The sequence below is a fragment of the Gopherus evgoodei genome, chromosome 7 (assembly GCF_007399415.2).
Source record: "Gopherus evgoodei ecotype Sinaloan lineage chromosome 7, rGopEvg1_v1.p, whole genome shotgun sequence".
Lineage (NCBI taxonomy): Eukaryota > Metazoa > Chordata > Testudines > Testudinidae > Gopherus > Gopherus evgoodei.
Window position 1 is genome coordinate 93,435,451 of NC_044328.1, and position 63,436 is coordinate 93,498,886.

The 63,436-nt window shown below is 42.2% G+C and overlaps 2 protein-coding genes across 8 annotated transcripts; both read left to right on the forward strand.

The window, feature by feature from the left end:
- Positions 1-3,867: 3,867 nt before the first annotated feature.
- LOC115654437 (cellular nucleic acid-binding protein) lies at positions 3,868-14,743 on the forward strand. 4 transcript variants are annotated; one of them, XM_030568708.1, is made up of 5 exons: positions 3,868-4,015; positions 12,071-12,210; positions 12,608-12,700; positions 12,864-13,062; positions 13,553-14,743. In XM_030568708.1, the coding sequence occupies exons 2-5, from the start codon at positions 12,087-12,089 to the stop codon at positions 13,668-13,670; spliced, it is 534 nt and encodes a 177-aa protein (XP_030424568.1). In that variant the 5' UTR covers positions 3,868-4,015; positions 12,071-12,086; the 3' UTR covers positions 13,671-14,743. The 4 variants fall into 4 exon arrangements, with proteins under 4 accessions (XP_030424568.1, XP_030424567.1, XP_030424569.1 ...); XM_030568707.1 differs by having other exon boundaries at positions 3,869-4,015; positions 12,861-13,062; XM_030568709.1 differs by having other exon boundaries at positions 3,869-4,015; positions 12,071-12,189; positions 12,861-13,062.
- A 14,682-nt stretch (positions 14,744-29,425) lies between these two features.
- Positions 29,426-58,653, forward strand: LOC115654735 (pre-mRNA-splicing factor ISY1 homolog). Of its 4 annotated transcripts, none has more exons than XM_030569454.1 (12): positions 29,426-30,060; positions 36,613-36,778; positions 37,539-37,561; positions 39,371-39,422; positions 42,634-42,699; positions 43,221-43,263; positions 44,401-44,513; positions 47,103-47,220; positions 48,887-49,009; positions 53,305-53,414; positions 55,347-55,433; positions 57,717-58,653. In XM_030569454.1, exons 2-12 carry the CDS (start codon positions 36,776-36,778, stop codon positions 57,822-57,824), a joined length of 846 nt encoding a protein of 281 aa, XP_030425314.1. In that variant the 5' UTR covers positions 29,426-30,060; positions 36,613-36,775; the 3' UTR covers positions 57,825-58,653. The 4 variants fall into 4 exon arrangements, with proteins under 4 accessions (XP_030425314.1, XP_030425315.1, XP_030425313.1 ...); XM_030569455.1 differs by having other exon boundaries at positions 36,653-36,778; XM_030569453.1 differs by lacking the exon at positions 29,426-30,060 and having other exon boundaries at positions 36,138-36,778.
- The last annotated feature ends 4,783 nt before the right edge of the window (positions 58,654-63,436 follow it).

Genomic DNA, 63,436 nt, shown 5'->3' on the forward strand with positions numbered 1-63,436 from the left:
GGAGATAAAACTAAAAGTACAAATATTGGTGAATGTTACCAATCATGGCACCTCTTACATGATTTAATTTTGCAGTGTATCTGAGGCAGCCAAACCAAGCGCATAGAAATTTTTAAGTCTTAGCACAAAACTAAAGATAAAAGAGAAGTTTGTTATTGGAAGCGCAAAGACATAACAGTTTATACAAAGTCTGTTGTCACTGTTGACATTTTTTACATTGCTGGAACAATAGCTGGTGATCCTAAGGCAATAATGTCACATTTTGAATATCTAGGGGAGCAGGAGTATGGAATGAAAGATCCTTTCACTAGCAAAGTCTGATGCTCCGAGACTGAGTTCCAACCATCCTAATTTGGTAGGCGATATGATGCACAGAATTATAAAAATATAAACAAAGGATAAGATTTACAACCAGTTTGAAAGAGATCACAATTGTCAATATAAGAATTGGGTTTTTTTATGTTTATGTAAATCATATGTTCTAATAAACACACCATATCATATTGATATAACACAAAGTAAATTCATTTCTAGAGGAAAGGTATATCAGAAGCTGTCTCTCTTTTTAACAGTGAGGGTAGAATCAGAGAACTGGAAGGGACCTCAGGAGGTCATCTAGTCCAGTTCCCTGCATTCAAGGCATGACTAAGTATTATCTAGACCAGTGATTCCCAAACTGGGGTTCGTGAACCCTTGGGGATTCACGAAATGTTACAGGGGGTTCTTGGGAAAAAATTCCCTAACTGCACACAGAGCTGTCCCTAAAGATCCCGGGCAGCATGGGGCCAGCAGCCTGGAGCCCCTAGACTTCCAAGAGCTAAGCAGATCAAAACAAGTGTATCTATCACACTGAGGAGATTTAAACTTCAAGACTCCTTATAAAAAGTAGAAAGGGAGGTGAATATTTTTTGCTGTTTTTAAAATTAAATAGGCAGCTACTATTGTTTTTAAAATTATTATGAAGAACAAGTTTAAGCTTTTTTGTAACGTGTGCTGTTTGCCTGGACTGCTCAAGACCTGAATGTTTGTGTAGGAGGAACTCTTTTGAGTGAGATCTTGGAAAAGTGAGATCTTGGAAGAGTGTTGTTGTTTTCATAATGTAATAAAAATACTGTAATGATAAATAATTAATAATAAAGTGTGTAATAAGCATGTCATTAAAACAAATTTTATATTTCCAAGATCACTGCTTTTATGATTTGTACTCAGGTACAGGAGAAAATCCCTGGAAATCTTCATTTTTAAGAAGGGGTTCACGAGACTTGACGTGCTAATGAAAGGGGTTCACAGGCTGTTAAAGTTTGGGAACCACTGATCTAGACCATCCAGTTCCAGTGGCAATTAACCACAGAAACAATTTACCAAGGGTTGTAGTAGAGTTGCCATCACTGGACATTTTAAATCAAGATTTGATAGATTTCTAATAGATACGCTGTAGTTCAAAGAGAAATTATCTCAGGAAAGTCCCTTGTTCTGTGTTATACAAGATCAGACTAAATCACAGTGATCTCTTCTGGCCTTATAAACTATTAATCTCCAAAATCAACTTTGCACTGTCATTTTATTGACTCATGTTTATAAATTTTAAAGCCTTATGGCAGCTTTCTCATTCATGCAATAAATCTATTGCTAGGGAATCACATTGCAATATAGGTTTGAGATGCTGGAATTTTCACGGTGTTGGTGATGACCAAAGAAAAGGAATAGTTAGGGAAGTTATGGGTTCTTTTACACTCCCTGGGGACATCTAAATCCAAGAAGCACTTGTGTATAATATTTAACTAGTGATTCATTTGTGAAGTACCTAGAAGAAGGGGGATGAGAAGTCACTGAGGGTCTTTGAAGCTGAAGATTGAGGTAGACAGTATATTGTAATTTATGTATGAGATTATGCAAAAGACCAAAAAAATATAAATAAGGAGACAAATATATTGGGAATCTAATGACTCATAGCACTAAATAAATAAATTTGCCCCCTACAATATTACCTGACCAGTGATCGAAATTTGGTTGCTGATGGGGTGATAAGAACCACTGTTGCCAACTCTCATGATTTTATGGTGACTCTGATGATATTTGGTGTAATTTATTAAGTTTCCTATTACTAGCATTAAACTTAAGAATCTTCACTTATTCACAATGCCCACCATCACCTATTACTGCTAATAGCACTGAAGCCAGGTTGTCTGTAATCAAGATGGCCGCCATTTCCCAAGCCTATTTGCATGTGGAGATGAATCTGTCCCTAGTACAGTACAGAGGAAATATGGTCCACAGGATAGAGCTAACCTGGGACTCAGGATCAAGTCCCTGCTCCACCACATACGTACTGTATGATCTTGGATAATTAACTTGCGCCTAGTTCCTCAAAGGTAGTTAAGCACTTAAATCCCATTGCAATCAGTTGTATCTCTGTGCCTCAGTTCCCCATTTGTAAAATGGGGATAATAGCACTTCCCTCCCTCCCAGTAGTATTGTAAGGATAAATTCATTAAAGATTGTGAGGTGCTCAGATACTGCACTGATGTGAGCTATACAAACACTTCAGATAAAGATGACCACTAACTCCTGTTTCTAATGAGACTGGAGGCAGGATGCCTTCAAGGTTAAGAGGCTGGTCAGGAATCCACAAGGAGGCAGGGAAATGGGGAGCAGGAAGGAGTCGGAAGAAGGAAACTGAGAGGTGCTGCAGAAATGATGTACAGGGAATATGGGGGAAGATTGCCAGCTGATGCAAAAACACAGGCCCTCCAGGATGATCTTGAGTCCATAAAACTGGACAGCTGGCAGCGTGTGCTGAGCACCCATCCAGACTTCCTAGGGTAGCTAGAAGCCTGGACAGGTGGCGCCCCCGAGATGAGGTGTTGGAGGAGCCAGAGTCATGTGCAGGGGAATCACTGCAGGGAGGATGCTGAGGGGCTGCGGAGGAACAGGGGTTCAGTGGAGAGACTGAGGGGGGAGGGGAATGAGAGGTGGAGGGGTATCTGGGGAAAGTGCCCATTGAAGGGGATGAGAATGGGGGCAGCAGAAGGGAACCGGGAGAGGTGTAGAGAACGGAGGGGGTCGAGGGGTGGCAGAAGGAAAACATGGAGCGTAAGAGACTGTACATGAGACAAACAGTGGGGCAAGGCGGCGAGCGGAGCCTGTAAGGGCGGTGGGGGGAAAGGGAGGGAATGGGGGTAAAAGGTGGAATGGCAGCTCCCCGCAGCCCAGGGACTAGGCGCTGGGGTCCTGCTGGCCTGAGCCACGTTTCGGGTCGAATCGCGGCTGCCGCACTTGTCGGGCGAGAAATAACCAGCCCAGGGGCCACCAAGTGACTGGCTTTCCTCGCGCATCGTGCGAGTCTCAAGCCCCGTTCAGGATTTGGCGGGAGGCGGGCGCTGACTCCCCTGTTCTGCCGCATCACCTCACAAGGGCGGCCGAGCCTGCACCTCACCCCGCGTGACGTGAGACCAACAGGCCGGGCGGGGGCCGAGCACTGCGTCGGGGCTGCCGCCAGGATTGGGGAGGGGAGCCGCAGCTTCCTCCCTTGTGAGTCACAGCAGAGGAGGGGCAGGAAGGCGCTGCGGAAACCCAGGGGAACCTCGCGCACTGCAGCACCCTAGGAGTCGTCAATCTCCCCGGGCGCTTAGAGCGGCGGTGGCGACATTGTCATCCCCACCCCTCCACCAACCGCCCCTTCTCCCTCACAGGCCAGTAAGGCAAGAAAGAGTCGAGACAAACCTGACCCGGTAGGCGGGCACCTCCCCCTTTTCGACGGCGCCGATTGGTCCTCCAAGTCCCAGCGCTGATTGGCTGCACGGAGGCAGCGGCGGGTGCCCATTGGTTGTGCGATCGGGATAATGAGTCGTGCGCAGAGTAATAGGGAAGGGCGGGGGGAGAACGAGTAAGTGCGTGTGTGGGGCCGTGTGCAAACCGCGTGTGGCGCAGGCATCAAGCGGGGGAGATCGCAAGAGAAGCGGGTCCGTTGTCGCCCGGACGCGCTACCTATCGCAGGAGGGTCGGGAGCCTGCAGGTAACCGTCAAGGCAGCTCGCGGAGCAGGCGGGGGCACAGCCCGGCCCCGGCCCGCGCGGGGAAGCTGAGGGTGGTGGCGGTGGCGCACTCCGGCCTAGCGCGCGGGAAACGATCCGAGCCTCGGCCGCGCTTGCCTGCAGCCCTGGAGGGGGAGGTGGCGGCAGTTTGACTGGAAGCGGGTGAGGGGGCCCTTCGGGTGGGCTGGGCGCGCTGGCCGGGCTGAGTCACGCTGTGGGCGGCGGTGAGAGGAAGCTCTGGCGGCGGAGAGGGCTGGGGACGGAGCGGCCTCCTTCCCCTTCCCCTGGTCCGAGGCGCGGGTGAACAGTTCTGCGGGGGGCTGCCTGGGGCGCCTCATCCCGGTGCGTGGGGATGGAGGAGGCTGGTGGCTGGGCCGCAGCCTTTCCTGCGGGGCGGGCGGCATAAACACACTCGTCCGGCTGGGCTTAGGGCGGAGAGTCAGCCGGCTGCGTCGGGCCTGTTGTCCCAGGGGGCAGTAGCGGGTCTGGACTGCGTGATCCGGGTGGGAAGTCAGTTTGGGGCTGAACTCGTGCTGTATGTTTAGCTGCCGTCTGCCTGCCCTGCTCCCATTTCTTGTGACCTCGTGCGGGTCAGGAAGGCGGTAATGGCCAGGACGGCAGGCCGTGGTGTGATTGCACCATGTGGCCTCTCCATGTGCTCGGTTGGGGTGTTCAATCTATTTACATCTGACTGGAAATCTAGGAGGTGTCCCGCTCTATTAAGTTGCAGGGCTCACAGACAGAATAACTTCGCGATCATGGTGGCACTTCTGATTTTACAATCACTTTATTTGAATGCCTGTTTAAACTTAGTTTTTAAGTAGTCTCAGTCTAATATCTTTGCTTGAGATAATTCTAGTTTTTTTTTAGTTCGTTATATAAACAAGACTATCCCACATTATTTATTAGGGGGTGTTAATGTAAGTAGTAACTCTTTCAACCTAGACTCTTGAACTGTGGTTTTGTGTTTTGAGGGGTTTGTTTTTGGTGAGAAGGTGGGGGCTAGAGTGAAATTTATATCTTCTTACAGGGGTAGTCCTCACCTCCTGTTTGAATTCACTTTAGATACTCTTGAATCAGGAAGCCTAGATTTCCCATGTGGATGAGCTTTCATCCAAGCAAGTGACTTGCAGTCTGTCTTTCTCAAAGTACCCTCTCATTGACTCCTTTTGTCTCAATCCCCTGCTTTCCCATGTTTCATGAAGTAGGCTATGAGAAGGCCTTAGTAAATTACTGGTGATCTGTGGACCACAATTTGAGAACCCCGTTGTTAAGTCTAGGCTATTAATAACCAATAACTCACTGGCTCCAAGATCCTCTTCCAGTATCATACTTACGGGTCTCATGATATACAGATTAATTGGGGACCTATTAGGGTTCTAGTGACAGTCATTGTATCAGCCTGACTGGTACTCAAAAACTAGTCTAATTCTTATGGTGGAAGTAAATAGTTCTTTGTAGAAGGCACACTTTCCTCAAATAAGTGGTGTATAGGCCATGTTCTAGAACAGGAGTAGTCTTTTCTGTGGTCTCCAGATTTCTAGAGAAGAAAACAAAAAGAGATGTCAGGGTTTGTTCAAAAGCAAACTGTAGAGTGTAACAGACTGCAGAGTGAATCTGGATATTGACTACCCTGCTAGAATCATGTTAATGCTGGCATATTTTGCTAGTGATGATGATGTCCCTACCCTCCTTTCTGGAAGCTCATGGGAGGAAAGGTAACTGCAGAGCAGGTTGGCTGGTATCTGACAACTTTTGTCCCTTGATTAGGTTGTGGCATATAGATGCTAGGCCATGAAGGTTGATATAACAATATAGTGTGAAGTATTGTTACTGATTTGCTGCTTTTGTTACTGTTGACTTGTGTCTGGACCCTGCTTAAGTAGATTACTGTTTGGTGAGTCACTTCTGATACTGAAGATGGCTTTGGGAACAGTAATTTTGCCTTGGAATTCCACTGCATTTTAAATCTATACTGTGTGTACTGCTTATGTTTGGGAAGAGTAGACTTGGACTTTGACCAGTATTCTGGTCTACATCTTTCACTGTAGCTGGGTGTTGCTGTCTCCTGGCTGCTACAGTGAGTGCCTGGTTAGAAGCTGAAGTTCTTCTAGTATAAGATGCTGGTAATACTAATAAATTGAGAGTAAATATTTACTAAGTAGGCTGAAGATAATTGCCTCTGTTGTTGACAAAAGGAGGTTTGTACTTCCCAACAAAGATCTCTGTGGGCACTTCTGGATTCCAAGGTGGTGCTAACATCTCTCTGTGGACCTCCAACAGTTCTCTGTTATGACCTGAACACAGATCTTGACACTACCATAATGCAGAATGTGTGCCCAAATAAATCCCTTAATCTTTAAGGTGCTACCAGACTCCTTGTTAACTGTTTTTAGTACAGAATGAAAATCTACTTAGTGAAGTTAGCCCCAGGGATCATTAATGCTTGTATTCCAATACACAGGAGGAGGGAAAGAAGGGTGGGGCATTGTGTTGGCTCTCAAATATAGCTAGCTTGTCCTTGAATTAAGGCTGATTTGACATTAGTCAGCATTTTAGGGGTAATGTATCTAGGAAACATTTGAGTACTTGTTATAATAAAGCAAACTGGGGGGATGAAAGTCCCTATGAATTGAAGCTGGGGAGGGGAGCATGGAGTAAGACTTCTCCTTTTTCCTCCCCTCCCCCCATCTCCCCCTGTGCATGGAGTCTGGATTTTTTTCCCCTCCCCTAGACAGACCTGTGTCTTAACTCCTTGAAACTGCTGCATTGCTCACAAGTAATTCAGCAAGGTTTCTTGTCTTCACTTACACACCCCAAGATCAAAGATCATGAATGTTATGTGTGGGTTTTTATGTATCTGCTGTTGTAAATATCCAGTGAAGGCAGTGGTGCAGGTCAAATTTCACAATTGAGGATTAGATTTATAACTCATAGTACCTTCAATTCATTAAAATATTAGTTGCTTTTTCAGTTATGGTCTAGAAAATACCTTCTAGCTCCATTTGACTCAGACATAAAAACTTAGAATTTATTTGTCAAGCTGTTATATCTACTCCTCTTCGCCCGTTCCCCTCTGTGCTTAAGCTTTCCATTATGAGCTATCAGCATTCCTTTTTTGATCTAACTCTGCTTATGACAGAAGTATTCATTTATCTATTACAAAGAATAGTCAAAGCTTGTTAGAGAATGTTCTCAGTGTGAAAGGTGAGAGCAGGTGCATTCAGTTTTATGACCAGAACAGTGGTTTAAGAAACTTCTCTTCTGACAAGCAATAGAGATACGCTGGGCTAACAGTTGATAAGGATTTAAACATCCTGACTGTAAAACCTGTCTAATGTATTTTAAAAAACTGAGCTTTATAGCTCTTCAAACCCATAAATTACTCCTTTTTAAGTCTTGTTACTTATGCTTGCTTTCTAGTGGGTTATCAGTAGCTTCTTTCTCTAATGTAACAATTAGACTTCCAGATAGTCTAAAGGAAAAACTTTTTGGCCATAGTGCTACAAGGAAGACAACTTATTCTTCTGCACTTTAAAACTTTAAGTTTGGAAAGTCTCTTCACAGAAGAGTCTAGAACTATGACAAACCAATAGCTGACAACACTGAAAGTAAACTTATTGCTAATTTGACCAACTCTTTGTTGCCCCTGGTTAGTTCTTTTTTATAAACCGTCTAACCTTTGATATTAACGAGGAAGTTCTAGAGTTTGTTGTCTGATATACAAAGCTACAAGATGTAAGGTACTGCAATACTATTTTGTGAAAGCTTAAATATTCCCACATTCAAAGATAGGGAAATGAAGATATTCAGATCTTTACAGTTGATAGATCTGTTGTCCAAGTGTCAGTGTGACTTTTTTTTTTTTTTTTACATTAAAAAAAAACAGCCTTAACTCTGATGCATTAAAATAGTCCTCTCACTTTGCCTATGGACTTAGTGTTCTGCAGGGTCCTCACCTTCCTCCCACTCTCTAGTGCTGCAGAAACTTAAATACTGCATACTCACATTTCCCTAGCTGACATTGTCCTTTGAGTTTTGAGTTCCATTGGATATATGGCTCATAACATCTTATCTTATTTGTGCTGTGAAACCTTTGAGCTTTGTAGGTTCTTCAAGTCCTTGGCTGTCCTGGCTTCATCTTCTCACTTACTCCCTGACACACCAGTTGTACTTGTTCATACTCATGGGGCAAAAATCCAGCTCCTCTGAATAGGATGTTAAAAATTGACTTTAATTCTTCCAAAATTCTAGTGCATCCTGAAAGTAGTAATTTTAATTGAGTATAATGAAAGTAAAGTTAGTTGTATCTTTACTGTAAGCCTTAAGTTAACTTGCAGAAGTTATTGCTTTAAGTCAGTGTATTAGAATTTTTTTGGTCTCCTGCATTGTGAAGCATGAAGACTTAAATACCTTTTCAGTTTTTCCTTATTTTTTTTTCTTCTGTGCTTTGGCAAAGGAGCTTGTGTTGGGAAGGTCATGTCAGGTGTGTATAACAAACTGCCTTCTCTGAAGGAGAAAAGGATGTCTATTATAACATCCTAATGTCAGTTCTATTGAGGTAAATGTCAAAGGTTTAAAGAGTAGCTAAAAATCTTTTTTTCCTCACCTCTGGCTCAGCTTGAAGTTTCTCGAAGCTCTGACTTCTCTGGTAATTGAGTCTCTTTAATATTCCAGAGCAGACCTGAACCTTAAGGTAGATTTAAAAAAAAAAAAATACTCAGGCCATGATGCATCGTACAAAAAACACTGTTTTTCATTGCAGGTTATCTTTAACAGACTTTTTGGGTGGGTCCAAATAAAAGTAATTCTAATGACAATGAAAATCGACCAATTTACATGATTCTGAAAGTCTGATACCTCTTTACAAAGAACTGATTGTTACAGATGAACAAGTGCTAGTGTTGTCCAACCTGCAAACAGCTATGACAGGAAACATGGTTATATATTGTAGCTTAAAATGAATAAAAGCATTAACTCTACTGAATTACACTTGTTCAGATATGGTGCATACTCTTTCGAGGGACAGCAATAAGCCATATTGGGACTACTGACCCTAGATGGCTTGTTTGCATATATTTTTATAACTCAGTCCTCTTTGTTTCTAGCAGTGCAGTTCTCTGAATTCCAATGCAGTTTCTCCTAAAAGGTGGAAAAATTCTTTTTCTTATGATATTGTCTTATACACTTGTCGTCTTCAAGTCTCTGGTTACAGGTTATAGATTGTTTGAAGTGTGTAAGCATCACAATGGAGGCCCTGAAACTGACTCAAACTTACCTGTGGACGTTAGAATTTTGGTGCAAAGAAATACAGTAGTTTAAAGTGATTGTCAAGGTTGGTTGACAGATGCTGCAGTCAGAGGTACCTTTGAACATACAGAACAGCATGCTCTAAATGAGCAGTGCTCATACTTTGGCATTTGTGCCCCCCTTACCAGAAAGATACAGGGGGGAAAAAGAGGTACTCAAAACTATAGAACAACTACACAGTAGCAAAGTGTTCGGTTTTTTTTTTAAATCCAGCTGCCACAAAAGCAGGTGGATTAAAAATTCATATCAATAGTTGATCGGTATTAATGCCATTCTAATACTTAGCACAAGTGGCCCATAAGGATTTTGTCAGCTTTCCTTTTTAATTGTTACAGAAACTTACAATACTGTGAGTCTAATACCCTTCTTGATCCTTTCTTTCCCTTTTCTTCTTGTTTTGTTGCACCAATTTTTGCATGTTAACTTTTTGTTGTAAGCCCTTTTGCATTAGGGACTTGATTATATGTCTGCATGGTGATTAAAATTAGGGGGGCTCTGAGTGTTTCAGTACAAAATACTTCTGGTCAGCAGGTTAAATAATAGTTTTTAGTCTGTCTTGCATACAGTACTATACCAGTTTAGATTAATATTACCATGTAGTGTGATGCAGTTCAACAAAACATCGAGAAAGAAACCTCAGTAACAGTGTTAACAGGAACACAAATCCAGCTGTTTGCTACAGTCATACTAAGTCAGTGGTCCGCAACCTTTTTGTCTGGTAGGTGCCAGACGATGAGCGAAGGAGGACCATGGCGGTGGACGAGCATCTGCCGAAATGCCACTGACAAGCGGCAACATTTCGGTGGATGCTTGTCCGCTGGCCAGTACGTGGATGCACTGGCGGGCGCCAGGGCACCCACGGACACCACGTTGGGGACCCCGTACTTAGTAGTACATCAATGACTTTTGTTAATAGCAAAGTTTCCTTTGTATCTGTGTCTCACTTTGGTCAGATCAGCAGTATAATTTCAGTTAAGCAAAAATTAAGCTAATGCAAAGATGGTCTAAATATAAGTAGAAATGACAATTTTTAGTTTTAAATTTTCTAATCTCTAAACTTGCTGTAGCACTAGCTAATCTTCATAACAAAGTTATTTTCAATTTTTTGTTCTTGATTTCCTGTTAAGAGCAGTCTTAAATTCTTCAAATACTCAGCCATAATGTAATACCTGAATAGTCTAGTAGTGAGTGTTCAGAAATAGTACATAATTTAGAAGTTAAACATTTGCAACTGCATAGTTAATGTTGGCCATTACACAGGTCTGTTTTATATCATAAACGGGTGGATAACTGAGTTTCTGTAGGGTTTCTGTCATGCTAAACGAGCAGACTTCATAAAAGATGGAGTTATTTATGCTCTGTATTGTTAATTTATCATAGTTTGAGCCTTTGTGTGGGATTAACTGCTATAAATTGCTGTCTGCAGTTCAGTATACTGCAGGTGCTATTTTCAGTGACTGATGATTTTCCCAGTGTAAAGCATCAACATACACCTCTACCCTGATAACGCTGTCCTCAGGAGCCAAAAAATCTTACTGCATTATAGGTGAAACCACATTATATCTAACTTGCTTTGATCTGCTGGAGTGCGCAGCTGCACACCCGCCCCCCCAACGCTGCTTTACCACGTTATAACACAACATGAATTTGGATGCATCGCGGTAGAGGTGTAGCTGAAAATATGCTTTTGGTTTACACATGAATAACTTGCAGTAAAGTTATGAAACTTGGCTTATCAGCTCTAGATATTAATGTGCCATAGTTAAGGACACTCAAACAGGGTTCAAAACTTACTTTTGGCTTAAGCAAGCTTCTACAAATTTAAGACTGTTTCCAGGATTTTTTTTAATTCTGAGCTAATTAAAGATGATGTGATTGTAAACACATTGTGGCAGCACTGTGTAGTGCATGAGATTTGAAAGTGAAACTATTTTCTAAACTTAAAATACAAAACCCAGAACTTTCAAGATCTTAAGATCTGCGTTTCTGTGAACTTAATTGATAGTCTCGCTTTAAACACCTATTGTGTTCTGGAAGATTCTCTAATAGCTACTTTAGATAAACCTGGGTGGTTTGGTTTTAATTGGCTCACACTTGTACTTTATTTTATTTTTTCTACAAAGTTGATTCTCATTGGTAGCTATGAAAACATTGATTTGTAATTAAACATTACCTATTAGCAAACAAGCACCATATTTAGTGTATACCTATACACACTTCAGATTATTTTTACATCTTTTACAATGATAGAAAATAGCAAAGTGTGGTGTGTGTGGTTTTTTTACACTTGCATCAAGCTCTGTTTGGATGGAAATTTAATAAAAAGCTTGTTTTCATAAAAGTCCTGATGCAGTCTTTTGTCATCAGAACATGTTTTGCATTTAAAATATTTTCTGTAGTTAGTGAAAACTGTTTCTGGCCCCAAGTGCTTCAAGATGTTTTTTAGAACTAGTAGATCTCATCCACACACCTAGTTTAATACATAATCACAGGTAGGAAAAGTGAGCATTCCCAATTGGCTTAATTTTGAACTAGTCAGTGAACTAAGTAAACTGAAATTAAGGAAGTATTCTTTCTGCAACTGCAGAAGAGGCTTCTGCTATAGCAAAAACTGGTTAAGCACCTCCCCAGTGCTTAGCCAGTGACTTCCACTAGGTCAGTGATATGGCTTTTTAAAAAAAAAAAATTTCAAAAGTTAAATATCTGCTGTAAATTCTTTTTACATAGGAAGTAAACTGCAGTGATGAGCAGCAACGAGTGCTTCAAGTGTGGACGTACTGGTCATTGGGCTCGGGAATGCCCTACTGGAATTGGCCGTGGCCGTGGGATGCGAAGCCGTGGCAGAGGTGGATTTACCTCCGCAAGAGGTTTCTAATTTATACGTATCTGAACACAGTAAAATCTCTCTACTTGCAAATGTGATACGGCTGACATCTTTACAAGTATTGCTTTAGTGACTGAGCAAACGCAGATCAAGGATAGTACATTAAATCTATTCTGGTAACCTTATTTTGTCAAGTGTAGTTCCAATTTTAATTTGGTAATCTTTTGTACTTGCAGTACATCAGAGTACATTTGCTAAGTCTTGATGAGGGCTTACTGCAACCCTCTGCTACTAAATCTTTTGAGAAGAATAGTGAGGTTGCTGTGGGAAGGATTGTAGATTTTCTGCTAATGTCCTAACCCATATGTTGACAGTGTCAAGTTGTTTGTGTATTTTAATCCCCAAATAACAATGCTTTTCATGTTCTCTATATAAAATAGGCTTCCAGTTCATGTCTTCATCTCTCCCAGACATCTGTTACCGCTGTGGTGAGTCTGGCCATCTTGCCAAGGACTGTGATCTTCAGGAGGATGGTAAATATTACTAAATTTTCTATATTTTATTTACTTAGAATGTAGTGGAAGGGGGGAACTGAATACACTTGTCAGATTATTAAAAAATTTTTTCAAAGAATGTTAGGTTGTAACTTTATCAAGGTTTTATAGTCTTGTTTGGCTTGTTTTCTTATTGTGGAAGCCTGCTATAACTGCGGCAGAGGTGGCCATATTGCTAAGGACTGCAAGGAACCGAAGAGAGAGCGAGAGCAGTGCTGCTACAACTGTGGCAAACCTGGCCATCTGGCTCGTGACTGTGACCATGCAGATGAGCAGAAGTGCTATTCTTGTGGGGAATTTGGACACATTCAAAAAGACTGCACCAAAGTTAAGTGCTATAGGTAAGGCACTAAAGGTATACTTTAAATAGCTGTAAAATATTTTTATATCTTACCCTTAATCTAATTTGCAGTTTATACAAGTTATCTTATTTAATCTGTTTTGGGTATATGCCTATTTTCTTGTGATCTTCTTAAAGAAACTAACTTTGACTCCCTGCCTGTAATGCATCAGACATCAGTCTAAACTTCTTCCTGTTGCTTTTGACTTAAACAGGGTTTAGCATGTATAGTAGTGCAGCACATTCAGTGATGTCAGTCAGGATATTGGAAATTGCACACATTTCTCTGGTATAGAATGGAGCTTGCCTAATAGCAAAGGATATATTACCAAATGTATTAGAACAGTTATACAGCAGAAGCCTCAAATACAGAGTTCATTAGTGGTGCATCAGGTTGTACTGTGATGGCAGTGTTGAATAGTTCCTGTTGTGGCTATTGAAGAGGCTAATATCCACTTTTAATTTGTCAATAATAAAATATTTTTCTTCAGGTGTGGTGAAACTGGGCATGTAGCCATCAACTGCAGCAAGACAAGTGAAGTCAACTGCTATCGCTGTGGCGAGTCAGGGCACCTTGCACGGGAATGCACAATTGAAGCTACAGCTTAATTATTTCCTTTATCGCCCCTCCTTTTTCTGATTGATGGTTGTATTATTTTTCTCTGAATCCTCTTCACTGGCCAAAGGTTGGCAGATAGAGGCTACTCCCAGGCCAGTGAGCTTTACTTGCCGTGTAAAAGGAGGAAAGGGGTGGAAAAATCGACTTTCTGCATTTAACTACAAAAATGTTTATGTTTAGTTTGGTAGAGGTGTTATGTATAATGCTTTGTTAAAGAACCCCCTTTCCGTGCCACTGGTGAATAGGGATTGAGTGGGAAGAGTTGAGTCAGACCAGCAAACGCTGTCCAGGTTCCATGGGAGTGATCCTTTGCAAGAGGAAGACTAAATCCTGGAAGTGTCCAAACTTCCACAAGTAACTAACTTTAATTTTATTACAATGATGGCCTTGGATTGTCTGACCTCAGTAGCTGTTAATAACATCAAGTAATGTCTTTGTCAGGCCCTACCTAGAGCATATAGCTGAGTGGGAGTAAACAAAACAAACAGATGCACGTGCCTGTTAGTGGCCATGAGAGAGAGAGGGAAATCAGGAATAATTAAAACGAAGTAACAATTCAGTCAATGAATGTTAATGTCAGCAATACAGAAGGTAATGGGAAGCTTTTTGAATAAATATTTCAAACAAAATCTAAAACCCAGAACATCAGTTATCATAACATACACAATTTGGAGCTATTCAGGAGTTGCAAAGAAATGCATTTTCACAGAAATCAAGATGTTATTTTTGTATACTATATCACTTAGACCGACTGAGTTTCATTTGCTTGTAATCAGTTTTTAAAGTAAATGGTAAAAGCAATTGAAGTCCTAGAATATAGAAATGTAATTTTAAACTATCAATAAAGCTGGAGGAGGAAGGGGAGTTTGGCTAAAATTCATTTTGTTTAGCTTTTGTTATTCATGTACATAGTGCAAAACACCATATTAAAGAGGGGAATGTGGAGGTGTTGAAAAGCTTACCGTTTGGACTTTTCTTTTGTATGAAATGTTATCTAGTATAAAGTTCAGTCCCATAACATTCAGAATTTCATAAAATCACAAAATAAAGCACTTACTTACAGGCCTTAATTTCTCTGCATACAGTGTGTCTGGCAAACCATTGGTTCCTACGTGCACTATGCTCTCCAGCCTTTGCACTGGCTACCCATTAAAACATCAGATCATGTGTCTTTTACAATCCTTGTGATTGGGCAGAGTTAAAGTGGCCATTAAGAGACCAACTTGATGAATCATACTGCAGTACTAACTCCTGTCTAGTAGCCTGCATGTCCTTACTAGCTGGATAGGTGAAAAATACTAATTCTTCCTAAACAAGTGCCATCAGAATATATGGCAGTGCATTAAGATGTAGTTTTAAACTGTCAAGTGCAAACCTATTTGACAAAGGTAGGAGAACTGTTATGCCTTGTCTAAACTAAAATTTGTCGTCAAAAGTAGTGTTGACACTCAAAACATAATACAAATCGGTGTCATGTTCACACTCACTACTTCTGTCAGCAGAGCACAGCCACAGTTGAGGCACTAGCATAGACAGTGTGAGCAATGTACTGTGGGTATTTATCCCACAGTCCAGCTTGACATCTTCTTCTGCCACTAGGTGTTGTGGGAAGGCAGAGCAAATCACAGGGCATCATGGGACTGGGCTCAATGTCCTAGGATGCATTGCTTTCTGTCCCAGCATTCTGTGGGCTTCCAACTTTTCTTTCATGGCATTTTTCACTGCTCTTCTTCTCCCCCCTCCCCCCCCAATGTGTACTTCAGCATCTTTGGGAGATGAGATGGATCCTGAACTGCTCTCCTATGCTTGTTCACTGCCATCTGCAATGTCTTCGTGACAATTCAGTTAATTGTGAAGTTCCTAACTGAAGACTTCCAGTTGCCTGACATGCTGTGCAATATTGATAAGAGCAACTTTAGATTGCTTTTGGCATTCACAGAACAGCTGCATAGAGTAGACAGTAGCTTTTGGGCTTGTGTAACAAGCACTGAATGATGGAATCATGTAACCAGGTAGGTGTGGCATGATGAGCAGTGGCTACAGAACTTTTGAATGCAGAAAGCCACCTTCCTGGAACTGTGGCAGAGCTTGTCCCAGCACTGTACTGCAAGGACACCAGAAAGAGCCGCTCTAGTAGTAGCAAAGTACGTAGCATTCTCTGTGTGGAAGCTGGTGACTCCAGACTGCTGCTGGTCACTCATGAATCAATTTGGAGTTGGGAAGTCAACAGTTGCAGCTGCATTAATGCAAATATGCAGGGCAGTTAATTGATAGCACACCCATGCCAGTTTTGGTACCAGACCACCCTGTGGCAGAGTAACTCCGTAAGAAGGGTTACTTCTCCATGATGATGCTGGCACTTGTGAAACACCCCGGGGTGTTTTCACTGTCATTGACATGGGGTGGTCCAGGATGCATATCTTCAGGAACACTGGCCTGCATAGAAAGCTACAAATGGGGACTTGAAGAGTACAGTGGGAGATGTTGAAATGCCCATAGTGATGGTGGGAGTCCTAGCATACCTCTTACAGCTGTGGCTCATGAAACCTTACACAGTAAACCTGGACAGCAGTAATGCTCAGTTCAACAGCCTGAGTAGGTGCTGGATGACAGTGGAATGTGCATTTGGCAGATTAAAGCCATGCTGGTAATGCCTTTTTGGCAGACTAGACCTTGAGGAGAATTCCCATGGTCATAGCCACATGTACATAGCATAATCTTTGAAGCTAAGGGTGAAAGACTTGCTTGGGGTTGAGTGTCAAGGTAGACTACTTGGCAGCTGACTTTTGAGCAGCCAGATGGACTAGCAGGAGCCCCGGGGGGTTGGACAATTTGACTCAGGGAGGCTTTGAGGCAACACTTTGAAAATGAGCCAATAATATATATATCTCTGGTGCTGCAATGTTATATTGCATGTTTTCCTAGGAAGTAGTGGTGACATTTTGGGGTGTTGCATTCCAGCAAGCACATGAATAAACTGCCTGTGTATGTATTGGTAGTGCCTGCTATCTCAATTTGCAGAAAACAAAGATGAATTACAATTCAAAAAGCAATGGCACACAAAGATGCCTGGCAGGAAAGGAGGTACCAGGGAAGGGCAGACTTCCAGAGCTGTGTGTAGGTCCAGCTATCATGAGAGTTTGGGGGTGGGGGGGAACAGAAGTGGACAGGACTAGGAGCAGTTTGGGAGGGCATGGAAAAGAGTTCTGAATGTGCTGCAGGGGAGAGCAGGCACAGCTCTGCTCCCTCTGCAGCCTTATTAAGGACTTCAGCATCTGCTCCTCCATTACTTTAAGGATGCTACTAAGCATATGATTAAACTCCTGATTTTTCTTCTCCTGCCTTTTGGCTTCCCAGCACTCATTGCGTTCCCACTTGTCTGCATTGGAGCAGTGCAGTACCTCCAGGAATGTGTTTTGCTCCATCTCAAGTTCTTGTTTATCTGAGCAGCTACAGCAGTTTCATGTAGGGTGACCAGACAGCAAGAGTGAAAAATTGGGTTGGGGGCAGGGGGGATAATAGGAGCCTATTTAAGAAAGTCCTGATTTTTTTGAGTCTGTCCATATAAAATTGGGACATCTAGTCACCCTAGTTTCACAGTGGTCCAAGCCAGGTGAGCGTTTGCTGTGGTAACCTGCCATGGTCACCTTGGAAGATGCATGAGACCTCTCTATTATGAGCAAACAGGAAATGGAATTTCAAAAATTCCTGGTGATCCTAAGGGAGAGGCAAATGGTGGTTTAGCTGGCTGCAGGGGAGGGGCATTCAAATTGCTGACACAGAGCTGTCACTCTGGGCATTGTGGGACACTTGGAGGCCAATTAAAGCAACTTAAAACCAAGTATGGTGTCTATACTGGTGCTTTGGGGGGAAAAAAAAAAAAATTCAAGGAAAAAGATTTACCTCTCATTAGGGTAGCTGTATTTTGTCACCAAAATGGCATTTTTGCCAAAAAGTCACATTGCAGTATGTAAGCATGCAAAGTTTTGTCATCAAAACTTTGCAAGGTAGACAAGGCCTGGTATCTGATGATTGCAATCAAAGTAACTCAAGTTTATTGATGATGTCTAGTTTCTTAATTCTAATTTCACAGCAAATAAATACATTGTAGCTTCCATTTTAAGTGAAGATAAACTTTACAAGTGTGATCCATTTTTTCCATTAGATAAGGTTAGGCAAAATAACTCATGAAAATCATTCTCAGCTGAGGTAATGATTTTCATGAGTTATGTAAAACAAAAACCATTCTTAAATTACAAACCTGATAAGTTATTTCTCTAAAGCCAGCCTTACTACGTCTATTTGGTGATTTACAGGTGACTGCTGTGAAGCTTTCTCACTCTCAGAAGCTGCCAGGGAGTGGTATTTAATGTGATACTTATTTTCATGCCAAAATGTAATTGAAACAGTAAACGTGCCATCTCAGAAAAAACTAAAAGGTGCAAATTGGTAGATTTTTGCTTTGTTTGCCAGAGCCCCTTTGCAGGGAGGGTAGCATTTTCAAAAATTCAGGGGATGCTGATTAGTCTAATACTAAAGACTGGAATGTAAATAGCCTGTGCTACTGCCCAAATTTCCATGGTAGCTTTAATATGGTATCACTAAATCAAGTCTGCAAAAAAATCCTTTCTGCTCATGTGTACTCATTTTTCACTTCTACATGTTCCATTTTGAGGATGCAATCAAACAGCTTCAGTTGAAGCAGCAGCCGAGTTCCTAATTAGTTTATAGCAATCTGAATGTCTTCTAATGCATAGATGGCTCTTCTTGTCTGATCAGTTAACTGCTTTTTATGCATCTTAAAGGTGACATTATGTTCTTGGATGTTTATATGGCGGCAGCAGCAGCCAGACATGCAGATCATAGTCTTGCTCCCTATAGTGTAAACCGTTCATATAGTGCCTTTGAGCACTCATCTTGATTGAACAGGGGAGAGTGTTGAATCTGAATGTAAATGATTTTTTTAACCTGCTTTTTCTAAATAGACTAAAGCAATAGTTTATATCTAAAAATTCTTAACTTACTTGGCTAAGCTTTCTCATGGGTCAGCATTGCCATTTCACTAGTTATCAAGTCTGTCTTAAAAGACTGAATCTTAATTTTGGAAAGCTTTTTGCTTTGGTTTTTCACCCTTTGTATATAAAGTAACAAAACTTGAAACTCAGTCTTGCATCCTATCTGGCTCCTCACTGGGACAGAACAAACTAGTCTTAATGGCATTTAAGGTTTTGGGAGTGGAGCTGTTATGGCACGAGGCAAGGTCATATCTTTGTATTACTGTAGCACAAAGGAGCCCTCATCAGAGACTAAGACCCTATTAGATGGTCATTACCACAAGATAGAGCAAGATGTGCTGCTGACTCATCAATGTGCTGCTGACTCATCAATAAACTGATACCTAAAACCTCTAGGACTAACTTCTTGGTTAGAATAGCTCTTTGAAATATCCACAGCAGGTCCCTTTCTGCCCCCCAGCCAGGTCACTAAGCTCCTTAAAGCAACTGATTTAGGCTCTCTTCACATTCTTGCTCCTTGCCTAAATACAAGCAGGAGGATACCCTCTGCAGAGAAGCTTGGTCCTACTTAACAGTACTCACTCTGATTCCATGTTGTCCTCAAGGGTATTTCCCATTTGGTCTCCCACAAACTAATTCCCTTGGGGGTTGGGAAAAGGAAGCTTTCAACTCAGCTGTACAGAATTTCTTGAATATTAGGCTGTTTCTCCCCACCTCAGATTCTCTGGTCTATTCTATACTATTCCCAATTTTGAACAAAATGAGGCAGGAGTGTCATTGCTATGGAACTTAAAAAAAGCTGCACTGTCTCTTTAGTAGCTCGAAATAGAATGTTTCAAGTTGATAGCAGCTGCTGACACCTTTAGGAGACTTATCTGACCTTTGAAAAATGCTTGTATTTCATCCCTTGTTTCCTGCTTTATAGACTTATTAAACTCCAAAAAGCATGTAGAATAAAGCTCTATCCTTCAAGTTTGGCCACAGCCCTAAAAACCTTCAAAAAAAATTATGGTGGTATTGGCTGTTGCCTGTGTTTGGTAGTGATTGCTGTGATCGGGTAGCTAGACAACTAGCTAATTTTAGGGTACTTAAACTTGGGCAGCTAGGCTTGAGACAAGCTCAAAGCTGATGTTTTGCCTTGGGGACTGATCAAGAAAGTAAATGCCCTTGTGACCTCCAAAAGAGTATACCTAGACCCATAAGTGGTGTAATCTGGAGGGCTTTTATTCTGGGTCATTGTGGTTCAGTTGCCTGACACAGTAGCCTGCTCACAAGGTAGCCTGGCTTCCACAGGGAGATGCTACCAGCCCTTCCAGTCCTAAGCCTCCCCTGATCTGTCCTTCCCAAATTCTTAAGACTATTTAAACTGTTTGGCTGGGGTTTTTCACCCCTGCCCAAAGGTTTAAAGGTGTGAAACCAGCCTTCTGAGCTGCCAACTTATATTAACCATACACACAACACAGCTTGCATGCTTAGAGAGCTGCTACTGAGAAAAACCAGCTTGAAATTGATATATTTGCTTTCACTTAATATTTCACAAGTTACACAGAAGATTTAAAAAAAACTAAGGTGCAACCTCAGGTTTTATACTTTCCTATTAGGTATTTCTCTACTAGTAAGTAACTTACTACCTTTCGATTCCCCTGTTCCTGCTGGTTGTATGAGGGAATCCAATGTTCAGTCAGTCTCCTACCTAAATAAAAGTCCACAGGCCCGAGCCTGCTTTTAAAAAGGTTTTTTCCTTCTCTTCCTGCCTCTACCCCCACCCCCACTCTCTCTCCATGGTGACTCTCAGTTATTCAGAGTGGGTAAATTCCCACTCAATAGCCAAGGTGTCTCACTGTCTTCCCATTAACTGTAACGGTCCATTATTGTCTTTTCTTGAGCTGGACAGTAAGTGGTTATTTGGAACTAATTTTTATGGTTTAGGAGGTGCCCCTACCTGTTGTGAGGCATAGTTGAAGATGTAGTATGGGTTATGAGCACAATTTTCTATATACATAAACTCATAACCACAGTCTGTGTACAGCACATGATCAAGTTCAGAACATTACAAACTTTTATAAGAGCTTATTCAATGTGCTTTTATAGTACAATAATACAGCATGCAATCAGTTCAACTGCTCATTTTTGGGTTTTAAACCATGTGGACCGTGATTGTCACATCCTCCTAGAAATCTGTTCGGAGACCATTCATCCTAATAGGCAGTAAACTATCAAAGTAGTGCCATTGGCTCAGCCTTACCTAAGGAGCAGACTGCATGGTTTCTCTTCAAGAAAGATCCATGCAGTTAACTTCTTGAACTGGAAGTGATAGTATCAAATCAGATCAAGGTGTGTTGCTTAGCTGACCACTGGAAAACCCTGAAGGGGATGCCACATCATCTGTGAAAGCCTTCATGTAATGAGAGACTCCACTTTCCTTGTTTGGGGAGCTTAATGAGACTTCATCTGGTTCAAAGAAAAGAATCTTTTGTCAGAGGTATTTCTCCATACAAATGTTCTAGAGTTCAGGAAAGTCCTAAATAGCTCTGGTTAAGCTACAGTTTTGCTAGAATCAGCACATTGTTTGCAGGTTAGACAAAGCTGTTGTAATGACTTAAGTCATCAAGGTGGAGCAAGCTGAAAACCCTAATCAAGGCAGTAAAGCTACCATCTGTCTATTTTTGAGTGCTTTATAGTCAAGGGAAATAAAATCTGATGTGAAACTGCTTCAGCCACCAGAAAATCCATCTGAGTATGTGCTTCCTAAACAGTAGTGGATTTTTCTAGGCAATCCAACCATAGACATATATATATTACAGAAGAAACTTGCAAATAACAAACGTTCTACAGCAGACACAGGCAAAGGGAGGCTACCTGGAAACTGTCATAACCTGGCCTTTTTCCTCTTGTGTATATGCCCTTCTGTTTTGGATGGTGCAAAAATTCTCTTCCTAATGGATACTGCATATCTGAGCTGCACATTGAGGAAAAGCCCATTTCATCTGCACCAGCAGCAGTGCAGCCATCCTCAAAAAAGGATGATCAGGTAAGAGCCACTTTTAGGAAGCCAGATACTTAAAACAAACCACAGGAACATGATTAATAAATTGTGGTATAGTTCAAAAGATGATGGCAAAAAAATGCCACTTGAAGTGGATGTCTTCTCATTCATAGCACAAAAGGACTAATCGTAGCTCACCTTGCAGAATGAAGCTTCAAAAAACAAATGGTCTGTTTCAATGAATTTAGAGCCTTTGGACAAAAATGTTCTAGGACTGAAAATGCAATAGCTTCTGTTAAAGGAATTTAAAAAGCTGCAGCTACCAATGTCTGAAGGTCAGCAGGACTTATCAGGTCTTACATGGTCCACAGATACCATCTGTATCTTATAAGGCAGGGGTCCCCAATGCAGTGCCCATGGGCGCATCTAATGCGCGTCCTGGCTGGCGGTGGAGCATCCGCCGAAATGCTGCATTTCTGGAGCATTTCAGCGGTGACGCCTCTCAATGACGCCACTTCCACTGACAAGCGGTGTCATCAAGAGGCTTCGCCCCCAATTTTATGCGTCATTTTGGTGGCGACGCCTTTCGATGACGCCGCTTGCCACTGACAAATGTCATTGAGAGGTGTCGCCGCTGAAATGCCACAGAAATTCAGAGGCATTTTGGTGGGTGCTCCACTGCCGCCATGGTCCTTCGTCTGGCACCCGCCAGACAAAAAGGTTGGGGACCACTGTTATAAGGTGTGAAATTCTGCCGCTATACGGTACTTGCCTACTGCTATGGAATTTACAAGATTGGCACATTGTAAGCTTCATTTTGATCATTGACACCTCATATTTCTTACAAGATGAGGTCAGTGAATACCGTAAGGGCCTGGCTGTGCCTATAGGCCTTGTGAGTTCCCTAGGCAACACTTGTAGATCCTGATAGCTTTGCCAAACCAATAGATATGGCTTAAGGAATTTCAAAGTTTTGCAGTCATACTTGGTGAAGCCTTAATAACGCCTCCTCAAGAAGTCACCACACTGGGCTCAAAAATCTGATAAATTCCAAGGTAGTAATGGGGGAATATTCTTATCTGCTCCCCTTGGACTGAACAGGAGTGTCTTGACTTGAAGAGAGAAGCTGCTGCTAATGATCTTTAGATCTCTCAAAGTTAGGTGTAGCTCAGCTGTTTTGGCTTTACTGACACTCCTGCTTCATTTTTTTGTGTCTGAAAACTAAAACAACTTTCTTTTTTGAAAATTATTTTACAAGAAAATCAGCACTGTGAGCAGTGTAAGAAAGAAATAGACATCTAAGAAGTTCAATTTTATTTAAGAAGGAACCAAACCAAACAAAAATCCCAGTAAGTAAACATATTTCTAGACCAAAAACTTTAGGAAGAGTGAGTCAAGGCTGGAATTACAGAAAATCTCACTGGAATTTTGTAATTCATAAAAAATATTTCCAGGTCAAGGATTTTGCAATTAAGATTCCATAAACCTAGAATTGGCTCAGTATTATTTGCCACCAAAGTGGCATAATAGCTTTAAAAGCTCTTCACATCATAGATTGTAAATTCTAATGTAATATATTCTGCACATGCATTGAGAGAGCGATGCCTCTTTTCCATATAGAAGTAATAAGGTCTTAGTTTCAGTGTATGTGGTACTTTTGCATGAGGCTCTTTCTAAACTATGTTGATTGTATCATTGTTTTGATATTTAATTCAGTAAATTCTCCTGTTTTGAATTTGTTGTCTGCTGCAGAATTTTTAGTCTGCTGCACCAGTGCCACGGAAACCAAGGAGTCTTGCAGCAAGAGACCACATGTGGTGATGACTCTACTCTTTCTCTCCCCCTTGTGCCTTCAGTGTTTTTTGGAGGACAGGAGGGAAAGCAAGTGGCTTGAACTACTTTCCCAAGCCTCGCATTCAGCTGCTTCACTGTCCCAACCTCAATATTTGCCACTGCAATCAACCATGAAGGATAAGGACAGTATTGTAACTGGACATCTCTGATAAAATGATCAGAAGTGAAATAGTCAACAATGTTGACATTTAAAATTTCTTCATTTATATTTCAGCTTTAAAACACCCCATTTAGAGGGATGAGGGAATTTCATATCCCTCTCAGATATTGTGTCAAGGTATCTGCAAACTCAGCAAGACAACTGCATTGGCTTGCACTTTGTTCATGTTTGGAAGGTTTTTCTGTCAGGAAAAAATAAAAGCCTTAGATTCTGAGGCTACAGTATTCTACAGTATAAAAGTATTCAGCATAAAAAAGGCAAAAAGTTACATTCCAAGCTATTACTAAATATTAACGTAAAGAATATTTTCCATTTTGTCTGAGAGAGCTAAAAAAAAGACTTATGTAAGTCGCAGTGTAATCTAACTATTGGTATATAGACCTCAAAATGATGCCGCTGAGAGTTAGAATTTGTAAGTTCTTTGGTCACAGAGTTCATGGGGCATATTTAACTTGTATGTGTAAGATGGTTGAGCTAGATATAGTGGGCTGGATTCTCTAGTTTACAGCAGTGGCAGCTCCTCTGCCTTATGTGCCAGCTGCCTCCTCTCATCTAGCTACAGAGCAGAAGGGAAAGGGGCATGGTGAAGTGGAGTTCTGAGGTGCTCCTGTGCAAGTCTCACTTGCTCGGGTTGGAGGATGTGAGATCAGGGAGCCATAACTAGTTTCTCAAAGGCCTCTCCTAATTGCATCTGAATCTACCCCAGTGTGGTTTCTAAGCTATATACAGAGGATGGAAGAGATGGATTGGAGTCTTCAGCATGTAGTGAAATCTGTGGACCCTATGTGAAGGGTAAGATGCAGGATGTTTTGATCCGTGGACTATAGCAGGAGGTTGGGCAGTAGGAGGGTCTGTGGGTTGGATGGTTCACAAACCATTATGTAGAGTTTAGGTGTTGGTGTGTGTGTCTGTAAATAATATGAGAAACTACAGCCTGAGTAAGATTGATTGGATGGGCTCCAGAATACAGGATCACAGTTAAATGTAAAATGCAAAGGTTAACAAAATAGTGCCTTTTACATCTTCTTTATGAGGTATAAAGACACCCTGGTTTAGGTTTAGGGGGAGGCGGAGGGAATTTTGCTCCCTCCTCGTTTGGCCTTTCAGGTCCTCGCTGGCTTTTTGCTGTATTTGGAAAATTACTTGGAGGATCAAATATGAGTTTTGCCGCTGCATCTTCCCCTACTGTGATCTCATTATTCATTTCTTCCAAAGATGTTGCCAAATTCTTCCAGCAAAGCAAAAAAGAGCAGAGAGCGAGAGAATGCTTAGACAATAGGAAAATATTTTCCCAGTTTTATAACAAACCATACCTAATAAAATGGCAATGCCACACAACTGTAGAGACTGATACAATGCTGTGTATATATAGCTTTAGGTTGTCTGGCATCCAGAGTATTCAGCATTAAAAAAGCAAAAAGGTTACATTCCAAGCTAATACCAAATATTAACATGAAGAATATTTTCCATTTTATCTGTGAGAGCTAAAAAAAAGACATAGATCACAGTGTAATTCAATCATTGGTATATTGACCTCAAAACGATGTCCCTGGGAGTTAAAATTTGAATGTTGATTTCTGATTTTAGATGATAAATGTTTTAAAATGCATGTAGCCAGACAACTCCTTTTCAATTATATATCTAAGGAGACTCCAGGGTGTAAATTACTCCAGTAATGGTCTGAAATGAATTATGTTCCATAAATTGGTTCCAGATCATCTTGTTACCAACAGCACCAGATGAAGAATTTATGCATTTTTGCTAAGTCCACTTTCACCCCATTTTAGAGCTCTGCCATCATATCTAAATGAGATTCAGATCTGAAGACTTAGTTTTGGGAGGACAATACAATGTAAATCCAACTGTTTAGCAGGAAAGCTGCTGGCAATCTATCTAAGACGTAATTTCAAACTCCAGAGATTCACAGTGTAGGTCTGAAGGGAGTTCTGAGCTAAGATATTTTTATTTTAGCTGAGAAGAATAATACTTTTGATGATATAGGTGGTGCATGTGCACTTTCAGGGCCTTCAAGAACAGTGTCTTCACCTTTATCAGGTCCTTCTTCACAATTTCACCTGATCCAGTCTATCATGGCAACATCAGCATTGATGGATGAAAGCTTATCTGTTTTGGTGCCCTTCACTCCTCAAGCTTTCTTGTCTGCAAGAGATCTTCTGTACGTCCTCCTACAGGACTCTCCATTGCTACAACTAACTCCAGTCAGGGTAACTTGGGTGTCTTAGCCTGCATGAGCAGTGCCTTTGGCACAACAGACACTGCTGACACACTTGACACCGCCAGCCCCTTCAACGTTGTCTGCACAGAGAGCACCGTCTCTCCACACCATCATGCTGGCACTGCCAGCACCAATCATCTCACTGCTATTCTAATGACCTTGACCCTTCCTTTCTTTGGATCCCCAGGTTTCTCCTTTACTCAGGCCACCTTGGACCCTGACAGAGACTGCTCCTCCCTTTTCAGAAGAAAGCTACATTTCTTCTCCAGAATCTGAAAGGAAGGAGCCCATAATTCAAAATTCTCTAGTTTGTCCAGATCAATGGTCTGAAGTAAATGGGATGAAATTCAATAAGGACAAATGCAAAGTACTCCACTTAGGAAGGAACAATCAGTTGCACACATTCAAAATGGGAAATGACTGCCTAGAAAGGAGTACTGCAGAAAGGGATCTGGGGGTCATAGTGGGCCACAAGTTAAATATGAGTTAACAGTGTAACATCATTGCAAAAAAAAGCAATAATTCTGAGATGTATTAGCAGGAATATTGTAAGCAAGACACAAGAAGTAATTCTTCTGCTCTACACCATGCTGATTAGGCCTGGAGTATTGTGCCCAGCTCTGGGTGTCACATTTCAGGATTGGGGGTATGCAAGATAAATCAGACCCCTGAAAGGAGTACAGTAGTCAGGAAAGATTGAAAGCCACTGCTTTGTATCATCTTATAGACTTCATAGCAGGGTTACGGGTCCTAAAGAACTGCATGGCAGGGGTAGTGGTCCCCTGCACCATTTAGGCATTCAAATATTTCCTTACCTGGATGATTGACTAGTTCACAGAACATCAAGCAACCAAGTCCAAAAAAGCATATATGTCATCAGGCAGTTATTGTCTGGGCTAGATGATAAATTTGGAGAAATAAGAGTTACAACGAACACAACGCATAAGCTTTATCGGGGTGGACCTTGATGCCTCACCTGCCATGGTTTTCCTTCTGATGGAAGGATTTCTGGTGATAGCCTGTCTGTCCAGAAGCCCCATGTCTAGCCCAACAACAACAGTGCATTCCTTCCTACAGCTCCTGGGTCCCAAGATCTGCACCTACATGATTCCACATGCCAGACTTCACCTTCACTGTGTGCAGGCCTGGCTTCAATTGGTGTATTGTCCTACCAGGCATTCTCTGGACTTGTGGATTTGCATACTTGCATGAGCGCTTCAGTCTCTGGATTGGTGGCTGGATTTGCGGAATACGTGCAGAGTTCCATTTTGTCCCCAGAACCTACTAGAACTCTGGTAACAGATGCATCTACCAAAGGCTAGGGGGCCTACCTCTGTCAACTTCAGACTCAAGCTCTTTGGTCACCCCAATAAGTTTTGCTCTATATAAGTGTGTAGAAGTGCGAAGCTATTCACTAGGCCTGTGAGACATTTATGTCCGTCATCAAGAACCAGGTTATACAAGTCTGCATGGACAACACTCTGCTGTTTTATCTGAACATGCAGGGGAAGTGTAAGGTTGTCTCAGCAATGCCAGGAAGCTATTGACCTGTGGAATCTATGCATAAGAAACAGTCTCCCTGAAGGCATTCCACCTTCCAGGAATAAGAAAAACAAGTGCAGATGCCCTCAGCAGGGATTTCATAGATCTGTATGAGTGGTTAATCAGCAAGGACATTCTCCTCCAGATTTTTCACCGGTGGGACTACCCAGTAATAGATTTGTTCAAAACCAATCTGAACAACAAATGCAGGAGAGTTTGTTCCATCATAGTTGCCTTTTTTCTCCCTTGATCCAGTCATCTCAGATATGCATTCGCTCCAGTTCCTCTCATTCCAAGGATAGCCAGGACAATGAAAACAGACAAATGATGATTGTTAGAGACAGCAGCTTGGTCAATGGAATATTGGTTCATTGACCTACATCAACTCTCTGCCTGGCCATGGGATAACTTTAATTCTAGTTGAGGATCTTCTGTCTTCGAACCAGGGCAATTGCATTCCAACCTCCAAACTCTCCACCTCATGAATGAGCTTTGGTTGAATACTCATGAGAGATCATGCTCCTAATATGTGCAGACCATCTTGGTATGAAGAAAAGAATCCACTAGAACCATGTACACAGAAAAGTGGAAGCAGTTTTCAACTTGGGCACAATTTCAAAACTTATTGCCCCATCATACAGGAGTTAGACATATATTGGACTTGAAATCATCTGGCCTATCAGTCCGTCTTCCATAGCTGCACAATGTTGACTAGAGGGCTTTTCCATTATCTCTCACCCTCTGCTTTCCAGATTTCTACTCAACATATATTCTCCTTTGTCTAATCCAGTACTTTCATGAAATCCTCCCCAGACTAATGGGATTTCCCCCTACCTCTATTGTCTAAAAAGATGGTGTTTCCAGTGGCAATCTCTTCCTCAAGGAGGGTTTCAGAACTTCAAGCTCTTCTGGCTGACTCTCCTTTCACAGTGTTCCATAAAGACAAGGTTTCTATTAAGCCACACTCTAAGTTTATGTCAAAGATACTGTCACCTTTTGCATTTGAACCAAACTGTCCATTTCCTGGAGTTTTCCCCAAAGCCCCATTCTTCTAAAGCTGAAAAAAAACTTCACACGTCAGACATTCACAGGACTTTGGCATTCCACCTGGACTGTACTAGGACCTTCACAGCCCCTACCAGGCTTTCTTCTTGCCTACACTGACAGCATTAAGGGTCAATCAGTGTCCACTCAGCAATTCTCACATTTGATTTCTGAGTGCATGAAGCTCTGCTACAATCTTGCTAAAGCCTCTCCTCCCCTGGGAGAAGAGGGCTCAGTCTGCTTCATCAGCCTTTCTGAGCAATATACTAATATCAGACGTGCAAAACAGCATGTAGTCACAAGGCTCTTATGATGATGCAAACTTCTGCAAATTGAGGTTACAACCTGTTCAGATGATCCAAAGTCCCTCTACCTGTCAGGGAACTGCTGATGAGTCACTTGCAGTGGGCTGTATATGTACATAATTACTCGAGAGAGAAAAAAATAGTTACTTACCTCTACAGTGTGTTCTTCAAGATGTGTTGTGCACATGTACATTCCTAACCCTCCCACATTCCGCACTGCTTCGGAGATTAGATACACAGCAGTGTGAAGGAATGGAGAAGCAGGCGGTGGGTATTTCCTGTGGGCAGCCCAGAGCCCTTTCAGTCCCCGCCGTGGAAGTCGATGCGGTCCAGCACGGTGTACTGGCTCTTGCCGGTACGCTTTACCGGACCAGCCCGGCTTACTTTCACCTCTGACTGTATGTATATGTATGTGTATGAATGTGTCACAAACAATGCAGCTGCAGTCTGCCACCAACCAGCAGTGACCCCAGCAACCAGCCCCTGTGGGCTGCTGCCTGCAGAGAGCCAGCGGGTGCCTCTGGGCTGGGTCTGCCAAGGAGTAAGTAACCAAGGCAAAAACCACAGCCAGCCAGGGAGGGAGCCGGGGGAGGGGAAGTCAGGGGTGAATGAAGGACAACTGGAATAGCCTTCATGAAATATACAAGTGTAACCCCCAAGGAGTTTATATAGATTCCTGGAGCTCTGTCTGCTGACCGCTCAGGGAGGAGGAGCCAAGGCAAACTCAGAATCCACCCAGCAACCAACAGGGAGTGAGATGCCCCTCCCAGGGGGTTGAGGAGAGGGGAGAAGCCATTTTGAAGAGGCTGGAGTCAGTGAGGGCCAGGGCTGGATTGGTTGTGTGGGGAGCTGGTGAGTCCCAGGCCTGCAAGCAGGGTTCCCCCTGAGAACTGGCCTCTAGGGACCCGACCGCAGATCCCTCAGCTGCGTTTTCCTTCCTCATGGATGATTCCCAATTGGTAGCGTTTGCTGAGAAATTTCCCCAGCCAGCCTAGTCCAGGGAAGCTGCCTGTGGAGTGTGTGATTGGAGGCTGGGCTAGGAGGTTACAGTTTGGATGTTAGGGTAGTAGTATAACCTACACCTTGAGCCCTGCACCCCTTTGTGCTGAGAGTAAATCTTGGGACCAATGCAGCCTGATTCCTGCTTGAGGGGGATCCCTGTCAGCAGACAGCAGCCCCTCTGCAGTGACTGAGGAATCCTGCTTCATCTTCGAACCTGAGGATCGTTCATGGAGATTGTGAGTGTGCTGTCTTTACTTAGTCAGGGAATTTGTTTTGGGGACCCTTTACTCCCTGAACTGTGTCCTCAAGTCAGGGAGTAAGGGTTTGAGGATTTTATAACCTACTGCTTATTATACCTGTGGAGGGATTCACCCCCTCCTCCGACTTGTGGGTCCTTTGGGCTGTACCGAACCCTGTTAGCCACACTGCTAAATCACTGCAGAGAATTTTATAGGTCATCAAGGGCCCCAGCAAAGTACACGTACCTGTTGCTAATTTTACACTTGTTACATCAAGTCACGGGTATTTTAAGTGTGGGCACCGGTGACCCTAAAAATAGTGTTTCACCCTGTTATGTTGTATTTGTTGCCTGTTTAATATAATTGTTGTGTTTGAATATATTTTTATGTGTTGTGTTATTTCTTGGAAGTCTCCAACTATCTGGCAAGTAAATGGGGATTCCTCTGTAGTTAGAATTTTCCGCCCAAGCTGCCCTGGTGACCCTGCCAGGCAGGAGTGAGGGGGGTGGAGGGACCGCCAAATAATTTCATAACAGACAAGAAAAAAGATTCACCCTGCTGAGTGGGTGGTGGGATCCAAAAGAACCCAGACCTGTCCATCAGAACATGTAAGTGGATTGCCATTAAAGGAGGTAATCAGGTGGAGAGGGGCGTTACACAGAATATTTAGAGAAAGTTTTGTCAATTTCAGCCTCTGCACGCTGCAGGCAGGACAAAACAAAAAGAGATCTGAGATTACACCTGATGTCCTAAGGACATTTCAGGTGTTTAAATCAATATATAAAGAGGGTGGATTGGAATGAAAACTACTATTTCTTTCAAAGGAGGCACAATAATTTCCCTGAATATTCAGTTTTCCCTTCCAATCCTTTTGTGGTTTTGTCTATGGGGCTATTTGCTTTCCCTGTGAATCTTTAGTTGCTTAGCAAAATTGCTTTTCCCAAAATAAACCCTAGTCATCATGATACATCTTTCCACCATGTTCTCCATGTTTTTTTGTTTGTTTATTTTAAACAGTAACATTTCAAAGAGGATCTGCAAGCAGTTTAGACATCACAACCATGATCGTCTGATGGGGAGGGAATGGAATAGATTTGAACTTGGAAATGGTTCCTGATTTTGATTGTGTTTAGGAGATCCCCTCATCCTGGGGGCAGAAAAGAACTGCCCCTGCCATGGTCACACACACCCAACAACAACTGGGAGTGAAATTAACAACGATGCCAGAAACAGCTCCTAACTCTGGGCACTGAACCTGCACAGGGAACAGCTGAGTTTAAATTGTTGTTTTGCAGGCAGCAGCAGCAGGCATCTCAGCCAGTGTCCCTATTGCAAGCTACAGCCTAGAGGAGAACCCCTGCTGGGGGTGGGGTGGGGGGGAGGAATGCAGAGCCTTGTCTGCAGCCTGGCTGGAGGAGGGGGAGGGAGGAGTCAAGAAACCAATGGGACAGTGAGTTTTCCCCTTCCACCTACTTTTATCAGCTCTGGATTTAAGCTGTGCAGCCAAATGCTTGTATTTGTTGTGTATATTAGTATTGGAGAGATCCCCTCATCCCGGGGGCAGAAAAGCACTGCCCCTGCCATGGTCAAACACACCCTCCCCCCAGCTACTGTGAGTGAAATTAACAAAGATGCCAGAAATCTAGCCCTGGGGGCTGAACCATCAGGGAACAGCTGAATTTAAACTCTTCTTATACAGGGAGCAGGCTTCTCTCTCTCTCCCTCCCTCAGTCAGTCTCCTTTTCTTACCAGTCCTCCGTACCAGCCCGTACCAGCTTACTTTCACCTCTGGATATATCTTTGCTGAATAGGGATGGACTTAAGCACGTGCTTAAGGATAAGCACATACTTTGCTGAACTGAAGCCTTAGATATAATGCTGAAAGAAAATATAACCAGTCTTGATAGATCAGCGTGTCAGTGGATTTATTACAGCATTGTGGATTGTTGCTCTTATTGTAGTGACAGCAAACATCCATCAGGTGGCACAAGTACATAAATCATGATTCAGCTGTGCAGTCTCTTCCATTCCTGCAATGCTTAGTACACTGAGGTACTGTTTTCAAAATTTGCTTCCACTGCTGCTGACTCAGGTGCTGCATTTAGCATGTTGACATGACTGGGCATGTGTTTTGGGTTATACTCACCACCGAATTCAGCAGCAGTACAGAACTGTGTACAAGTCACACTTTAGAAAGCTCTTCCAAAGAAAGCTTAAGTGTACAATAGTGTTCCTAGAGCAAAAAATGTTGTCAGTGTATAATACCAGTGTAATAAAATCAGTGTAATAATTATATTATTATTATTTATTTGTATTGTGGTAGTACCTAAGTCTCCAGTCAGGATTGGGCCCCCTTTGTGCTAGGTGATATACAAACACAAGAAGACACAATCCTTGCTTTGAAGATTGTGTTTCAAGAGTTTGAAATCTAATTGTACTCTGAAAAAACATGAGCATCTGAGAGCCAGGAAATTCATTGTTATGGTTACATTTAAAAATAAAAATGCAAATGCAATGTTACAGTACCCTGGCATACACATAGCCATCTGACTAGATGGGTATGTTGTCCTCACCACTATAGACTCTGAGTACCCCCCTATTAGCTTTGTCTTAGTTTCCTGACTCTATGGAAGGTAATTATGTGTCTAAAACAGTAGTTCTCAAAATTCATTGCACCACAATCTCATTCTGACAACAAAAATGACTACATGACCCTAGGAGGGGGGACCAAAGCCTGAGCTCGCCTGAGCCCCGGCACCCCAGGTGGAGGGGCCAAAGTCAAAGCCTGAGCCCCACTGCCCCGGCTGGGTAGGGGAGAAGCCAAAGTTGAAGCCCCAGGCAGAGGACCTGTAACCTGAGCCTCACTGCCCAGGGCTGAAGCCCTTGAGCTTCAGCTTTGGCCCCAGGCCATGGGGCTTGGGCTTGGGCCATGAGCCTCAGCAAGTCTAATGCCTACCCTGGCAACCCCTTTAAAACAGGGTCGAGACCCACCTTGGGGTCCTGACCCACAGCTTGAGAACTGCTGGTCTAAAACCAGGTATCAAAGTACAGCTAAATTATGGACCAGATCTTCACCTGGTGTAAGCTGGCATAGGTCTCCACCAATTTTAGATGAAGTCAATGGAGTTTTGCTGATTTAGGGGAGGATCTGCTGTGACATCTTGATACTGGGTTTGTCCCAGCATCTGGGAATATTAACTCCATGCACTGCAGACTTTCACCTGTGAACATCTTAAATCATGTTCAACATGGTTTACTTAGCAGGGTATATTTAGCCTAACTAGGCATTTGCCAGGCTTCAGATACCTGCATCTGCAGAGTGCTCAACTACTATGAAAAATAAAAGTTTTAAAGGTCTGTGGCAGCTCCTGGGTTTGATATTAGAGGATTTTATTAGGAAGGAAGAATGGCTGTTTTATAGGTCATGGATATAGTAGGTGCGGTATACTGGTGCTGTCACAATCTTTCAGGTTGAGGGACAAACACTTTATTACAAAAAGGGAAAGGGATTGCACTCAATATCTGGGAGCAGGTTCTGTGTCTGCTCTGCTCCCTTTGCACCTTCAGGCAGAAAGGGAGCAGAAATCACACACAAGTCCCCTGCTTGGGATTTCCCCCATATCCCTGTGCAGTCACCTGTGGCAAAAAACCATCATAGGCAGCTGTCCCACTGCCCTCTCTGCAGCCAGTAGTGCAGCGGCATGTTGAGGGTAGACCAGAGGTGAAAGTAAGCCGGTATGGTCCGGTATAGTGTACCATACTGCACCGGTGTCCGCAGCTGGGATTAAAAGGGCTTTAGGCTCCCCACCGCTGCGGGATCCCTGAGCCCTTTAAATCCCAGTTGGAGCTGCGGTGGGGATTTAAAGGGCCCGGAGCTCCGCGGCGGCTGGAGCCCTGGGAGCTCCCAGCCACCTTTGCAGCTGGGAGCCCTGGGTTGATTTAAAGGCCTGGGGTTCCCAGCCGCAGCTGGTGCTCCAGGGCCTTTAAATCTTGAGAGGCCCCGCCTCTTCCACTTGAGGCCACACCCTTTCTGGATGAGGCCACGCCTCCTCAGGACTCTGGCAGTACCAGTAAGTCCTGTAAATTACTTTCACCTGTGGAGTAAACAGGGGATTGGCTGGAGCAGCCCACAAATTACTTGTTCTAACCTGGCCTGGGGAAGAGAATCAAGGAGCCAGAACTGACTGTTGGTTCTTTTAGCTTCTTTCATTTATTCCCTTCTCCTGGGGTGCCCTATGACACCAATATTGGAAAAGGAAAAGAGCCAACATCTGCTAAATGCTCCTCTGGACAAACTCCTGTTTTGCTTTTTGGGGCTATGTGGCAGGTGAGATTCCCATTTCCTCCTGGTAACCATAGAGCTAACTACAACATTTACATTTCCTGATCTGCCCCTGCAGTTTTTTAATGATTTCTTATTCATATTAAAGGTATGTTTTCTTAATACTGTCAGCCTTGAGCACACAGGTTGGACACTACTGAAGTATGCTATTAATACTCAGTATAACTAGGTTAAAAAAAGAATTAGATAAGTTCATGGGGGATAGGTCCATCAATAGCTGTTAGCCAAGATGGTCAAGTATGCAACCCCCACACCGGATGTTCCTAGGCCTCTGACTGCCAGATGCTGGGAGTGGATCACAGGGGATGGATCACTTGATTTGTATTATTTATTCCTTCTGAAGCATCTTAGTATTGGCCACTGTCAGAAGACAGGATACCAGGATAGATGGACAATTGGTCTGATCCAATATAGCTGTTCTTATGGCTCCATATTAATTTCTTACTGATTTACATTTGCTCAGTTTGCAAGTATTAAGCTATTTTGGGTTGTTGGTTTTTTTTTACTGCTGTCCCTGCAAACTCACTTTGAGCTCTGACTGTCAAACCAGATTATTTCCATTCATCATGCTCACACTGACAATAAATTTAAATAGATCTGTATAGGTGTCACTGGGCATAATCCTCATGTACAGTGTCAGATGTCACCGGTGTGGTGCTTTGCTGTATCCAATGTTGATAACAATCAGCTGCATGCATGTGTTTTCTCTGTATGCTGTCCCAGCTCTGCATAGACAGCTGACATGGCAGATTTCGAGTGAACTGCCCGATGATCATAGATTCCAATAAGGTACGAAAGCACCTAGCCAGGTTTATAGCCAAACAAAGTACAGTCTCTAGCTCCCCGGATCAGATGCCTACAGTTCTGCTAGTACATATGTGTTCCCTGACAATGGACCAGCTCAGTCAGTGGCGGGATTTACCACTTCCCCCTAGGCCAGACAAAGACATCCACTCAGGGATGCATTCTTGTACACAGATACAAACAAGTTACATGTCACTCCTGATGCACTGAGGTACAACCTCTCTACGCGTTCAGAATGCTGTCTCCCTCCTGGTACATATTGGTTCGAACGAACAACTCTATCCATCATATTATTCTTTTGACCCTGTCTCTGAGATGGGTCAGCATGTTCCTTATCTGTGTGGAATGTACTGGCACATTTATATCTCTAGTGTCCAGTACCTTTTAGGTATGTGTGTTTTTCAACATCAGCCCTCGCCTTGCCTGACTATGAGCAGGATCTGCCTCTTACTCACAGCTTAACTTTGTTTTATGTTAACAAAGTCTTGACCATTACTTTAGTTCAGGACCGAGGCCTCATACCAGGCCTCTGATACAATGGTTTTATGTTTCAGGGCCTCATCTTACTATACCTGGTTGGGGCCTCTGGGCACCACTGTAATAGTAAATTAATGTGGTTGCATAATAACAATATTGGTTTTATAGGTGAGGGCATAATTTGGCCTATAGACAAGTATTACTGGAGAAGATTTGCAAGATGAATAGAACTCTATTTGACCACCAGAGTTCATGGGGCTGGCAATTAAAGAGTTTGTTTACATGCAAATAAAGGGCAAGTGCTATGGAATCAGCCAGATTCAATGACCACAGAAACCCACAATACTAGTTTCATAGTAATTTTAAAAAATAGAACACCTATTAGTATTTATTAGATTATGAGGAACTGTTCTGGTGCAAAGGATTTTGCACTCCTCTACTATTGAGAAGGCTGGATAATAAAAAAGTTAATGTGCGCAGACAGGCCGATAAAGAATATTTTTAATTGCCTGTGCCTAGTGGAGGATTTAAACCTAGATCCTCAATAGGCACCTAAATCCCTCTGAGGGCCTGGGCCTTAGTGCTGGTGAAAGGTGGCAGGTGGCTGCACTGCATCCTGAAGCCATCTGGCCCTAAAACAGATGCAGCACAAGACCTCCCCTGGCGAGGGTAAGGCTGAAGCTTAACCCACCGTAGCTTCAGCAGAGTTACTGCGCCTGCGCCTTCAAGCGGTCCGCAACGCAGGAGAGCGCTTCATTGCGCATGCTCCCCTGAGAACCACACACTACACTTGCGCGAAGACATCTTGCGCAAGCGCCAAAGTATGAGCACGGCGCGCAGAGCCGGAAGTGTCGATCTAGCGAACGACTGGGGCTAAGCTAGAGGGGAAGTTCCGTTTCCTATTTGGTTCACTTTACGCTCCGTAGCCAACTTCCTGCTTCTGCCGCCTCCTCAATCTTCTTCCAGGGCATTGGCGGCTTGCGCTGACCTCTGATCTGCCCCGCCGAGGCGTCACTTCCTATTGTCTGCGCGTGGGAAGCGGCCGGAGAAGAAGGTGCCACTTGCGGGCCCCGTGAGGCAGCGGGGATCATGGTGAGTGACGGGTTGCGTCAGCGCCGCGGGCCCGGCAGCCAGCTCCGCCTACGGTCTTGCTGGGACGCCCCCCAGCACCCTAGGGATCCCCACGTTCCCTCTCCACACGGGCCGCCCCGCCCGGCTCTCCGCGGCCCTCTCCACCAGGCAGGCCTTGGCCTTCTCTAGAGACGACTCCTCCCCGCTTCCCCGGTTGTGTTGTGCCGGTCCCCGCGCGCCCACGTTCCTCTCGGCTGTGTCTGGACTCTAGGCATGGGCCCAGACCCTTGTGCTCGGGGCTGTACAAACGTTCTTTCCCGGCAGCATGGAGTTCATATAGGCTGTATGCCCTCTCACGGTCCCACTGTGTGCATTGCCTGCCCTTTGCCAACCGCTCCCAGGACACGTGTGGGCTTCCCAGAAAATCCAGTTTGTTCACTCTCTCCTTCAAGCAGTGTCACATTATTTCCCTGGGCTCCTTTGCCTGTCTGTCTGGCCATCTGTTCTCTGGTCTTACATTTAGATTATAACATCTTTTGGAGAGGGACTGTGTTTTCTGAGTTTGTACAATGAGGCCCTGGTACATCCTAGGTGCAACAATAATATACATAAGAGTTAAGGCCTGGGCTGGGGGAGGTGTTAGTTTGAGATTTTGAACAACGTTGGGCATTTTGTTCCTATTTTCATTATTTGCAAGTGTTTACTAGTTCTAGTCATTTTTGTGGCAGACTGAATTTTGAAGTATTAGTTAGTTGTTAATCAATTTCTCTCTTTTCTTTAGGCTCGAAATGCAGAAAAGGCTATGTAAGTACAGCTCTGAACTTGGTGATGTTGATTGTCGTTCAAAGTGTCTGTCACAGTGCACTTCCTATTGGTATTCGTTGCTTATCATCTTGGTAACTGAACACTTAGATGTGTTATTTAGCTAATAAATTCTGTCAGCATGTACAGCACTTCTAGCTCCTGCTTACAGTCTAAATTAATTACTTGTTTTTATTTCAAAGTAATAGTATATATATGCAAATGACTCCTTCATATATGTATTTTGTTGCACGAACAGGACTGATGATCTGCTCCATGCTTGAAAGGCAGTAGTATTCCATCTATACTGACTTAAATTCAAGGAGCCCTGGTTAATACACGGTCATATTACATGTTAAACATATCTGTAAAGTATAATTTGTGAAGGCATTCAAAGTATCAGAACTTCTATAATGCTTTCCCTTCTGCTTAATCAATTGTGTATTATGGCAATTGTTACTAAAGTTAGATGTCAGATGCAGGTGTGGTAGTGCTTTTAGTGGTCCTTACTGGAACAGCTATGTTGTCGTTTTGGCTGGGCAGAGATTAATATTGAGCATTCAGGAGGTGAGCCCTTGGTTTGAAGTATTTGCTTGCATTATCATGGCACCTGTGTCTCTTATCTGTCAAGTTGTCTTCAGCATTGTAAAAGTGAATTAATTACAGAATCGCAAACCCCCATTAGAGATGTGTGCTAATTTAGGTGCTACTATATTATGAATCAATGTAGTATGTCAACCTAAGACTAGAAACTTTAATATATTGGATGATCAGCATTCCATAGTGCATACAACAGAGATGTTGTGCAAAGTACTTTGTCCTGTGAGAGTTTCATAGCTCCTTGCAAAGCAAGAAAAGCATTTTGTTCTTGGGTTTTTAATTTACCGGAAACTAACGTAGAAGTAGCCTGACATTACACTGCCATGCAACGAAGGCTTGGTTCAATCCCTCACTCCCATAATGGGAGGACTGCAGCATTATTATGCCCTGTACCCTTAGGAGCTATCTCAATCAACCATGTCCTCTTTAGCTCACTAGAGGAGCACCAGTCTGGAGTAATTTGCAGTCCTCTTGGCTAGAGTCAGGGGTGCTGTAACTTTGGTTATGGGGGACAATGGAGGGATGGGTTTTTGAAGAATCCCTTGGCAGTGGTGGTAGGAGAGATACTTGAAGAAATTTTTTGACATACACCTCTACCTCGATGTAACACTGTCCTTGGGAGCCAAAAAATCTTCCCACGTTATAGGTGAAACCGTGTTATATTGAACTTTCTTCGATCCACCGGAGTGTGCAGCCCCACCCCTCTGGAGCACTGCTTTACTGCGTTATATCCAAATTCATGTTATGTCGGATGGCATTATATCGAGGCAGCGGTATACCTATTTTTAAAATAAACAAGCTATGTGTATTAATCAACCACAGAATGTAAGTGGACTCTACCTGAGCTGTTGAGAAATATTATTGAAATGTTTCTTTAAAATTAACACACTTGATATCCTTGTCTCCCTGCCCCCCTTTCTCCCCCCCCCCCGCCCCCCCCCCCCCAGCAGGCTGTTGGTACTTCTAATACTAAGCTGCACAAAATTCATGTCTGGGTGACTGCACTGGTAACCAGTGTTGACTACTTTAACTGGTGGCTTCTTCAGTGTTGGAATGTTCTTAATGGAAACAGTAGCTATCATTTTTCTTTTTTGAAAGCCTATATATAATATAGGTGTATCCATGCAAAACTTAACCAGTTAAGTTCTTTGAAAACCTTGCTGTTAGAATGAAGAGGTTTAAAAGTAATCTAATTTCCTTTCTTCCTTTCAGGACAGCCTTGGCGAGATTTCGCCAAGCTCAGCTTGAGGAAGGAAAAGTTAAGGTAGGCTGGAGAAAAATAGGTCTTCTATGTTGTTTTTAAATGAATCAACAAGAAATTACTCCTCACCTGTTGGCTTATAATGCAAAGCCACATGCAGTGCTGCTTCAACAACTGCGAGCAGAGGGAATGTGCCACATGTAATTGCTGCACAAGGGCTAGGTGTTGAGCACCAGGAAAGGGGCTTAATTGAGAGTAGCTCTGGAAAGCAGTATGCCAACAAAACCCACAAGTAACAGTTGTTGCTGGGGAAGGGCTGAAAAAACTGTGCTAGAGAGACATACAGTGGACCATGCTTAAATAGTCCATAGGGCCAAGCCAAGTTGGCATTTCACAGTATAAGCAATATGCCTTGATACTGGAAGAATAACAAGCAGATACAAGCAAGGTAACTCAGAAGGCAATTCTAAGAATATAAATGTAGTGATAAGAGATTTCCTTCTGCTTACTGTCTGTACATTCATTGTCATTGGTTTTGATAATGGGCTTTGTTTGGCTTCTTTCCCAACTAGCTCAGGAGAGCTAGAAAACCCCTTTTATAATCTTTTCATTTCCCTAGTATTGTACTACCAAAGTAGCGAGCACTAAGCATTCCACTTCCAGGGCTATTCCGAACTCGGGGCTTGCACATGACACCGCATGCTGTGCCATTATTCAGCCACATGGTGTCTCCTATCATATCTATGCTTAAATTTAACCATGCATGCTAGGAGAAACTTTTAACCCTCAAATCAAGTTAGATTGGCACATGACTTGAAAAATAGTTGATGCCAGTGCCTTTATATTGTGTAAAACCACTGGTCAGAAGGTTGGATTCTGAAATTTAAAAAAGAACCTATAATCTTAGGCCCTGATTCTTAACTGACTCCACAGGTGATGCCATGCATTGACTCCAGTGGAGCTCTGTGTGGGTGCAGGAGTCCACGCTCTTCAGGTGAATTGCAGGATCAGGTCAATGGAAGGATTTGAATCAATTTTTATTTCTCAAAATGAGGAAAAGCTTCTTGTTTGGAGTAAGTTTTTCAGAAGGACACACACAACCTACTCCTAAAGGGCTTTGTTCTGAGTTATAATTTTGCACCTTTTCCCCATGAGCAGACACATTTATATACTCCTAGGGGGACAATATAGAGCAATGGCTCTCAAACCGTGAGTTGTGACCCCATTTTAATGAGCTCGCCAGGGCTGGCTTAGACTTGCTGGGGCCCAGGGTCAAAGCTCAAGCCTGAGGGCTTCAGCCCTGGGTGTCAGGGCTAAGGTTACAGGCGCCTGGGACTGAAGCCCTTGGGCTTCAGCTTTGGCCCTCTGGCCTGGGGCAGTAGGGCTTTGGGTTTGCCCCCCTGCCTCCGGGGTGGAGGGGCTTGGGTGGGCTCAGGCTTCGGTCCCCCCTCCAGGAATCCTGTAGTAATTTTTGTTGTCAGAAGAGGGTTGCGGTGCAATGAAGTTTGAGACCCCCGATGTAGAGTAATGCAGTTGGAAACAATGGCTACTGCAGCTAAAACTTCGAACAGGTGGCTTTTCAGGAGTTTCCCAGAGGAAGGGATGATGTGTGTTTGGGAGGCTGTTCCAAACATAAGGGGAGACCATAAATTATGTGAAAGTAAGGCCAGGACGGAGTGTAAGAAGTGGGAGTAAGAGGAGCTGAAGGGGCAAATATGTAAGTAGGGAGGCTTAAAGGTGAGGAATACACCGAATGTATATATGGAATAACAGAAGTTAATGGAAGGATGCAAACAAAGGTGGTGAAGTGGCTAGTGGCAGGAAAGGAAAATGATTTTTATAGCAGCTTTTTGAATGAACTGGAAGGGTTAGAGGCCATGGCGTTGGAAGCTGTAGTTGTTAATGCAGAGAACTAGAGCGTGGAATATTAGCAGCAGCAGTAGAAAGGAAGGGATAAACTCTATAGATGTACAGAGAAGCAATGGAATCTACCAGTGGACTAGATGTGGGCAAAGGAGTCAAAAGTGATACTATGCTTGAGCCATGCTGACTTTACCACTGCTGGTGATGAAGAATGGAGAGAACAGGCTTTGGAGAATGAAGGGGAAAGGTTTTGAATGGAAGATGACAGGCTCTATTTTGTACATGCTGGGCTTGAATTGGTGGCTGCGTTCAGTGGTTAAATAGAATTCCTTTCATCAGAGCTGTTATATGAAATCTTTAAAAATGGGATGGGAACAGAGGCAACTCAGGTAAGGAGGCATGAGTGGCTGATTTGCCTGGGACTAATCCAGGAACAAGTAGGCCATGTTACACTCAGAACATGAAATACCAGTTGCTTTGGGAACATGTCAAGCTTCAGTATTAGGTGGTTTGAAGCTTTATCCTCACCTAAAGTCATCCCGGTTAATGTTGCTGATCAGTTAGGGAACATGCTCATTTAAAGTTGTGTAATGCTCCCTTCTTGCAGGAAGAGCAGCCTGTTGCAGCTAGCTGGTGGGGGCTTGGAACCAGGGTGGACTGGAAGCCCCCCATCAGCTCCCTGCTCCCCTAAGTTGTCTATGCAGCAGCTGCCTGCAGTTCAGCTATCACTCCCCTCACTGCCATGTGCTGCTCCTGCTCTCTGCCTTGGAATTGCTCCCTGAGACTCTTGCTTGCTGTGCCGGGGGGAGGGAAGGAAGAGTGGGGCTAATGTCAGGGTGTCCTCCTCTCCCCACTCCTGCACCCTGCTTATCCCATCTTCCATAGAGCAGGAGGGACACACTAGGGAGCTTGCAGCAGCTCCCATCTCAGCAAGCTGATCTAATTAACAAGGCAGTGTACTTAAAGGGGAAATGTGCATTTCTCCCTCCATTCCTGCTGCCTTGTAGAGTGAGAGTTAACCCTTAAGGGCTCAGCCAATTGCTAGAGATCATCATTTAGCAGTAAGGGAGATATCCAACCCTCTGACTCCTCCACTTCAGCCAAGCTTCACAATCATCATCACTGGTTTCAGAGTAGCAGCCATGTTAGTCTGTATCCGCAAAAAGAGCAGGAGTACTTGTGACACCTTAGAGTCATCACTGTGTACCAGTATAAAATTGTTTGTTTAAAACTTATACTTACATATAGTCTTTGGTGAAAAAAAATTCCCTGGAACCTAACCCCTTCATTTACATTAATTCTTATGGGGAAATTGGATCGCTTAACATCGTTTTGCTTAAAGTCGCATTTTCCAGGAACATAACTACAACGTTAAGTAAGGAGTTACTGTACATGTCTTTCTCCCAAACAGGAAAGAAGACCTTTTCTTGCATCAGAATGTAATGAGTTGCCTAAAGCTGAGAAATGGAGACGTCAGGTATGCATCACATATATAGGCAGTGAACATCAGGCTTTTCTAATTCTGTAGAGGATGACCAGATAAATAATCAAATTTTGGAAATGTGCATAATTTTAACAAAATATTTATACAATTAAAATTAGTGAAGTAATATTTCTTTGCTGCTAGAATTGTTCTTCTTAGCTTGTATGTAAACAGTTAAATTAAGAATTGACTGAGCTCTGAGCCAAAATAGTGTGTGTCATATTTTAACCATAATGACCAGAAAGTAAAGGATAGACTGCAGGTTATTGTTAGCACAAAGGTGCAAATGCCTGAACAAAAAGGAGTCATGGATGATGCATTTCCCAGTATGGATACTTCTTCATTCATTATAAATAGTGTTTGTTCCCAAATTAAACTTTTATTAACATCTTACCGATATTTGTTCTCTATATGAGTTCTCTTAAGCATGTAGGATGGTTTAACAGTTGAAACTACACTGAGTTCTGACTCATCAAGAAAAACTAATTTCCGCATAATTGTTTTTATTTAAATAGATAATTGGAGAAATTTCCAAGAAAGTGGCACAGATTCAGAATGGTGAGCATCTTTTAATTGCAATTGACTTGTATGAAACTTTGGTTCCAGTGTCGGTTAACTCACTGCTGCAATTTACCTGGGTATAAAATCATATTGGCTGCTGTTTTTAAATTGTGGATCGGTCTCAAAATAGCACTGCTGGACAGTGGTCCTGGTAACTATTTTAATGTTCAATATCTGATACTAGAGCTAGAAGGAACTCCACCTCTTCAGTGGGGCATAGCAATTGTTTCTAGCAATAATAGTTTGATGTTAAAACTGCATCATTCTGTTTGCCCTCTTATCTCCTTCCCTCACATCAATTCTGGCCTGCTTTTGGTGGATGCTTTTAAGGCTATCTATGGCTAGACCTAATTTTTAAAGTGTTGTGGTGTTTTGCTTAACTCTTACACTTTTTTCAATATTTGTTGGTAAATATTTACCTTTAAAAATTCACAAATTAAAAATCTTTATTGCCACTGGGATTATCTGCACTAGGAAACCTGAGAGGCCATGTCAGCTGCTGTTATGAACAGTCCTTGTTTCTGCTTTCATGAGGTGCTACAACAGCCCAATTAAATAAGGGAGAAAAATCCAATATTTTATCCTAACTGTGCTATTGAAGTTTATCTTAAGGTTTCATTAATTTAGTTTTGTGATACTATTGACACTTAGGTGTCAGTGTTCAACTACAAATATTGAAGAAAATTAAGTTAAATGACACCTGGGCATTATACACTTCATGACATGCCAGGACTAAAAATGGGTAGGCCAGTACTTTTAGGAATAATGTATTCTAAGTACTGGTCATGGACCAGTGAGCAGTCACTTTTCATCCCCATTTAAGATTTTGCTTCCTGGCAAAGTGGATAAAAATGAGTTTTTGATGAGGAAAAAAATATAGGCGGGTCAGTACCTGGTCCAAGGAGGGACAGAGTGTCTTTCTCTCCGAGCAGGGGCAGCGTGCTCAAGTTAAGTCTTTTGAGCCCGCAAACTGCTCATTATGAGGCAAGACCTCTGGTTAAAGCAAGAAAAGTGCTGGGCATCCAGCAAGAGTTTGGGGAGCATTCCCCATAGGGAAACAGAGAGAAATGAGTCTTTCCAAAGTGGTTAATATACACTCTCTGTAAGAACTTATTGATTTATTTTATCTTGAAGCTGGTTTAGGTGAATTCAGAATTCGAGACTTGAATGATGAAATTAACAAACTCCTAAGAGAGAAGGGGCACTGGGAGGTCCGGATAAAGGAGCTGGGAGGTCCTGATTATGCAGTAAGTTTAAAACAACTGTGTGGGCAAACAACCTCTCTGCAATTAACTATGAATGGCTAGCAAAGTGAAAGCCCATCAACCCAAGACTAGAAACTTTAATCTACTGAATATTGGATGACCGGCGTTTCATAGTGCGTTCAACAGAGATGTATTAAACAAGCTTGGTTATTTTTTTCATAGTGGCTAGTATTTCAATGATCAGCAAATCTTGTTCAACCTCTAAACGTGTTGAATGGCATGTTAGATCAGATAGTGATGTCTTATCTTTCTCTCCCTCTCCTGGTTCCGAAAATGACTATTTGATGACTTTCTTTCAGACTTAGGGTCTTGTTAAGATAAGGCTATTAGTGCTTTTTGTTCCGAATCTGAAGAGACACACAAACACTACCTGCCACTTTCTGTGGCTCCACTGTCCCGTATTACATGCCAGTGTGTAAAGGTGTTTAGCAGAGTGTAAATGCTCTCACTGATCATGAAATAATGAAATACTTTGACTTTTGATGTTCAGGTCTCTGACACAAAACATCTCATGATGAAAAATTGAAATGTAATTTGTAGCACTGTCAATTAATCACAGTTAACTCATGCGATTTTAATCGCAATTAATTGCAGTTTAGTTGCATTGTTTAAAAATAGAATACCAGTTGAAATGTATTAAATATTTTGATGTTTTTCTACATTTTTAAATATATTGATTTCAATTACAAGACAGTATACGAAGTTGACGCTGTTCATTTTATATTAGTATTTTTATTACAAATATTTGCACTGTAAAAATGATAAAAGAAATAGTATTTTTCAGTTCACCTCATACAAGTACTGTAGTGCATTCTCTTTATTGTGAAAGTGCAGCTTACAAATGTAGGGATTTTTTTGTTACATAACTGAACTCAAAAACAAACAATGTAAAACTTCAGTGCCTACAAGGCCACTCAGTCCTACTTCTTGTTCAGCCAGTCGCTAAGAGACCACAAGTTTTTTTTACATATACAGGTGATAATGCTGCCCACTTCTTATTTACAATGTCACCAGAAAGTGAGAACAGGCATTCATTTACATGGCACTTTTGTAGCTGGCATTGCAAGGTATTTACATGCCAAATATGCTAAATATTCATATGCCCCTTCATGCTTCGGCCACCATTCAAGAGGACATGCTTCTATGCTGCTGATGCTCGTTTTTAAAAAAATGTGCTAATTAAATTAGTCACTGAAGTCCTTGGGGGGGAATTATGTCTCCTGCTCTGTTTTACCTGAATTGTGCCATATATTTCATGTTATAGCAGTCTCAGTGATGATCCAGCACGTTTCTCATTTTAAGAACACTTTCACAGCAGATTTGACAAAACACAAAGAAGATACCAATGTGAGATTTCTAAAGATTGCTACAGCACTCAAACCAGGGTTTAGGAATCTGAAATGCCTTCCAAAATCTGAGCAGGTCAAGATGTGGAACATACTTCCAAAAATCTTAAAAGACCAACACACTGATGCAGAAACTACAGAACCTGAACCACCAAAAAGAAAATCAACTTTCTGCAGGTGGTATCTGACTGAAATGATGAAAATGAAGATAGGTCAGTCTGCCCTGCTTTGGTTCATTATCGAGCAGAACCGTCATCAGCATGGATGCATGTCCTCTAGAATGGTGGTTGAAACATAAAGGGACATATGAATCTTTAGCGCATCTGTCACTAAATATCTTGCAACATCGGCTACAACAGTGCCATAAAAATACCTGTTCTCACTTTCAGGTGACACCATAAACAAGAAGCAGGCAGCATTATCTCCTGCAAATGTAAACAAACTTGTTTGTCTGAGCAATTGGCTGAACAAGAAATAGGACTGAGTGGACTTATAGGCTCTAAAGTTTTACATTGATTTTTTTTATTCAGTTTTTTTTGTTCATAATTCTATGTTTGTAGTTCAGCTTTCACGATAAAGAGATTGTATTGCAGTACTTGTATTAGGTGAATTAAAAATACTATTTATTTTGTTTTTTACAGTGCAAATATTTGTAATAAAAAATAGAGTGAGCATGGTACACTTTGTTTTCTGTGTTGTAAGTGAAATCAATATATTTGGAAATGTAGAAAACATCCAAAAATATTTAAATAAATGATATTCTATTATGGTTTAACAGTGCAGTTAATCACAATTTTTTTAGTTGCTTGACAGTCCTAGTAATTTGTGCTGATTTATCAAGCCCGTCTATTAAAAGTTGGACTAGTAAGGATCACATGGGGAGCCAGATAGTAAACTTCTGTGTATGGCATTTTAATCCCATCTTGTTCTTCTACTGTAAAATCCAGCGTGTGGGGTGACAAGGTGGGTCTGCTGTGGGTCAGAGTACTCCATGCTTTGCATAGTCCTAATTGCTTGGCACTCTGTAAAAGAGAGGACATATTTTCTCTTTTGAAAAATAAAAAGATTGTCTGGGTGGGCTGCTACTCCTGAATCATCTGACATAGATAAGAGAGCATTTTTTTAGCCTAGTAAACCAGAGCATGGGTAGTGCTAATTAACATGGGGAAAGAAAAATGACCATGGACAAGAGCAATGATATTTTTTATCTATTTTATTTTTAAAGAGAGTTGGTCCTAAAATGCTAGATCATGAAGGAAAGGAAGTTCCAGGAAACAGGGGTTACAAATATTTTGGAGCTGCTAAAGATTTACCGGGTGTCAGAGAGCTCTTTGAAAAGGAACGTAAGTAACTTTAGCTACTTTTCAGAATTATTCGTTATTTCTGTATTGATGGGTGACTATCACAGATATGAAGTTTCCCCTTCTTCAGAATTGTGACTTTTTCAGCCAGGATAACATCAGAGTAATTTCTCTAGCATCTCCCCTGTCATACAAAATGTGTCATCGGAAATGTAGGGTGAATCCTAGGGAAGGAGGTGGGGAAAAGAATCTCTTTATGTAGGTGTCAGTCTAGTCAAACATTTACCACAGTATAACTAAGTCGTCATCCATTAAAAGCTCTTTCCTTGACTGAGAAGAAACCCATTTATTTGCATGCCTGTTCTTTCACAGCCATGATTATCTTTGATTGTAATTAGATAAAATTGTTTTTCTGCACTCCCAAAGCTCAAATATTTTATATTAATTCAGTGACTGTTTCAAACAAGGTCAGGATGATAAAAGGGGAAATTGTGTGTCTTCTCTTCCCTTCCTTGTTTTAAATTCATGCTCCGTGTCCTGTATTTAGTATGAAGTAGGGACCACACTACTTTTCTAAGAGAGGATGGCATGCCTGTAAGCCCATAAAGCTAACTATGGTTAAAACTATTTGATGCTGTCCTGTTAAAATGACTCTGTGTTCAGCCCTCCACTCCAAGTTTCATATTGACTAAATTGTCATGACAAGTTGCTTCCTGTATTCACTATAATGCTTAAGGAGGCTAACTAATTTTGTAGTCAAAGGAAAAGGTAAATATCCTATGGAAGAAGTTTTTTCTGTATTTGTATGAGTTAGGTTTAATCTATCTTGTGAACTAGATAAGCCATTGATCAGTAACAGTATAGCAGTCTATATATAGTTTAATGGTCTATCTAATCTTCTATCTCAGTCACTTTTTTTTTTTTTAAGAGGCAGGTGATCAATGGATATCTCTTGTAATGTGTGCCCAGTGGACCTATTGATCCTTTGGCTGGTCCTAACCAATCTTATTTAAAAATATTGCGTAATTTGGTCAAGAGGCATTTGGGCCTAAAAGCCCAAATGAAACCATTTAAAACTTTTTCTTCAGGAAGCCTTGCTCCAGAATCTCATTGGGTATGTCTACACTGCAATAAAACATCTACAGTTGGCCTGTCTCAGCTGACTTGAGCTCGTGGTGTTCAAGCTGCAGGGCTATAATGTAGAGTTTTGAGCTTGGGCTGAAGCCCAGGCTGTGGGATCCTACCCCATGCAGGGTCCTAGAGCATGCTGTCCAGCCTGAGTGTCGACACTGCGATTTTATAGCCCCACTGCTTGAGCCTGTGTGTCTTGAGTCAGCTGCAGTTGTTTCATTGCAGTGTAGACATAACCACAGAGGACCATGTGGGGATTTCCCTGTTCACTTTAGATATTCTTATCCACAGCTGAAGTAGAGTTTGTAGAATTCAAAGAAAAACTACTTTCTAGGAGCACTGGTTGGCAGCATGAAGCTGGCATCAGCCTAAAGAAAATTGCCAGAAAGTGGAAACTGATGAGAATGTGAGAGGTTAGGATGATGGTCAGAAAACAGTCCGAATGCAAATTAATCTGCTTTGCTAGACAAGTGGTATAGGGTTGATGTGATCCATGAGGGCAGGACCAGCTGTTAAGATTGGTAGAATTTCACTTTTTGGGGGGTGGTTGAAAGTGTGATGGTCACTTTTCCTTCAGCCCTCCCTCCTCCAAGGAAGACTCGAGCTGAGCTTATGAAGGCTATTGACGCAGAGTATTACGGCTACAGGGATGAAGATGATGGTGTCTTGGAGCCATTGGAACAGGAACATGAAAAGAAAGGTATGTGAGATCAAAAAGTCCTATATAAACAAGGTGCAGTTTCATTTAAGGCTGTTTCTGGTGTCCCCAGCTTGTTACATGTGACCATCTGCAAGTTACATGTTGCTAGAGCAGAACTGTTTTTTTTTTTCCTTTTCTTGTCCCTTTTACTCTTTAAAATGGTGCTTCACTGCATTTTCTTCTGGTTTGTAGGTCTTCATTGTGCATAGTTCTACCTACAGTGAGTAAGCAGTAGTCCTATCTTTGTGAGTTTTTTAACTTAGTGTACTGTAAAGCTCTTTGATAGGAATATTTTTGTTGTCTCATTTAACTACTATGCTTCCATTTAAAATAAAAGGATAGGCAAGGGAAGTGGGTATCTTCCTGTCACTCTTTCTGGATATCTCTTGCTGAAATCTCAGTGTAAAACTTTATTCAGCAACCTTTGACTTGGTTATATAAAGATCAAATTCAGGAAAACTAGCATATTTTCATTTAAAGAGGAGATGAAATCTCTCTCATTCCTCCATCTGCTTCAAAACAAAAGTATAAAGCTGCAAGGGCTAATTTTTGTTGGAAGCCAGCTGGTTTACACCTTTCCACTAAAGCCAGTGGGTGCTGGAGAGTCTGGATATCTAGGTACTATACCAGGCACTGCCACTATCACAGGCTTTAGGAACGTTAGCCTCTCTGTACCTCTGTTCCCTGTCTGTAAAATGAAGATACCAGTTTCCCTGCTTATGTGTAGCACTTTAAGATCTATACTAGCCCTGATTGCTAGTATTACTATGGTGGAGCATACGTGAATTCAATAAAACATCTTGCAAAAAAAAGTGCATTGGAATGTAACCTAAACTTAGCGTTTAGAAATGTGCATTGGGAAAACTGGTTAAGTTATTTATACAGCAAACCATTTAGGATCAATAAAGGAGTAGAAACAATTTGTATGATTTACCATCTGACTCCAGTTAGCCTAAGCATGCTCCAAACTGTTATGTTTGTAATCACAAGGATACAGGGGAAACCAATAATTTTAATTCATATAGTATGGAAGGAATGAGCCTAAAGCAAATTAGATGAGCCACAGAGGAAATAGCTGAGCTGCTGTAATTGATTATAAGGAGAAGCTCTGTAAATAGTTATGAAATACTGCCTTTCACCTGGTTTTTCCTCCCCAGTATGACATTAATATTTATAGGGAAAACATTAGGTTGACTTGAGTTAGCTCATCTGCATAGCAACCAGTAAAAGTCTCAGGTTCTACCTTCTTGAATTGAATACCTGTGTCATTCTAGTTGTAGATTTGATATTATTCCATTGACTTTGTCCCTTTCTGGTTTAGTTCAGTCTCTCTTGAATACATAGAGACAAATCTGCATTATATACTTCAGGTAGCTCAGTGGTTTGAGCTGCTAAACCCAGAGTTGTAAGTTCAATCCTTGAGGGGGATTTAGGGATCTGGGGCAAAAATCCGTCTGCGGATTGATCCCGCTTTGAGCAGGGGGTTGGACTAGATGATTTCCCGAGGTCCCTTCCAACCCTGATGTTCTGTTCTAGGTGAGTCAAATGATGATGATATCAGAGCCACAGGTTATGCACTCAACCTTTTTTCAAGTCCCTTATAACAGCCTTTTCTTTCATGACTTTCTCCCCCTTGTTTCTAACTTCAGGCTTGTTTTTCCTGCAGAGCCGTTTTTTTTGGCTAGCCAGTCTGTGACCTGATCTTAACATAAATGCTAATGTGATGTGTACTCATCAACTTGCATATGTTTTGCTGCAGCTAGAAGGAGCAAACATTCAGTTGTAACATGTTTCAGCAGACCCCATGTGTTGCACAGTACACAGCACCTGAATTCAGCTGCAAAGCCAGGTCCCCTTTCACTACCTGCAATTTCAGTAGCACAGGGATGCTGAAAGCTGTGCAGTAGGGAGAGGTATATAGGAAACCATGTTAAAAGAGCCTCTGAAGACTGCAGGCTGCTGCCTAGCTTCCTAGTTACCACAGGATCTAGTGCTAGTGCCTCAAATCAGAGTCTTGCTGCACACCTGGGGTCGGAGCATAATTTGGCGTCCTCCTGGATAGAATGTGGAGGGACAGAAGTAGGTAAGAATAGATGCAGCTGATATAAGGGAGAGGGTGATGATCTAGCAATGGTTGGAGTGGTGAGAGGAGCAGCATGCTGGGCGCACAAGGGAAGTGGGTAGAGGCAGCAGTAATGGCGTGGGACTGAGCTGCCATTGACCATGGAATAGAAGCATTTGGCAGGAATGAGATTGGATCCTTTGGGGAGGGAATAGTGGGAGAGCACAGTGGAAGGAGTGGGTCAGACTCTTGTAGGGATATGAGAGTAGCAACAGTTCGAGTGTTCTGGGATGGAGCTTAAAGTGGGGTGGAAGGTAGCAATAGGTGGGAACAGGGAGGGTCTGGGAGTTCAAATACATAGGAAGGAGTGAAGTATTAGAGTGAAAACAAGATCAGAGCATATAGGGGCTGCTGCAAACATTAAAAACGTATAGTGTTATGTCTTGGCATCATTGGTTAGACAGGAGTGGCAGTATACTAGATTCAAGTGACTGCCTAAGAAACTTTCTCCCCAAGTGACATTGTGCCGTTTGTAATAAATGGAGATGCTCAATCCCCTTGGTCTGAATGCGGGAGGAGGGAATTTAATTGGTTCATGTAAGGTGGAATTTGTTGGCCTCTGGAGCATGCAGTAAGGAGTATATGTTTTCTCTAGCTTCTTTTGATTGGGTGGAGGTTCAGGGTTATGGAGTCCCATGAAGAAGGTGGTTATTTTGGTGGGCAATTCATTGGAGTTTGGGAAAATAATATTTTGGATTTTTAACGTGTGTGTGTGTGTGTGTGTGTGTGTGTGTGTGTGTGTGTGTGTGTGTGTGTGTGTTTCAAAAGCTTGTGTAAGCTCCTAGAATTGTTGGGATGGGTGCTTCAGATATACTGGGAGAAAGAAAAATGTGATGGACTGCCCCAAAGTAGTAGCACGTGGCATCTTTATTTTTCTGTTTAAAAAATCTTAAAGGTCACCAGTTATGTGAGACATCATCCAGGCTCTTCTATGGTCTGATCATGTGAGATATAGAATTTAAAAGGTTATACACTACTTGAACTTTCCTAATTAGCAAGACCTTTCTTTTTCACTACTTACGCTATCACATAGCAGCACAACTATATGACTGTGGTCAGCTTTTCCTCCTGTAATTTTGTTTCTTTACATGAATAAAGAGGGGTAGTAATTCCCCACTTACTGTCAAAGATGAAAAATTGCTGCTTTTTGGGTATTGTAACTCTAACTGCATGATAAGAAAGCTTTAGCAAATCTCTATTGGCTTTTTAGAGACATTGCTGTCTTCTTTGCTAGGAGACTGACTAACCTTGAATGGTTGAGATGGGCTGTCATTGCATACGTTGGTAGTCCTTGCAGGATATTTGCAGGCTCATTTGAGATAAATGTGGTCCCTAACATGAAGGCTGCAATATCAGGTAAAGGCATGAAGAAAAGAGGAGTGAAGCAATGTTCACGCTACTTATAACTTGAAGTAGCACAGCTACTGTTATAGTTAAAGGTGTATTAGCATTTGCAGTACCCCAGGTATAGTAGCCCAACAGCAGTTATCCACACCATAAAGTCTACAACCAATTCGTTACCTTTAAAAAAAAAAAAAGGAAAAAAAAAGTAAACTTTATTTGGCATGGTTTATAAAATGGAGAAAATAAAAATGAGTCAAGGAGAACATGGTTTAACCATGTAATAATTATTCAAGTAAGAGAAATTTTGTATTTGACAGTCTTATGGTACAATAACTGCCATCAAGCAGCCTGTTTTCGTGTGCCTGCTTGCACTATAAATATAGCTATGGTATGGAATCCATTTAGAACAGTGTTCCCTGGATCTGGTTACGACATAGTTATAGTGTGGAGTTTGGGCCATTAACCACGTTCTGTAACCAGTCTAACAACTTGGTCACATCCAAGGTTTAGCCTGGTTACAGTGCAGTTCACACTAAGTGTGACTTTGTCTCCCTCTGGTGGACAACTACCTTTACTTGTTTTGGATCTTCCTCTGCCTTTGAACTAATGGACCTAATCCTTTTGCTTAATCAGCAGAAGCTCCTGCTTTTTAGATGTATGTCCCAGGTTCAATCCCTGTGGATCTAACCAGGAGCATTGTTACAAGTGCATGGTAAAAGTCTGTGTACAAGAGCTTAGAAGAATTAGCATCAGCTCTAGAACTGACTTTCATGTCTGACGTTGCCTTTAAACTTAGTTATGTAGTTTATTCTTTTATTTTTCCAACCAGTCATAGCAGAAGCAGTGGAAAAATGGAAAGTAGAGAGAGAGGCACGAGTTGCGGGAGGTGACAAGGAGGAGGAAGAGGAGGAAATAAACATCTATGCTGTCGATGATGAGGTACCCCAGTGAATAAGAGACCAAAGTCTTGATAGCAATTAGTGTTAGCCTGGATAGCATGAGTATCCTTTAGATGTCTTCAGCGTTAATTACTTGGAAGCAGAGTGACTGCTTTGTTCTGAAGAGAATTTTGCTACCTTCTGTATTCTCTGCATGAGTAGAGCCCTACCAAATTCATGGTCCATTTCAGTTAATTTCACTGTCACAGAATTTTAAAAATCATAATTTTTGATTATTTGACATTTCAGATGGTGTTATAATTGTAGGGTCCTGCCCCAAAAAGGAGTTGGGAATGGTAGTGTTGCAAGGTTATTGTAGGGGGGATGTGGTACTGCTGCCCTTACTTTTTCTCTGCTGCTGGCAGTGGCACAGCTTTCAGAGCTGGGCAGCTGGAGAGCCACTGCCAGCAGATGCACAGAAGTAAAGGTGGCACGATATTGTATTGCCACCCTTGCTTCTGCTCTGTTGCCTGCAAAGCTGGGCCCTAAGTCAGCAGCTGCCACTCTCTAGCCGCATAGCTCTGAAGGAAGCAGCACAGAAATAAGGGTGGCATGGTCTGATATTGCCACCCTTACTTCCGCAATGCTGCGGGCAGAGCACTGCCCTCAGAGCTGGGCACCTGACCAACAGCTGCCACTCTCCGGGTGCCCAGCTCTGAAGGCAGCGAAGAAGTAAGGGTGACAATACTACAGCCTGCCTAAAATAACCTTATGATCCCCTTGCAACTCCTTTTTGGGTTAGAACCTGCAATTTGAGAAACGTTCATCTCCCCCATGAAATCTATATAGTATGGGGTAAAAGCACCCAAGACCAGATTTCACAGTGCATTTTTCATGGCTGTGAATTGTTAAAGCCCCGTGCATGAGTGTTTGTGGTTGATACAAATTAACACTAGAATGGGGCGTTTGGTCTCACTCTAAGCATGACTTTGAATCAGAGTCAGCAGCCTGAGAAGGCTTTTTCCTGTGGTTGGAATGAAAACCAAGTAAAAAGACTGATTTTGCAGTTATTTGTGGGGGTATTGACGTAGATGGCATTTGAGACTCTGAATCTCTCAAAAGGTTTTACTTATCAGTACAGATACAACAGTGTGCAATATGTAGAATATTTAGTGTCTGTAGCTGAACTTAAGTTGTTTTGTGTACAGTAGAACTTCACTTATTCACACTTTGATGTACTACAAAACCATCCTCCAGCTTTGCTCTTCTAGTGTTAACTAGCAGGGGTACTACTGTGACATCACACTTCCTGCAGGGCAATGTGGGGAGTGCATGTCACTGCTAACCCTATCCCACACTTGCTGAGACCCTGAGATAGGGCTACTTCTGTCTCCTATTCCTGGGAGGTCAGCAGCATTGCAGAAGCATGTTCTCTGCTGGACCTGTCATAGGAACTAGTTTAGCTGACAAAGTTTGCCTTGCTGTTCCCCCACCACTTTGCTCTATCTATATCTATACTATCTCCTGTGGCTACATTGAGCCTAGCTGTGGGGAGTGAAGAGGGTGGTGGTGTCAGCTCTTGAGCAACCACTTGACAGAAAAATGGCATGGCTGTCTCTGTAAAAGCCCCGATCCCCTGCCTGAGTTAACTAGTTTGTCTACACTGCCCCGGCTGAGAAATGTGGGAAAAGTAAGAACGTGGCCCCACATCCATACATCAGCAGTACAAGGGATGGCATCTGGTACAGAGGAAAGTAAGCAACTCTGTTTTAGGACTTCAAGTAGCAGGGTCAGGGTGGTGTGATACTTCCCTATTGCTGCGTGGAGTGCACCGTCTCCTGCAGCGGTCATGCCCCCAGCACTTTGTGGTTCGCAAGCCTCATTAATTTGCTTTGGGTTTACCTCCACCACTGCAGATCAGTGAGGTTTAGCTGTAGTGACCTGTTGATGGGAACTGCAAAATAAGTTTGTTTAAATGTCTTTAATTTTGTAGTCTGATGAGGAAAGCGCCAAAGAAAAAGAAAGTGAAGAAGGGCAGCAGAAATTTATTGCCCATGTTCCAGTGCCATCACAACAAGAGGTAAGAAATAATGGGGAGGCAAAGGCACGTGGGACATTCGCAGGCTATTACAGTGCAGGACCTAAACAATGGCAGGCATCCTACAGAAAGTGTTTCCTACTAGGGGGCAGATCTCCTGGGTTCTCACTGTGGAAATCACTTAAGTTCTTCACTTCCATTTATCCATCTTTGAAATGGGGATGTTTACCTTCCAGGAGTGTTATGAGACATAACATTTGTAGTTTCAAATGCTTTCATCTGAGAGTCTCAAACATTTTGTAAAGTAGTGTGCAAATAAGAATATACATTGTGACGGGTTACTCAAAAGATAGAAAGTTATTGGTAGCAAACCAGGCTAAGTTTTTGTGTTTGGAGTTTTAGCATCTAGATTTTTTCTTGTTAACTTTTAATGCCTCTATTTTTGATTGCTTTGTTTGTTTAGGGAATCAAGTGACCATTCTTAAAAATGGCCCTGGTTAGATGAGCCTGAAATCGGTCACTCTTTTTTTCTGTTTGCTTTTGAAACTGTTCTAGGGTACAACTTAGCTTAATTTTATCAATTTACCTGAAACAACTCTTGAGACTTCTCACCCAGTTTGTTTACCTAGCACTAGATGTGCCTCTGCCTCACACAGATACCCCATAATGCTTGGCACCGGAGCCGCAGAGGAAAGAGAAGACGACAGTAATATATCCATATGAAGTGGTTGATACATATAGTGTTAATCTATGCTAAAATGAGATGGCAAAATTATAGGGGAGAGAGATGCTGCAGACTGGATAGCAGTACTGTGGATTCAGTGAGCACAGCACTGTGAGGAACAGTCAGAACAGGGCATCTGATGCTGAACTACTATTGATGATGTAGGCAAGGGGAATTCTAGGGGGATTCCTGTTGTAAAGCAGAAAAGTTGTCTCTTGGGTAAATATATGCAAGTGTTAATGGACCAGACCCTTTTCCGTTGTCAGTGTTACTCACTGGAATATAATAATCTGTATCTAATGAGTGTGGATATAATTTATAATAGTGTTCAGCCTCTGGAATTGAACTTTTTAAAGGTCATGTACTAGATACAGTCTCATTCAGACAAATATGTAATTTTTTTTAATAGGAATAACATTTATTTTGCAGTGTACTGTGAATAAGAATTATGTGGATTTCAAAAGGAATGAGGAGTGTATTTTAATTTATCTTGTGATGTTTGTATAGAAATGCTGTTTTACATTAACTAAGCTTTGAACCTTTTATGATGTAAAGGTTCCTAAAAAGAGGCATGATCAATAACAAGGCCTTATCCTAAAGATATAAATCAGTGTAGCTGCAATTCTGCTTCTTATTTTGTACTCATTGTGGTCATATTTGACTTTCAGAGAGAACAATTGGGGGGGTGGGAAATAAATGACAACACTGATTGTAAAAATGAGTGGAGTTGCACCAATTGATTTATATCCTTAGGACAAATGTAGAACTTATTGATCATTTTCTCTTTGGCAATCTTTTAAATAACATCCATATTTTTTACATGCAGCTGGAATTTCTGCACAAAACTTTTGAAATGCTAGAGTTTGGTTCAGACCAAAACCCAGGATCTGAATTTTCTCATGTGTTTGGAAGTTCAGATCCAGACTTCGTGGCTAAGGGCTGTCTCTTTTAAAAAATAAATAAATAAATAAAAAATTGTTGCATGTGTTTGAGCATAGATACAGAGTTCAAGTGAGGATGTTTAATCCTGTAATTGTGTCGGGAACATAGTGGCGATTTTATTAAGACTGCAGCATAGGCAGGCAGATTTCTTTGATTAAAAAAACAGCAAACCAGTCTTGTTTTCTAGACTCTGAAATGAAGAGTAAACAGTACGAATTAATTAACCTACTGTGGTATGGATTTAGCCTACTTTTAGAACTGTCATCCAAATCTCATTGCAAAGCCTTGTAATGGGAAAATGGCTCACTTGAATTATTTTATCCAGTCGGAGTTCTGAGCAGATTGTCATATCCAATATAATGGAAAATGAGTCAGTCCAGAGAAGGTTTTTAAATACTAATGTGCAGTAGCAAAGCTGTAAAGTCATCAGTATCTTCCATTCCAATGATAGCCTTTGCTGACCAACATTAGTTTTTAGCTGAACGTTGGAAGCAATATGAATACTATTGCTGCTTCTGTCCCTGTGTAGTACTGCTTTCTGATAAAAGGCCAACTTCTTCCAGCCTTCACAGACTGCTTTCTTTTTTGCCTGATCTAGAATCTCTGGGTTTTAGTGATTTGAATTGAAAGTTGAATTATTTTATGTTTTGTATTTACAGATTGAGGAAGCTCTTGTGCGGAGGAAGAAGATGGAGCTTCTCCAGAAGTATGCCAGTGAAACTCTCATGGCACAAAGTGAAGACGCGAAAAGGCTCCTAGGGTTGTAGTGTCTCACCACTTAGTGGCATGTTTATTTTTTATTTTTTACAATCCATCCTGACAGCAGTAATTTTGATCCCCTAAATATAGACTCATCAGCAACTGTGTTAGTCTTTGCTGATGCTAAGACTAAAAGGTGATGATCCTGCATATTTTCCTAAAACACTCCAATGTTTTAGGTAGACTACTCCATATAGGTTTGTCCTCTTATCTTTCTCCACCCTAAGGAATGTATTTGTTGTCCCTCAGTCTCAAAAAAGACCAACAAAAATAAGTTGGCCTCCTTCGTGTTTTCAGTACTATTTTTTTTTTCTAGCTTCCATTTATTTCCCCTACTTCCCTGTTTTCCCTTTCTCTAGTGGTCACTTCCATAGTGACCACTCTTGAATAGAAAAGCAAACCAAAGCATTTCCTTCTGAAACTAGAGGAGATGCCCTAGGAGTGACGTGGCTGGCAAATACTTTTCATTCCTCCACATTCTGACTATTAATTCTGCCATCCTGTGGTGACCTCTAGATGGAGGTCTGCTAATTCTAAACTATTAGGATAGCCTATAACCTCTTAGTTTGAGATGGAGTTTGAAGACTGTTTGTTTCCATGACTATTTTATAAATTTCAGAAAAATCACTAAAACTCTGAAGAAGTAAACTCTCATTTATCTGCCCAAGCAGTGCAGTTTTCTTGTAGTCTGTCTAAAGCTTTTTTCCTGTTGTTATTCATGACTGTTGCTGGATGGATTGCTAGAGTGCTGGATATTTCAGCAATTAGTGTAATTACTTTTTCACCTTTGTATTAAGTTACTCAGATCTTTTTAGTAAAGCATTTTATACAAACTAATTTTTTTCTATATTGTTTTCAGTCTGACTCAAAAATAATGTGTTTTCTTTACTATAAACACAGAAGGGAAGTTATAAGATCCCTTAGCCAGAGGGCTGTTAACTCTCTCATAACCAGCTGCTCTTGGCTGCTGTAGCACAAAAAGATGCAATCTCTGAGGTACCCAAGCTATGTAGTTTTAATAACCTGTGAACCCTGAATATCTTACAAAGTGTACAGGCATGAATGGAGACTAACTGGAAGTCACTCCTGTTCAGAGCATAGTCTATGAGAAATGTAGTGATCAACGAACAGACAGATTTTGTGCTAGCTAAAGTTCCCAGGCAGTCTTAAAATGTAGCCCCTGTGTATCACATTGCGATAATCCAGTCTGAAGATGGCAAAGGTATGGATTACCGTGATGAGGTCTGTATCTTGCCTAGTATAGATGTTTTAAAAAAATAAAAGCACTCAAGGCCACTACTGCTATTTCTGGACCTACACGAAGAGTAGAGAATCTGAGCAGAAGCAGAGAATCTGACAACACCTAAATTGGAAACTTGAGTAACAAATACATATCTCCCTCAATCAAAGGAGTTGATAACACTACCACAATTTCTTGAGTCTTTTCCCTAGCTAGTCTTCTTTGGGCAGAGTTTTTGCCATCTTGCCCTAATCTGAACTCTGATCTTGGTCAGCGACTGTGGCAAGGGCCATCAGCTGTTACCAAACAAATGTGAAGCTGGGTGTGACCTGCATATTGAAAGCCCCTCAGCCTGTACCACTTCACTAACTTTCCTTGCAGCATGTCGTGTTGAACAGGATGATTGTCAGAAACCTACTGTACTTGCTTAAGAGAACCCTTGGAACAGATGAGCAATTGCTCAATGCTGTCCTCTGGATCCTCTGAAAATGGAGCTCTTCAAACAGGGACTGCAGCTTTTCAACACCATCCTGTGCTCAGTGACCATAAAAGAAACATGAACACTTGAGGCTTTTTAATTTTGTGTATCTACTTCCACAAAAACCTACTGCCATGACCCAGTGCGATGTCTATGCTCTGGGGTAAAACTGCATTGAGTAGGGTCAGTGAAGCCTATAGTGACTTCAGATATTTTCAGAGTAGTGTTTGTTACATCATAACATGGTTTATGTAACGGGCTTCTAGGTGTTTCAGCAGGGGGGACGGATAGCTTAGTGATTTGAGCATTTGCCTGCTAAACCCAGGGTTCTGAGTTCAGTCCTTGAGGGGGCCACTTAGGGAAGTGGGGCAAAATCAGTACTTGGTCCTGCTAGTGAAGGCAGGGGGCTGGACTCAATGACCCTTCCAGTTCTATGGTATAGGTATATCTCCATATACTATTAGTATGACTCAACTACTTTATGAAAATTGCTGTATGCAATGACTTTTATCCCCGCACATTTGGAACTACAGTATGCTAATGTAAAATGAGAGCCAATAAGAGGTAGCAGGAAAAGATGGTTTTTCAAAAGAAATTTGAAAATGGGCCATGAGAAGTGCATACCAGCTGACGAAAAGGGTTGTTTCCACTTTGCAACTGAAGAAAGAGATCATTAATTTTAATGTGGAAAAACAGATATTGTATGCAATTATAGAATATAATTCTAGGTTGACTGTTGCATTAATATCTTGCCTAATTTGTCTGACTGTAGGCTCATGACCAAGATTTGACTCAACCAGTTTGTTTAGCAAGCTTGTTTAATTTAATTCCCCCTCTTTTCTCTGCAAGAACGTTGATGGGAAAGTCATGGTAATTGTTTGTAGAAGAGGGTTAATGAATGGGAAACATGAGCACCATAAATAATTGTGTTATAACATTCAGTGCTATAGCCCTTTCATTTCATTTAAAGTATTAACATCCCATTGAGCATAGCCATGAGATGGAGTGCTAAGACACACAATTTAGGAATCTTTGAAAAGCTGCAGATCTTCTGGAGGAATGAACCTCCTAAGTAGGTTTGTGTGGGGGACATTACAGAATGCAACCATTGCACATTGTTTGTTATGCCATATGAAGGATATAGCTACGTGCAGCTCTTAAGCAGTGGTTATCAACCCCTTCCATGCTGGGACTCATCTTCCATTTAGCAAAATGGGAAGGGCAGGGTGGTTGTGACCCTCCCCCGAAACCTGTTTGACTCCTGGGGAGTGGGTCATACAAACTTCAATTGCTATTCAGTTAATTTCTGGCCTACATTAATGTTTAAATATGCTTGAGCAGATAACTAAGAAAGGTATGATGCTTTCAGCTTTTGCTCATAACCTTTTTCTTTAAGTTTTTGTTGCTTTGCAGATAAAAGCTGCTGACTGCTTTGTGAGCAAGTCTCCTTTGCTACACAAGACAGATTCCGATACGGTTTCCCTAGGGCTCCTGCCCTGGAGCCTCCTTGGCTAGCAAGAGTCAGTCTCTGGATACTGCTTAGAAATAGGCCCTTTAAGAGGGCATGCTGGATAGAGAGGTCTGTTAGCACCCATATTTATGAACCAGGAACAGGTTCAGGTACCTTAGTTGAGCCAAAGCCAAGGAAATGTGAGAGGGATACTAGAAGAGCCAGCTTCTCCCAGTGGTAAGGAACCATTAATGGGGCTTGGAGTTTAGTAAAATAGCAGACAGCTTACTATAGCCTCTTCAGTCCCAGTCTCCAAATCCTAGTATCCTGGGAAGAGAGAACAGTAACCAGAAAGATTTGCCAAAATAATTTGACTGTTAAAATTATTCCAGATTGTATCTGGGAAGATCTTGCAATCCTGTAGCCCTCATACTCCCACACTTTGGGTTCAAAACCTTCAGCAAATTCACCTACCTCTCCAGGTGTATTTCTGATAATTCATAGTTGTTCTGAGTCTATCACACAACCCTTATTCATGTGAGTTGTTCCATTGAAGCCAATGGAACTGTTGACACAAGTGTTCCAAAATTGGGTGTTATAATTGCTCTTCCCCCTAGTCTAGGGCAGTGGTTTTCAAACTTTTTTTTCTGGTGACCCAGTTGAAGAAAAATGTTGATGCCGGTGATCCAACGAAGCTGGGGACGAGGGGTTTGGAGAGTGGGAGGAGTTCAAGCTGGGGGTGAGGGCTGTGGGGTGTGACTGGGAATGAGGGGTTCAGGCTGTGGGAGGGGGCTCTGGGCTGGGGCAGGAGGTTGGGGTGTGGAAGGGGGTCATGGCTCTGGGTTGGGGGTGCAGGCTCGGGTGTGGCCAAATATGAGGGGTTTGGGGTGCAGGAAGGGGCTCTGGGTTTGAGAGGTGCTTAGGGCTGGGGAAGGGGATTGGGATGTGGGATTGGAGTGTGGACTTACCTTGGGTGGCTTCCGGTTAGCAGCACAGTGGGGGTTCAGAGGCAGGCTTCCCGCCTGTCCTGGCATGTGGACCGCACTGCACCCCGGAAGCGGCCAGCAGTAGGTTTGGCTCCTAAGTGGAGGTGCGCAAGCAGCTCCACGTGGCGCTCTCTCACAGGCGCTGACCCCCCTTCCCCCCAGTCAATGGGAGTGCGGAGCTGGTGCTTAGGGCATGGGCAGCACACAATGCCCCTTGGTCCCCCACCTAGGAGCCAGACCTGCTGCTTCCGGGGTACAGCATGATGTCAGAACAGATAGGCACTAGCCTGCTTTAGCTGGGCAGCATGGCTGCTGAGACTTTTAACGGCCTGGTTGGTGGTGCTGACCAGAGCTGCAGCGACCCAGTGCCTTACATTCTGCGACCCAGTACTGGGTCATGACCCGCATTTTGAAAATCACTGGTCTAGGGCACTTTCTGGTTATGCCTTTGATCACAAAAGCCTGCAGATAACCTGGTCCTAGCCTTGTGTTCTATAATTATTGTACTGCACACATGGGGCATGACTTCCCTTAAGATATCTGCTGACTTCTTAATTAGATACAATTACATTAGTGTTGGTCAGTCATGCTACCACGTGGCTGTATCTCACATGATAAAGTATAAAATTAAAACTCAGGCCCGTCCCATTTTTTGTTGAACAATAAATTACCATAACATTTTCCTTTCTGAAATGCAGATACAGGAGACAAATGACATTCTGAGAGACCCTACTGTCTTGCACACTTACTATTTGTCCTCCTAAGCTACTCAGATTCTTTTGTGTGTATAATGGCTTAAACTCTATACTCCACCTTAACTCAGTTCCACTTTAAAGTCCTTGACAACTTAAAATTGTTCTCATATTTTTTTGCTTCCCTCTTTCTAGAGACTTTGCTTTGCAAATTTGTTGAGCATATTTCTGGGTCTCCAGTAAGAAGCTTTATCTTTGACCTTTTCTTGCCTTCATTACTCTATCAAAGGATGAGACAGCTAGAAGTCCATAATAGAATTACTCCACCATGGTTGGTTTGTTCCTGTTCTGCTTGCCAGCTGGGTACTGATGTGACATCCTTCATCTGCATTAATGCTTTCCTCCGATCAGTTAGCAGTATGACCGTATTAATCTTATCCTGGCTACTCCATTTCTGTTTGATATCATTAGTCTTATGACCTGAGCTATTGTAAATTTTTCAGTCTAAAACCCTCAAATACACTTTTAGTGCCACTCACTTCAGCTTTCTCCTTTTGACTCTGCCATAACCTCTTTCTGGGAATACTGTGGAGTGCTTTGCAATATGGCTGCAGGCCATAGTATAGAGTCTTTAGTAGTACTCGCTATTAACTGTTTCTTGACTGCTGACCAACAATCCTCACTTACCTCCTACGCCCTCTTCCAAATGGTTAATTTCCTTTCCTGTCTCCAGTCTCTTCAAATTCTGACTAGTTGTGCTCCTTAGTCAGCTTT

Coding starts and splice junctions, on each gene's coding strand:
- LOC115654735 (XM_030569454.1), top strand. Junction 43,264..44,400: donor AGTGGCACAGATTCAGAATG/GTGAGCATCTTT, acceptor TTTATCTTGAAG/CTGGTTTAGGTGAATTCAGA. Junction 49,010..53,304: donor ACAGGAACATGAAAAGAAAG/GTATGTGAGATC, acceptor TTTTCCAACCAG/TCATAGCAGAAGCAGTGGAA.
- LOC115654437 (XM_030568707.1), top strand. CDS start 12,087: ATGAGCAGCAACGAGTGCTTCAAGTGTGGACGTACTGGTCATTGGGCT. Junction 12,701..12,860: donor CTGTGATCTTCAGGAGGATG/GTAAATATTACT, acceptor TTCTTATTGTGG/AAGCCTGCTATAACTGCGGC. Junction 13,063..13,552: donor ACCAAAGTTAAGTGCTATAG/GTAAGGCACTAA, acceptor ATTTTTCTTCAG/GTGTGGTGAAACTGGGCATG.